Here is a 71,141-nt window from a genome sequence, read left to right on the forward strand (position 1 = left end):
ATTGAGCTGAGCATCCCGGCCGGCTATTGGAGAGGAGCCAAAAAGGATGCTTTGAAATTCCTTTCTCGGACAGCCGACACTGTGGGGACAGGCTCAGTATATGCATCTGAATTAGCCAACACCACCAGGGGGTTTATTACATGACCAAGTTAAAATCCTGCGTTTCTATTGCACCCAGAGCTTATATTCAAAGCCTCCGTAGCACCGCTAAGCCCGTTACTCAAAACACGGGAAACAAATCAACTGTGCTTGCCGGTGACCTTTAATTTAGGCCTGTGGCTTATCTAATTATGGCAGTCTTTAATTACATGGTCCCATATTGTTTTTCACCGGGGCCTCCTGCTTCCATCGCCCGGGCTGGAAACCCCCCATACCGACGGGCCGCCCGGTGTTTCGCGTAACGCTCACGGGCTGACGCGGCCCCGAGCCCCCCGCGCCCAGCGGCCCGGTGTGCCGGCGGCGCCCGGGCCAGCGCCACCCCCGCGGCGACAGCGCCGCTCGCCCACCCCGCTCCCGAGCCTCCCGCGGCCGCCGGATTGGCCCTCGGCGGCCGTGACGTCATAGCACCCCCTCCGCCGCCGCCCGTTAGCCCCCCGCACCACTCTTACGTCACAGTCAGCCCACGGCTCGCCGGGGGGCGGGGCCTCCCGCCCAGAGCCCGCCCCCGGCCCCGCCCCCGCGCCGCCGCAGCGTGACAGAGCTGGCCGGTGCCCACCCGCCGCCCCCAGCGCCGCCGCCGCCGCCAGGTAGGGCCGCGTCCCCCGGGCGGGAGGGCAGCGCCGGGGCTCCGCGCCCGGCGGCGGGATGCGGCGCGCCCGCCCGGGCCCGGAGGAGGAGGACGACGATGGGAGGGGGAAGGGTACCGGAGGGGCGCCGGTACCGGAGTGGGGCCGCGGCGGACGGGGGGCGCCAGCCTGCGGGGCGCGCAACAAGTGCGGCGACGGGGGCGGCAGGCGGGCTCGGCAGCGAGCGGCGGAGTCGCGGCCGGGGCCGGCAGCGGCGGGCCGGCAGGCGGGCGGGCGAGCCGGGGGAGGGAGGGGACGGGGCGGCGGAAGGGCCGGGGTTTTCGCCGGGAGCGTTTTTCCCCGGTGCAGTTAGTCAAGAGCATGATGCAATCTCGCATTGCCATGGCTACTGCATCCCCGGGCGGCGGCGGCTCCTTCCGCCGTGGCGGGGCACGGAGTCGAGAGAAATAACATGGGCAGGAAGGGGGGACCCCCCCGTCACCCCCGCCCCGCCTGCGTTTGACGGCGAGGAAGCGGCCCCGGGCCGTGCGGGGAGCTGGGGAAGGGCTGAGCGCTGCCGCGGCTCCCAGCAAAAAGCCGTGACCCGCGTTTGCCCCGCGCGTCGCGGGGGTCGCCTGCTTCGGGGCGGGCCGGGCGAGCGGGGCTGCGGGGGCGGCCGGGCCTGGGCAGCCCCGCAGCGGGGCAGCGGAAGGTCTTGTCGGGCTCGCAAGCGAAGACTTGGGCTTCTGCTGCTGCTTCTTCCCCGAGCCCATCGTCTCGCTCACCGGTCCCCCCGCTTTACTGATCAGGAATGGAGCCGCTGGCACAGGAGTTCCCGGGTTCGGCTGCGGGACAGGGCAGGCGCCACATGAGAGCAGCGCCGGGGAGATGGGCAGTGCTTCTATAAGATGCCTGCCCGCTTTCGAATCTAAATGTTTAAAGAGTGCAAGCATTTCGGAAGTAAGTAGAGAAGGAAGAGCATGAGACAGAAATGTGTCGGTATGTCAGATGCGTATGCAGGGACTTTCTTAAAAACTTTATGACTTTGCTTTTATCTCCTCCATCTTTTGGAAACCCTCGGGCGGCAGCAGCAGCATTAGAAGTTGGCAGCGCTCAGGGTTATGCGAGTATCATCTTGGGCAATTTAAGTGTTTCCTTCTTCCCTGCCTGCACTGGCTGCTTTTCTGCCCTCAGCACCCCACCCCACCCTCCCCGTTTCCCAGGGATGCAGCAGCTGAGGACCCAGCTCCGCAGAGCTTTCCGGCACCGATCCGTGCTCTGAATCTGGAGACAAAAGGCCAGTTCTGCGGACCTGGGCAGGAATAGTAACACCTTGGCTGGCTCAGCAAGGAGGGCTCCTGGTAGATGACAAGAGGTGTTTCGTGCCTCTGGCAGCTGGGTGTACTGCTTGCTCGGCATCCCAGCCACGGTTGAACGGCAGTGCCCGTACGGCTAATTTGTATTCTCAGTGCTTTGGGTGATCTCTGGTGCTGTGGGATTTGGTACCGTGGCAGTGAAAAACACAAGCGAAGAGCTCAGCTGGCTGCTAGCGAGGGCGAGTGAAAACAAGGCAGGGGCCTGGCAGCGGTTGCCCAGTTTGGATGCTTCCGATCAGGAAGTCTACGAAACCGCTCTGTGTAAATGGAAACACGCCCTGCAGCTGAAACCAGAGGAGGGCAAGCGTGCAGGCATCTCCGTGGCTCCGGTGGCCGTGCAGCCCTTCGCTGGAGTTTTGGGCCAGGTTGCTTCCAGGGTGAGGTTATCTCTGAAGCGCAGCCCTCCGCCAGGACCTGGCAGCCGTGGGCCTGCTGCAAACGGTCGGCTTAAATTATTGCCGGTGGCTGTGGCTGCGTGCAGGGGTTTGCAGCTGTGAAGCTTTTGTAGATGCAGGCTCATGGTGTTGCTGCATCAGTATAAAGCTGCTAGCGTAGCAGGAGGGGATTTATTTACTTTTCGTATGAACTTGTGAATACACTGGAGCGTTTTGTGATATAACTCTGATATTTTACTCTAAGCCCTCCTTGTTCCCTTGTGCAGTCCCAGCCGGAGATTTTTTTCTGCTGTCGGAAAACACCGTAGCTAGAGGGAAATACTGGTGTGTCCTTAACACTGCTAACAGAAGTTGAAGCTGCATCAGGGAGAGTAAGCCTGTGGCACACATGATCATCTGATGCTGTTCGGCAATGAAAGCTGGAGTTTCTTATAAAAGTATTCATTTATTTGGGGTGCACTAGACATCATCTGCTTTCAGAGCAGCAGAGTAGCCAAGGCAACGTGCTCTGCCTGGGGGGAGCTGTACTTGCACACTCAGTGAGGATTTCCCTTGAAAGCTTGTGGAGCCTGGAGATGACTGGGGTCAGCTGGGTAGTGATTCCTTTTAGCTTTACATGAACTGAGGAGCAGATGAAAGAGACCGCTGTGCTGAATTTCCTGAACTTAAAGAGTGGGTTTGCCCTCAGAGACACTGTTGCCATCTGACATGGGTCAAGGACATGCCAAAATTTTGCTGGATTTTCCTGAATTTCTTACAATGTACACATTACATATGAATGTGTGCTGGAAGCCCTTAGGGACTTTGGTTTTTTTTATCCGTAAGCTGCTAAGTGAATTTATCGTGAATGATCTGACTTAAGTCCCCTGTATTTTAGCATTCAAATGCAACCGGAGAGAGCACTGCTGAATTTAATGTGCAGTGTAGCTTTGTCTTGCAGGCTGGGGAAGGGTCTGGTTGTTGATCTATTTGCCTCACTGTGCTTTCTAAAAAGCAATTGTACTTTGTGTGATTTACTAGCTTTTACATACCAGCAGCTGATCAAATGAAGTCTCTTTGACTAAAACTGGTGCATATTTGGTACATAAATATAGCATCATTAAGGATACTTAGTTTATGTGCTGTCTGACCAGTCTGTGGGTACGCTTACTGCAGTATTTTTAGTAAGCTGATGTTGCCTTTACATTTCTTAGCAAGAATTCCTCTTGTTGCATTCCTTGCCTTTAGTGCAGCCAGAGTTGAAATAAAATATTTTGAATTCTCTGGTCTAATCTCTTCTTTCCCTGCTGACCTTCATTTTGAGTTGTTTACAAGAGGAATTAACTTAGAGAAGATAAGATTAACAGAACAAAAAAAAATGTAAATTGGCAATAATACTGTAAATCTGTCAGGCCTCGGGGCAGCACCTTTAATTGCTGGCTCTTTTGCAGCTGGCTAGGAGCAGGTTTTTGGCAATATGTTTGAAGATTCCGATTTTTGGAACTGTCAATATTTTAGGATTTCAGGCTGACTTAGTGCTCAAGTCCAGCAGCCGCAGGTGGAAAGCCTGGCGCTGAGAGCAATCCAGAGCTGCCCCTTGGGAATCGTATTCCTTGTAAGTGACATTCATCTGGTTAAATGCTCTCAAGTACTGAGCTGACCTCATTCCTTTACCTTCCTCAGTTTTGGGGCAGCAAGCGTTGCAACATCAAAAGCTTCTGTTTCTGCTGAGCTCAGAAAAAAACCCCCACCTGTACAGAGCAAGGTGGTGGTGCTTAGAAGGTTAAAATACTTGTCTACTGTCTGTCTTCTAGTGGTCTCAGCAGTCCTGGGATGAAGTGAGTCTCCTGGTTAACTCTGTCTGTGTTCCACCTGAGACAGATCTCTGGGAGAGAAACAGCAAATGTGTGCAGTCCCATGTTAAAACAGCATTGTGCCTCTGTGTCCTGTTTTGCCCTCTGTCCCTCTTGGAGCTAGTACTAAAAAGATGTCACAATGAGCATTCATCCTTGCTCCTGCCTGCTTGCTGCCCAGTAGACAGGGCAGCAATTTACTGGGAGGGTGGGCTCAGCGCAGAGCCATCTCCTGGGATGGGTTGTTCTGTAGAGTCTCCTTTGGACTGGGAGAGCCTTTGGAGCAAATGGCCTCTTGGTGACATATTTTTTTTTTATTATTCCAGGCATTGAGGGTCTGTTCTCTGAACAAACAGAGGTGGGGATGCTTTTTCACTGCTGAGGAGCAGAGCCACAAACACCTCTACCTATTATTTCTTGGTGGGTTTTTTCACTCCTGTGAGTGTCATGCTGTCTTAGGATGGGTCACAAGCCAACTCTGTTGCCTGTTCAAAGCTGCTAAAGCTCCTCTTAGACTTGGTAGCTCTTCATGCAGGTCATGAAGGCATGTATGGGTGATGGTGCCGTTTGCTATAACCTCCCCTGCGTAACTGAACAACTTGCTCATTTTGTCCTCTTAATCTCAGTCCTTTTGTTAACCTTCTTTCATTGCCATGTCTGAAATTAGTTGTATAGGGGTAAGATCTATAAAACTGTTTAAACGTAGGAATACTTTTGGGGCTGTTGGCCTCAGCTCTTTGCAGTAATGCTTTTGTTTTCCTGGTTTTTACAATGCACAAGATTATGTTCTTTCAAGATGCAACATATGCTTTTGAAAGCTATTTGACTATATAATAGGCTTAAGAAACGGATGCTTACTGCATTCCAGTCTGAGCACACTTCTCTGTGTGCATCCGAACACTTCACAAAACTGACAATAATCCTTATAGTCTGTAGCTGTTTTGTCATATGCAATATAGTTGCTAATTTGTTCTGTGATTCTTAAATGTGTTAAAAAGGCAGAAGATTTCTGCAGTCCAACTGGTTTATGCATGCTAGCATTGGAAACAGTTTTTCCCCTTAGATGGAAGATGACACTCAAGGACAAATGAAAAGGATAATCAGTGAATTACATAGAAGTTAGTCTGTCTCAAAACTTATGTCCAGTTCAAATTGCTTTCCTATGGCCTTTCCTAAGGCTGTTTAAATTTGGTATTGCTGCAGTATGGTTAAGAGGACATTGTTTAGGCTGACATCCCTGGAGTTCCAAAGTGCTGATTTATATCTGGGGTCCTGAGGCCGCTGAAGTCTGTACCCTGTGTCTGACAGAACAGCAGTTGTATCTGTGTTTGATAAAGGTATTGCAAACAGTGACCTGAATTGATTCTTTGACAAATCAAATAAATGCTGCCTCCAATCTTGCTATGGAGATAACTTGTATAGTTGCTGTGGACTGTCTATGCACTGGCTCTCCCTAGATCTGTTTAATGAAATTAATCTCCCAGAATGTATTGCCTTGGTTTCTCTATTTGTGTTTTGGCATTTAGGATGCATTATCTTACAGGGTAACTAAAAGCACGAGAGCAAACTTGTCCAAAGTATGTGGTCGGTAAATAATTTTCTGATGTGTTCGATGCGTTGGAGAATTATTTTATTTCCTCGATGAAATGGTTGACTCATATGAAACACAAAGTGTCAGGCATTTAGAAAGCACAATGGCAGTCTAATAAATTCCCTTACCAGGTGTAGAGATTTTACAGATGCAGGCTGGTAAGTGTAATTGTCACTTCTCCAAGAACAAATGAATCATGCTACTTATGCTGAACTCAGTGCTGCAAATTAAGAGTTGGTCTCAGCCTCCCATTGCATCTGTGTATTTTGCATGCCCTTATTAAAGCAATATTAGATGTAGAGGTTGTGCTTCATTAATGATGCTTTATTGATGACCAAGGGCATACTGAGCAGGTAGAAATATAAAAAGCTTCCCTGAACTTGTATTTATGTTAAAGTTGTCTGGATTTAACTGACCTCCATGTCAAAGCTTTGTACTAAACATCCGCCTGCCAAGTGAGATGCTTTGGGCGATGACTACACACGCTGAGTTGCACTAACATTTACAGGAGACAAAACTTGGTTCTGCAGAGCTATGGCAAACGTGGAATAAATGTGTTTTCCTGCATTTTCAAATCCTGCCCTGCTCTTTGATCCCTACCCTTTGAGACACTGGGTCAGCACTTTGAACAAAGTGACTGTTCCTTCTCTATCGCTTGGAAGCGCTCCTGTCCCTCTGTGACCTTCAGAAAACTGTTTCTTCTTGTCGGCTGGCTTTGCTGTAACTGGAGGGTAATTGCTTTCTTCCTATGTGCAAGTTCAGGCTCTCTGCTCTGAAATGTAGCCTTGATTTCAGAAAGGATGTAGTCTTAATTTCAAGTAACGTTCCAGCTTTTGAGGTATATGCGTGCTGATGGACATTTCTGTTGGTGTCATGGTCCTTAAAGATGTTACCTAACAAGTATTAAATATGCAGAATAATGTGGTTTAGCTTATTAGACCAAATACACCTCGAAGTATCTTACAGTTTTAGGCCATATGTTTAGATAATTAATTCATTAAGCATGCAGGTTTGCATTTTTGCCTGTTTAGCTTTTTTTTTTTTTTTTTTTAATTTCCCCCCTCCCCCTTACTTTATGCTGTTACAAACTTGCTGGGAAGCATTTTGGATTAAGGCAGTGTTTCTGCTGTGCCCTTGTTGGCTAAGGAACACCCAGCAAGTGCTAGTTATGGGAAAATGTCTTCTTCCCTTAGGTGACATGTGCTTGTGGGTTTGGAGCAGACTGCAGTTTGGTGGAGGAGCTCCTCTCCCTCTGCTGGGTTAAAACCATGGCATCTTATTCAGATAGAGGTCTTCTGAAGATCAAATCAGATCTTGAAGCAGTAAGAAATGAGCAAAAGAAAACTACTTGTACATTTGACACTACTTTATTGTCAGCATAGGGGTTCCAAACAAAAGGGTCTAGTTCTTGAGCTGGTCCTGTGTCCTCAAGTTTGGTTTTACTCAAAATGATGAAGACTTGGGAAACTAAAGACCTTTATACTTTAATCTTTGTAGACTTCCCCTTAGATGTGCTATTCCTATGACATAATTTAATCAGAAAGCATCTGTTAACCTTTTCATGAAGGATTGTTTCCTGCTCCTGGGTGGATTTTATAAAATACTGATGTTTTGAATCATCATTTTGAGAATCATCTCCTAGCCAAGCAGTAGGAAAACCTTTGACTTAACAATAATTAAACCTTTAGCCAGTTAGGAGGCTGACATTCTCCAATGTTTAACATCACCCTGCCCTTTAGGAAAAGAAACTCAAGAAACCTTTTTGTGTGCTGAAGTTCAAATGGTGTGCTAGTTTGGGTGCATAGCATGTGTGCTTACCAGAAAGCATCAACATGTTCAGTTCATTCATGTAGCTGCTCACATGTTTTCGAGCCAGACCTCATGTGGCAGCTGCAGGACAATGTTGGTAGAGGCACAGGAATCTGGATTTGGCTTTGAAGGGCGCAATGATATTAGTTGTGCTTGCACTTTTATGTATGTGCATATGTGGATTGGAGGGCAGCAGATGCTTATGGTGAACACCTGAGTCTGCTTTGGTGGTTCATTTCTCTTCTGTGATGCTGGCATGGAGCGGTGGCTCTTAGCTGGTCACAGACCTCATGAACTGGTGCAAGCTCGTAGCTGTTTGCTCTGTGTTAGGGTTATGCGTTTATCCCTTGCATCGTGTATTTGTCTGTCAGTTCACTCGTGTACAGTGGCCTTTTGGTGTGTTGTTAAGCTTTACATTAGTCTTGTGAACTTGACTTACTGCGTGACATGAAGCCTTATTAATGGGGAAGATACCTGCACTCATAACACCGTTCACAATTTTTTTATTAACATATGTGATACAGTGACAGAAAATAAGTTGCTAGTCCAGCAGACCTAGTTACTTATGGATTTTTCTCTGCCTCTTTAACAAGCCTAAGCAGAAAAACCTCTTGCAAAAGATTGGAGTCGGCTTTTTCATATTTTATTGAAATCTGTCTTGCATGCCACTCAGAAGGCACGGCTTACACCACGGCTGCCTCCACAGCCTCTCATTTGCTACAGCTACAGAAGAGGTGGCTGGACTCCCCTGTCCACCAGGGTCAACCACGGGCTGGGAAATTTTGGGTGGGTGTCCCCATCACCTTCTGCAAGAGGTTAAAATGCAGTGTAAGGGCTAGAGGAAAACACAAGTGTGAGAGAACACCAGCAATATATAGGGTGGCAGAAGACCCATTACATATAGATGTAGAGAGATGGCACTAAGCAAGTCAGTAAGGGGTGCTGCATTTAGCAGGCCTTGTCTGTTCAGTTAAAGATGAGGAGGAAAAATAATAATGATACAGGCAGTCACAGAAGGGCCACTGTGTTTCAGTGTAGATCATTGCCCTGCTAATGCATGAGCTGCTGCTGCCGCCTCTAGTTTCTTAAGGTAAAAATTGTGCACGGGTGTAAGCCATTTTTAGAGTCAATGATGGTGCCAGACCACTTGTGAGAGTTTAATGATTGTAGCTCTGTCCTCTGGTTTTGCAGCCTTCATCAGGTTCCCGAGTAATTCTCCAGAGGCCATACTTGGTCCTCCACTTTTACTTGACAGGTTCCCGGAACCTCTAACTTCCCTGCCCTTACTTCTGCCCTTTCAAAGCCATTGTCATCTCCCTCTGAAGCACGCAAAAGCAGGCTGTACGCCTTGCCGTGTCTTGCAGAACAAAAATAACATCCTCTGGTACTACTTTATATTGATTTCTTGTTCTATCACCACTGCTAAGTGGTTGCATTAAGGTACAGGAAGGGACCGCTAATGTTGTTTTCAAAGTTTTTTCTCTCATTTTTTGAAGTCCATGTAGTTAGCTCATTCCTTCTAAATTCAGTGCAGTTGTTTAGATAAGATAGTCACATCTAAACTCTAGTTGAGCAATTGCAGAGCTATCATGAATTTCCAGTTTTACAGACTGAATACTTCTTGGTTTCACAAAACACGTCAAGCTCAAATGATACAGCAGCATGGGTATTGGTTGCATATAGCACAGTTCAGTTTTCTAAGTGTTTGTGGGGATTGACTTTGAGTCTTAAAACATACATTTAGGAAGCTGATAAAACACAGATGCGAGTCCTGAAGGATGCACTTGGCGAGAACACGGGGGCGTTTCTGGTTTTTAACCACCGTTCACAGTGCATGAGAAGTGACTGTCTTGGAGTAAGTGCTTTACATCCTTTAGTGCTGTGTTGCCTCCGAAGGAGAGATGTATGCCCTTGGGAGAAGATGACAGTCTTTGAACCTACAGTGACAGGGACGTGAGTTGCTGGTAGCACATATGAAGGAGCTTAGCAATGAAGTTAAGGGGTTTTCCACACCTCCCCCTCTTTGTTTTTCCTTACTGCTCCGTTTCTTGCTTTCATATTTCTATCTATTTTTCAGGCTTTGCCTTTTAAAAGCTTATTCACCCAACGCCCTGGGAGGTGGGGTTTTTTTTCAGAACAGAGGAGCAGGACTGGGGTTTGGGCTGAACCAGTGAAGGAGCCCTAGTCAGACACTGGCAGTTCTGACACATCCCTCCTCACAGCAGCATCACTCTGCTGAGACCTCTACCAAATTCCCTCCTAAGCTGTTGGTTGTTATTAACCTGAGAGCAGAATGTTAATTGAACCTGTGGTTTGGGTGTTTGTTGGTGTGGGGTTTTTTTTTCTTCCTCTATTCTTCCACCATGTATCAGTTCGTGCATGAGGCTATGGAACTGAAGCCTGGTCCAGAGGATCAGGTCTATTTAAATGAAGAGTCCATTTGGTGATGTTTGTTTTAGAGATGACACATCTGTGTGGAGGACTTGTGTTCCAGGGAGATGAAAACATTGTAAAAAAACTTCCAACCACCAGAATTGTCTTTTGATATTTGAAAAATTGGATCATGAAAGAGCTCTTTGCACAAAAGCATGTTTTGCTTTTAGCATGCAGTAAAAACAGAGCTGCCGTGGTGGTAAGATTCTGGAAGGGGAAACTTTCAGAGAGCTGCCAACATGAATGAGCAATTTCATTGCCTGAAGCATCGTTCTGTATCCTACACAGTTGGTACAAAACATATATGAAATAGGTACACTTGGAATGTAAAGGTTTGGGGTTACCTGCTGAGCAACTTTTTAATATGTTGCCATCCATATAATAGATGTGCACTGTTTTACTATAGAAGCTAAAGAGCTTGTCTTTTGCCCGGAGTTTAAAGTTGCTTTATTAGTGTGGCTGATGAAATGCAACTTAATTCTTTCCTATCTTTCACTCTTAACAAAATGAGTGCTTATAAAATGCACTGCAAGTTAAGTTTTCACTTTCCTGCAAACAGTATAGTAAATATAATAAAAATAATAATTTTAATTATTTTTGACTTCAAGTAAAAAAAAAATGTTTGGTATCATCAGAAAATCAAAGTTCCTATTGAAATTTAATCTTAGGCTACTGTACTCCAGGTGTGTCTCAGGTCACTAGTAAGGTTGTTGATTATTGTTTCATACAGGATAACATGTTTTAAGGATGCAAAAATAAAAGGGGATACTTCCCCTCTGTCTTCAAGGTCCTCAGCGACAGGCTGATCAGTGTGTAGTAAGCATTTTTGGTCATATGCACTGCCTGTTTACCTTTTTATTTCTATCTTTTTCTGTGTATTTCTTTTCATTAGCTCTGTTTCTGTTGGAAAACTTTTGCTGTGTTTAGATTGAATAAAACATTAAAATTGCATTTTTTTGGAAGAAATGTGATGTTGGTCTTCATCTGCTGGGTTTCTCAGTGGTTAACGTTCTGCCCCTTCCCCTTGAGTCCTGCCCTATCACATCTGACCTGCCCTGAGATTATCCGTAGTCCTGCAGTTTTCAAGACAGGAACATAGTAATGCATCTGAAAAATCTGTCTCCTTCATAGTTTGAACATTTCAGGGTGGATTTTTTGTTGTTGTTGTTGTTGTTTGCTTTTTACAGTGCAATGATCTGTCAGTCCATGCTGTTACGATTATATTTAAGAAATCTCTGTAAGTTAGCTCTGCATGACATTAACATATCCTGTGTGACCTTTTTTTATTTCACATTTTCTTTTTTCTGCAATTCTAGCACTTTTCACTAGAACCATTCCCACATGCAAAATGATGTGTGTGCAATGCATTTTGATTTGGCCTTTTCTTAATAGCGTTATAGAATTCTGCTTTAAAAATTCTACATCTTTTTGTCTATCTGTTTTATTTGCCTTTCTTTTTGCTATGGTCTTGGTTTCTTGCCGAGTGCAATGCAATGGCTTTGCTCAGCTTCAGGCAGGTAAGACCTCTTTGTCACCCAGGTGCCTGCTTTGTGCTGGTGCTTCTTCTGCAGTAAATCAGGTGTCAGGATGGACCTGGCTGAAAGCTGATCTTCTTGCTTGGTTGTTTCCTTGGGGCTACCTCAATTTTCCCTTGCTTCCTCCACCCAGGCAGTGATGGAGGGTAGGGAAGGAATGAAAGCAGTGTCAGATCTGTTCTTGGTTGCTCTTGGTCACCCCACACACTCTGGGCATGGTTTTACAGCTATGGACGTGGATGAATGGAGAAGTTAGAACAAGGGTGAGGTGATGTGATGCCTGTCAGCCTGAGGTGGGCATGAGCTGGCACCATAACAGGCATGAGTGGGGAAAATGCCTGGGTGGAGGGAGCTTCTTATCTTTATAAACTGCTGAAGACTTTGTTTGAGAGAGACGCCACGCAAGCGGCAAGGCAGAGGAGGCATATCTGGTACCCTCCGTCCCAGGGGACTGCTGCCCTGCAGAGGACAGGATAGCTGCAGGGCTGGGGGGGAAACCTGCCACCTGCTGCTTGTGTGGGTGTTGGTTTGTCGCTGTATTTAAAGCAGAGATATTATAGGAAATTACAGTATTGGCCCTGTCTTTGCTCTGGTGCTTTTGGAAATACAAAGCGAATGTGGTAAAACCTTCTGCACCTTGGTGCTGGTGCTGGGGGTTCAGCCTAGACATGTTTTTCATTGGAACATATTTTAATGGCAGTGGGGTTTCCACTGCACCAGGAATTTGTTGCCTCTTATTGTAAGAAAAGAGTGGCTAAGTTTTAGAGGAAATTGACTTATTTTGCTGGAATACCCTTCCTGACTTCTGCAGGTACCCAAATTGTTTATATTATGAGCTTGTATAAAACAGCTTGGCAGTTGCCAGATGTGTGGGCAGTGTAGGGTTTTTCTTTCCTCCAATAGTCTATTTAAAGTTCATAGGAAGAGTGAGTGGTAAGATCACACCAAGCTGTACTGTTACAGTATTGCATTTTAATTGGTTGGTTGGTTGGTCTTTCTCCCCTTAAAACAAAGAATAAACTACAAGGAACTGCAGTCCTGCCTCCTGGAGCAGGGTCTTCTGATGAAGTAACATTTAGGAACATGCTGCCAGCATCAAACCAAGGAAATGGACAGGTAGAAATGCTTTCTGTTCTGACTACTCCAGGAGTCAGTCACCTGTTCCAGGGGCCCTTGTTACAGCGATTATTTGGTACCTTGATACTTGCTGATTTGCGGGAAGGGTTGGTTTAGCATGAGTCTGCTGCAGGGAAGACTCCTCGGGACACACCAGGCTTTTCAGCCCTGAGCTTCTGTAGCAGAAATGCCATCAGCTAGCTGCATGTTTTGGCAATACTTCGTTGACAGATGTGCTAAGTGTTGTACAGGAAAGGAAAGGAGGGGGAATGATCTGAGTGATGCACCTGTAATGATGATCCTGTGTCAGCATCTTCTGCTCCTATACCAGAAAATACAGTCTGCACTCTCAATATTCCTTGTCAGACCTGGGCAAGAAGAAAACAAGGTCACAATCTTGCCTTGCATAGCGTTAACTTCTTTATCCTTTGGAAAGGAGATTAGATCTTCAAAGGTGGTTGCTTTTCTGAATGATGAGCCTATTATTTTCATACTGTTTTGAAGGCAGGGGTTTAACAGGGTGTCTAATGGCAGCGTTTTGTCCTGAGCAGCATGGATCCATGGCATAACAGTTGTACCTGGAGTAAATTTTTTTTTCTTCTTTTGTCTTAATTATCAGAATGGTGGGAAAAAGAACATTTTTAGCACCTTCTACTTAATGCTAGCTGTTTATTCGTACTTGCTTGACTCTCTGTTAGTACTGTTCACTACGCGTGGTGGTACTGTCTGGCATGATGTTTAGCATCTTAAAATGAAGTCACCAAGTATTGGTGCAGCTGCAGCCGTACAGGATTAACTCATGTCTCACAGGGGTGCAGCAGGAAAATACAGAAGTTTTAAGACTGACTTCTCGTAGCATGGCTGGCCATATGAAGAAATAGCAGCAAGGCAAGCTGTGGTATGCATCTAGTGTCAGTATGCGTCCTTTCTTCCTTTAAGTGTAGAAATTCACTTTTATTGAGGAATGTAGCTGACTCACATGTATTTTTTGTGCATTAGGGCCCACAAGGGAATTTCACTTTTCCCATAGCACTCCAGGTACTACCCCACGCTCATTGGAAATAAAAGTATACACACAGATAAATACTTAAAATACTGTAACTTGCCTAAGGGTGATTTGTGTGCTTTTCAGTGTGATCTGGTTTCCCAAACACAAAGGGTCCTCCAAAAAGTGTCGTTTACCTACTGGAACACAGGAGTTGTAGCTACGCATCTTAGCAGGATAGCTTAATTTGAGTTTTGTGTGCACTATTATCCCTGTACTAGTCAGATTTGCATGGTGTAGCACTACCTTTGTGACCATCACCCTCAGGTTTCATGATCTTCCTCTAATTTTGCAGCTTTTTGTTGGATCGCTGTATCTAGTCAGCATGTGAACCGCAGATAGCCTTTTTATCGCTAACTGCTGTTCACTGGACAGCTGCACACAGCCATTTCTTGCTTTGTACGGTGTTTCACATGTGCAGGGGAATTGCAGGTGCTTTTATGGGTCTGATAGCAAGCTTTCATATGTCAAGCTAATAAATGCAAAGAAGATAACCAAGAATTCTAGATCTACCCTACGCTTTTGGTTTTGTTCTTGAGATGTCCCCGGGGTTCAGCCTTGACACGAGAGGAGGGGGCAGGCTGGTGGCGGATGACCTGTCAATGCTCAGACTTGGTGCTGCTGCTGCAGGATGTTGAAGGAAATGGGGGTTCACGCAGGAGGACGGCCCCGCTTGTAACTTCTTTTCCTATTTGTTGCTTTTTAAAGTTTAATATGCAATTTTGAGATGTGGGCATTTTAAAAAAATAAATAAATTGAAGCTTACGGTCTTGAGGCTACATGGTACTCTTTGAACTCTGCTGCTAGTAGTGGTCATGCAAGACTGGATTTCTGCATCCTTTGGACCTCTTGGTCTCATCAGCTCTCTTAGAAAATGCAGCCTTTTGATCAAGAAGGCTCAGTAAAATAGGCTTTGGGGACGGTACCTTTGTTTTTTCTCTTGTGGAAGTAAAAAGTTGGTTTGACTGAGGTGCACAGAGATTAGAGGAGCCCCTTTACTAAAGGGGAGAAGAGGATTTTTTCAGACCATCTTTCAGGTGGCACTTGAATAAGAGAAAGGAGACTCGAAATGAAAGCTAAAGTCCTTATAGCCCTCTGGACTTAGGTTTGGACTCCTTCATCCTCCCAGTGCGCTCTCTTTAGCTGCCTAGGCTTCCTCTGGCTAATTAGCCGTTGTAAGCTACAGCTAGCCACATTTTCCCAATTGCAATATCAGCACAGCTTTTGAAAGAAGAGAGGGAGCTCCAGATTAAAACAGTAGCTGTTAATAAACACTCACATACTGTTTCGGGAGGAGGGCTTTGGACCAAAGCAAATGCTGTGCTTTGGCTTTCCTTCCAGAAACGTCAACTGTAGCTCTTGTGCCACATACATATTCTCTCTGTTTCCACTTAACCTGGTTTGCTACAGATCCTCTCTTCTGTTTCTTTCCTATAAAAAAGAAGAAAAGAAAGAAGAAGGGGGGGGGGGGGGGGAAGCAAACCAAAAAACCCAGTTCTTTAACCTCCAGCTGGGAATTGTCTGTGCAGTGTCCTTGCACATTGCATAGTTGCATGCTATTACAAACACAGCAGTTGAATAAACCTGCGTGCTTTGCTTTTTCTTCCTCCCTGTTTTATTTCTGTAAATACTTTAGCAATCTGCACTTTATTACTCTAACAGCACCATGTAATAAGCTGGCAGCAGTGAGGAAGTTTCCAATATCTTGATGCTGGGGTATGGGTGTAGCAGCTGGGTACAGGGTACCCCCTCAAACGTTTTCTTCCAGGAAAATGGATGCTGTTGCAAAAAGCATTTTACCATAGTGCTGAGGGATGCTAGATCTGCTGCTGCTGAGGGGGGCTTTGCAGCATGAGAGATCCTTACTTGTAGTGGGATGCATCCTTCTGGGGTGGAGAGGAAGTGGCGTAGCATCTTTTTAAGATTCTTAGTACTTCCATGGGTGTATTTGTGTGTTTGCTTCCAGCTTGCTCTTCCTGCTTGACCATCACACCTGGTGTTTTCCCTCTGGCTGAAGTTACCCTGTGGTGCAGCAAGAGCTGTTGACTTTGAGGGGATGAAATGCATGTCAGTGTCCTAGTCCTTGGATGTACAGGTCCTAATTTGAGCTCGTTTAGATCTGCTGAAAACATGAATAAAACTGCAAAGACCACAACGCCTATGGTTTGTCTTTACTCACCTATCTGAAGATCATTAGATTCTGGTTTAATGAGGTATTGGCTGTTGAGCACAATTAGTTATTCCATTTTGCAGTGTTCTTTCTTGTATTTGTTTCTGATCTGTAAAGTACTTTAATTACTACAGCTGTGTTTATGCATGAAAGTAATCATTACTGAAGGATTTGAGAGAGTGGACTGACAGAAAAAGTAACAGCATGAAATGGTCCCCCTAGTTAACTGGCTAAAGTCTTCCTTTACCCCCGGCATTTTTGAACGTTTTGAAATACCATTAAGGTTAAACTGTTGGTGACTAGCTTCTCTCCTTTGTTCTGCATTTTTTACACTTCCTTGAGCTTTATACAAATCATTTATTTCTAAACTTCCTTACGCTGATGCTGCCGGTGAGTGTGAAAGCTCAGCATTGTGGGTCCTGCTGAGTCAGCAGCAGGCTGGAGGACTTGCCACTGATGCAAGGGGGGGCAAAAATCTGCACTGCTTTGCAAGAGATGCAGTTGCAAAATAAAGTTTAAAAATAGTTTCTTTTATTTTTGTCAAAACTAAAGTGCAAAATCCACAGCACTCGTGCTTTACCTGGTTTCCTATGAAATAAATGTACTTGCACTTTCAGATCAATATGGACTGTGATTTATTCTAAGCTCCTTCTTATTGCTAATATTAAGCGTGCTTGGGGTCTAGGAGGATATTCAGAAAGGACAAAAAAGGGGAATCTGGGGTTAGCAGCAAGTTGAAAGGCAAAGGGAATACATGCAAGGGACAGTTAAGGCTTTAGGAATAGAAAGGAGAAACTTTGGAAAATGGACAGAAAATTGTTGTTGGCAGCTTTGGTTATCAGTGCGTCTTCCAGTTCTCAAGCCACTGAGCGTTTTGAATTCCAGTACGTTTACAAAAGCAAACAGCAGCGTGATTGTTGTGTTTTTGGAGGAGGGAAAAGAGGAGTCACCTCTGCAGTGGCAAATATCACTTTAACAAGAAAACACAAATCAAATTTCCAAAATCAAGTGCCTAAAATTAAGCTTCGAAGTCCTAATTTAAGAACGGAGAAAGTGGCTGTTTTCCAAGGAAGCTGAGCACCCAGGCCTGATGGTGCATTGCTCTCAGAAGCCAGCACAATTATTTAGATGCCTATTTTGGGGATTTGTTTGGAACTTAAGTGCAGGTACTTAAATGTAAAAACTGGGATCTGTTGTTTCATGGAGTACTTGAGCAGCAGAGTGAGAGCTGGAAGATCCTGCTGAAAGGCAACAGGTTAGAAAAGCTTTGAGCTTTCAGCCCAAAATGTTTTGTTGCTGCTGTTCGGTTTGCTTGGAAAGGGTGGCATGGGACGGGGGGCAAACCTTTGTATTTTCACGGTTTATTTTTGCACCTGGAAACTGAAGTTACTCCAAGAAGAAACTCAAGAAACAACATTAAAATGCAACCAAGAATTCTTAAATCACTTTTTGGCATAAACTCCCCAGAATGTGTTTTCTGTGGAAAGCATACAAGAGAACTTCCTTTGAAGGACAGGAGCTGGTAAAGTACTTCAGTATTTAGTAGCCCTTTCCTCAGAGAGTAGTGATGTGCGTTAGAAGAGCAGGTTATCACTGCTGGTAGCCTATGTGAAAAACTTACATAAATAAACCTTAATATATATATATATATGTATACTGCAAGAAAAGCATGCTTCTGTGTAGCCTTTGGTCTGTATTTTCAGTTGTCACACCGAGGAGCACCAGGGCCATCCATGCTTGGACTGAGCAGCAGGGCAGAGCTCACATCTTCTGACCAAACACATGGGTGGCTGCTGGAGCATAGTGCATGTCCCAGCTCATGGTGCCAGAGGTGGACTGAGATTGCAAAATGTTCTGTGGATGTCCAAAAAACCCCCGATCCTGTCTTATCTAAATCCAGAGGACTTTTGAAAAAGTAATATTTTAACGATGGGGCTCGATGTTGTTGGGGCAAGGTGCAACGCTTGGTTTTCATTATGCTTGTTTTGCAGAATTGGAAGTTCAGTCATCTTGTTTTGTTTAAAACGTCAGATATGCATTTTTCTAGATTAAATATTTGGACTTGAAGAAGTAAAGCATCCTTCAGGTTGTAAGCCTGAGTACTTCCAGACCCTGATCCAGCTTGTCCTAGCATTCAGGGGCCTTACTGCATTGCTAAAATTTGGTATCAGAGGGGGTGTTTTCTTTCCTGTCCATTGTAGAAGGGCAGGTTAGGGAAAAAGAGCTAGGTTATATAGAGGTACCTGTTTTAAAAAGCAATGTGTGGCATAATGGAAGGGGTGTTGTCTTTTTTTTTTTTTTTTTTTTTTTTTTTTCTTCTGACCATAGGTACTGAATAAGGCTATGGATGTCATCTCTCTGGACTTCTATAAGGCCTTTGACATGGTCCCCCACAACATCCTTCTCTCTAAACTGCAGAGATACAGATTTGATGGGTGGAATGTTTGATGGATGAGGAATACAGGGGTTTGTGCTGGGACTAGTACTATTTAATATCTTCATATATGACATAGTGGGATTGAGCGCACCTGATTGACTTGTGTGGTTGACATAGCTGAGGGACAGGATGCCATCCAGAGGGACCTGGACAAGCTTGAGGAGTGGGTCCATGTGAACCTCATGAGGTTCAACAAGGTCATGTGCAAGGTCCTGCACCTGGATCGGGGCAACTTGGATTATCAATACAGGCTGGGGGATGAAGGGATTGAGAGCAGCCTGGCAGAGGAGGACTTGGGGGTACTGGTGGATGAAAAGTGGGACATGAGCCAGCAGTGTGGACTCACAGCCCAGAAAGCCGACCATATCCTGGGCTACATCAAGAGAAACACGGCCATCAAGTTGAGGGAGGTGATGCTGTACCTCTGCTCTGCTCTGGTGACACCCCACCTGGAGTACTGTATCCAGCTCTGAGGTCCCCAGCACAGGGAAGACATGGACCTGTTCAACAGGTCCAGAGGAGGGCAACAAAAATGATCAGAGGGATGGAGCACGTCTCCTGTGAGGACAGGCTGAGAGAGCTGGGGTTGTTCAGCCTGGAGAAGAGAAGGCTCCAGGGAGACCTTACTGCAGCCTTCCAGTACTTACAGGGGGACCTGTAAGAAAGACGGAGGCAGGCTTTTTAGCAGGCCACAAAGTGATAGGACAAGGCATAATGGTTTTAAGCTAAAAGTTGATGGATTTAGGCTAGATATAAGGAAGAAGTGTTTTACAATGAGGGTAGTGAAACACTGGCACAGGCTGCCCAGAGCGGTGGTAGATGCCCCATCCCTGGAAACGTTCCAGGTCAGGTTGGACGGGGCTCTGAGCAACCTCATCTAGTTGAAGATGTCCCTGCTCATTGCAGGTGGTTGGACTAGATGACTTTTAAAAGTCCCTTCCAGCCCAAACTGTTCTATGGTTCTATGATACTGTGAATAGCGTGCCTTGCTGTGGTATGGTCTAGGTAAAGGAGCGTTGCTAGAGATCCGCTCATCTATGTGGTGAGCCACAGAATTTGCTTACTTTCAGTATTAGGAAACATGCTCATTACAGCATTTCAAATGGCCACTGGTTTAATTTTTCTCGAGTCGATGTTCCTCTGAATTGGGAAACTATTCTAATTAAAAAAGAACCCTTGTAGTTGCTGCCGTTGAAGCAGTGTTTAATGTTGTGTGGCTGTTGGCAGGAGACTTGATGCATTTTCACATGCCCCCCCCCCCCCCCCTTGGAACAAAAGCAGATTGTTTCCCTCTGTTTTTCTGTTACACAAATGAGTTCCTTTTGAAACAATTTCTTTTTCTGCAAGTTCTGGAAATCGACACCAGGAGTAGTTCTTCCTTTGCTGTGCCTTTTACAATCTGCTGTCTGATAATGCTGGCGCAAAAAGCTGCTTTGGGGTAGCCGCCCAAAAAAGCTGAGACCTCTGCAGAAGCTTCCTCCTCTTGGGGAATCAGTTTTTCCTTCCAGTTTTATGGAAGGTTGAACATGGAGTTTCATTTCTTGCTGTCTTTGCTATAGCTAGTTGGAGTTTGTTTCTGCTCTCTTAATTGTTTTGTTTACATATCTGCATTTTTAATGACCAGCAACCAACAGTATATAGCAAGTCAGTTCTGAATTAGGCTTTTTTGTCTTTGTTTTTGAAACAAACTCTTGCATCTGAAGTCTTCCTCTGCAAAAAGGGAGTTGGAAGTCATTGAAGTTAGGCACAGATGCTGGGTTATTGGATGATGCAGTGCTGCGTAACTAAATCAACTGGTACTGGATCAAGGGAGCAACAGACAAATTGAGTAAGTGGGGATTTCAAGCAACAAAATTAATTGACTGGGGAGTGATTTTCCTGGCGATATTTAATAGCTGACAGGTAAAAAAAAAAAATGGGGGGAGGAGGGGGAAGAGCTTGCTCTGGATGTCTATCTGGCTTGTCCTTGGAAATCATGTACTCATTTCTCACAGCCTTCCTGATGTTCGTGCTTCTGGTAGGACGGCATAAGCTTCTCAGTTTCATTTCCTTATTCCTAGGACACCAGCGTGCCGGTGCTGTGGCCATTCACGCAAGCGCTCATGGTTTGTGTGTCACGGCTGGTGAGGTGACCTAATCCCACAAGTGCACCTTGTTGCAAACTGTGCTTATTTGGGCTGGGCAGCTTCAGTTGGAAAATAAAACTGGTATGAATCAGGACTGGAAAAGACTTTTTAACGCTCCCGATAATTTTAATCAAGCTTTTTCGTTTGTGCCTGGTGACCAGGTTCCAGGGAGGTTTCTGTGCCTTTGTGTAGTCCAAAGCTGTACAAAGACTTGATGCACATGGAGAGGAAAGTCCTCTTCTGCCCATTTCCCCAAGAGCCCCCTGGGAAACGATGGGCTGGGGATGCAGCTGGAAATCCTTGGTGAGTGTGTCAGCCTCCTGCCCAGAGCTCTGCGATGGAAGACCATGCGATGTAAATGCATGTATCCAAGCCCGCTGTATTTTCTTGGTCCCAGCAAGAGGGAGGTTGAAGCTCCTGCAGAGGCTGGGTGGCTCCCAGTCCTGCTTTGGACCTGCAGTAGACTTCATTTGCATCCTGCTTGGCTTTTCTTGCAGGACTCGAAAGAAAGGAAGATGCCAGTTCCAGCTGACTAAAACCAGAGGACCTACTTTTCATTTTACTTGCATCAATAAGAAATCCCCTAGAGGCAGGGTTTTCAGAGGTGGGAGAGAGGTGTTTCTTTAGCTAGAGCTGAAAAAAGTAGAGATGAACTTTGTTAGCAGCTATGCATAAACTCATGCAATTGTTCCAGTTTGTGCTGTGGGTATGTTGACAGCTTGTGTTGCTTATGTTATTTCCCCATAACTAAAAATTGCTGTTAATATTATGAGTTCGGGGGTGGGAGAAACACCAAGAAGTGAAAACAGTGCTGTTAAAAATGGATAAAATTATTCTAGTGAAACTTAAGTACAGTTCTGGGTAGAAAAGAGGAAATTAGGGGGGAGATGTTTTGTTTTGGTTTTTCCCAATCAAGAAGAAAATTACTACCTCTTCTCTTGAGAACAGCTTTGTCTATAATTGCCCCTGCTCGGGGAGGTGTTGCTGCTGCTTTCCTGCTTTAACCTGAGGGAGGTACAGCAACTTATATACTGCAGTATATATACCAGGTGCTACCAATAAATACTGGCCGTGTGAGGAGCTGACAGATGACATTTGAATCACTCTGCTGTTCTGATGTTGGATGGATTTTATCTGGTAATGTCTTACCAGTAAGCATTCTGGAGCTGGAGGTACTCATACCATGAACTGCAGTTTTCTCCCTTGCCTCAGTAACTGTTGATCTCTTGGGTTTATGGGCTGTTAATCAGAGCTGTAATCAGTCACCTATCCGCAAAGGCCATAGCAGAGCCAGTTTTCATGTTTTTAGTTCCGTCCTCCTCCCCAGCTATCATTGCCAGCTATTGGAGGCTCTTTGTTAAAAGAGCTTCACAGTATTTATTTGAGAACGTCAACGTTGCTGACTTTCTCAGGGTGCAGTCCTCTTCCTCCTTGCAGAGGGGCGTTGCTTGTCATCCTGTGTTTGCACTTACAAAACAGAATTAAAAAGAATTTTAGGTTAATCTGAACTCGCTGTTTTAAGCTTCTGTGTGTTAAATACTTCAGTAGTAAATAGTACGCTTACACCAGTGTGTCTCTGAGACTAGAATAAGCTTCGTTCACTTTATACACGCTAGGAATGTCCACTATGTCTGCTGCATATTAGTTTTTGCATATTAGTATTTTCTTTGTTAACCCTCACATACAGTCAGTATTCAGATGATTAAACTTGTTTTGTGAGCTGAAGAACTAACTTTCTCCTCTTCTTTCCATTTCAATAGCTTGTAGAATGGAATTTCTGGATAAAACAATCAATAGCTACCTTGATGTTTGGCTTGGACCCAGAGGTAAGATTTGTCAAAGATTAAGTACAGAAATAAAACTGATACTAAACTGCAGCTACATGAGAAACAGCTTCCTTCTAACATCCTGACTTTGACAGGTGACTACTTCCTTTAGTATCTGCAAAGCATCAAAATGTATGATTCTGTAATAAATAAGTCTGCTCAATGCTTCTTATCTTTTGACTTGAAGAGCTGCTGATTTTTCAGCTATGACAGTCGTAGGTGCTATTCTTCTTACTATCAGTTAAGCTCCTGTTGTTAGCCTTAATGAATGACTTACCTCAGATCTTTGCTGCCTTTTTTTTTTAAAAAAATTTACTAAGAACTTTTACTTTTAAAAGATATTTTTTACATTTGCATTTGATAAAATAAAAATACTCTTGCCCTCATAACTAGAGCTGCTAAAGAATTTCTCACTGAAAAAAGGCTGTATTTTTTTTAAAAGCATTGCTTCTCTGAAACCATTCTTTTTAAAGAAACAATGGTTTTGGTAGTTTTTTCACTGGGAAAAAGTCTACAGGTGGAGAACAGCGATCCTGGTCAGTGTGAGGAAGGGAAGGGCAGTGGGACTGGGGCAGGCAGTGGCAGGTGAGGGTTTCCAGCTGGGGTAGGGATGGCCCTGTTCCACCTGGTCCTGGCCAGGGGGGATTAGATGCGTCCCGTACCGAGTGTACGTAGCAGTGCTGCACAGTGGTGAGTGCTTTCTTCCTCTGATCCCTTCAGTATTGTCTTTTCTACTTTGTCCCAGTGAAACTCTGGTAGTGGTGCTGCTTCCTCACAGGGCAAAGTCCACAGGAGTTGGAACAAGCCTCTGATCCTTCAGAGTGTGTTTTCTGTTTGGTTTTAGTAGCTCAGTGCCCTTGCTGTCCCCCTCTTTGTACTAAGCCCATTTAAATTAGTCTGGATGTCCTGATGTAATTTACTGCATGTGCTGGCATATGGTCTGTCTTAAAAATAATGAACCATAAAGGTGGCAAATTCCTCGGTTTTCTTAACTACTTCCCAACCTCATTGCTTACATGCAGGATCCTCATATGACTCATTTAAAATTGTCAGGGCTGTGAATGCCAGCAATTACTTGAATTGTTCCTTTATGGTTTGGTAAACTTGGTTTCGATCCTTTGGGCTGCCTTCAGTGAGAGGAGTGAGATACCATACTGATGCTGAGTATGGACAACACAGTTGAGGTTCAGAAAGATCATGCACTTGTCCCAAGCGCTCCCCTGAAACTGCCCGGTTCTCAGTGGCTTACGTGCTTTTCCTGACAGTGTTGCCAACTGGACTGGTTAATCAGACTGGACTGACTGCTCTGTGTTCCATTGCTCATACAAGAACTCCAAAATTTAATCCTTTTGAGTGGCACATATGTAAATCTAATTGTCTTAGTATTAATTAGAAAGTAATTATCAGGACCATCTACCAATAACCGCAGAGGTACCTGCTTCACTCTTAGCTTTGGCACTGTGGGGAAATAAGGTGTGTGCTATTGGGAAGGGATGGCTTGAGAGAATAAGGGGGAGAGGGTCGTTGAAGCTTTTCTTTATAATTTGAGCTTATCTGTGGTGTTCAAGATGAACAACGATTCTGAATGGTAATGAGTATTTTAAAATAATAGCAGTAATAATTTAAGAATATTTATGCCTTAGGAAGAGAATTATTTCTGCTTTCTCACAAAGGTTGGCTGGAATTAGTAATATGGCCCTTAATAAAAGGGCTTGCTGCTATTCCTTCATCCTTCTCTAGTGTTCTGGCAATAGAAGCATTTTGGGTACAGTTTTTTTTCTGGATGCATTGAATTCTTCCCCTTACAAAATCTAAGTCTTCGCATGTTTTTGTTTGTTTCAGATCCCAGAGTAAAAGGATGGCTTCTTCTGGAGAACTATACACCTACCTTTATCTTCTCAGTCTTGTACTTGCTAATCGTATGGCTAGGACCAAAGTACATGCGGAATAAGCAGCCATTCTCATGCAGGGGTATTCTAGTGGTCTACAACCTTGGACTTACACTGCTTTCTCTGTATATGTTTTATGAGGTAGGAGAAAAGGGGTTGGGTTGGGGTTATTCTGCAGTATCTGCTTTAATTATATTGGCTTGTGTTGAGAGTGATCTCTGAGGGCAGTTCTCCTAAACCTGGGGAAACATCTGCAGAACACGTTGCAACCGTTCTTTAATGTCGCTTCTCGGGGAAGAAAACCATACTTGTAATGTTACCCCTAAGGATGGTGTGAAACAAACCTTGCCTGAAACATTGCTGAACTTGGTTAGCAATGTTTCAAATGCACTTCTCTCGCCCAGGGCAAGTGAAGGCCTGACCTTTCAGCATGAACCTGGCTACTCCCTCAGTAACTCCTCCTTTCCTAGAAGAGGTGCTCAACGTGATTGTGCTGGTGGATGGTACAAAGTACTTCGTAGCAAAACTACAGCTTGATTTGGAGTGCAAAACAAGTTTTATTTAAGTGTGATTAATCATGCACACACTCTTTGCATCCGTTTCTGTAAGCTTGCAGTAGCTTCTTTTGTGTCCTCTTAGTTTTGCTGAAACAATTGCATCAGTGTCATTGTGATTCATCTGTTTCTTGGAACTTAAAATCTGAACATACAAATGTATTTCAAACTGAATGAGACTTTCTGTGGAGTTACATTCTTTCCTAACAAAACAAAGATTTAAGCAGTATAAAGTTTTCTGCTTCCCCGAGAGCACTTTTAGCTGCTTCTACTCAGGATTATATGTTTTTTAGTAAAGTGAAAATGAAGAAGTATGGCAGTGTAAATAAGAATGTGGTCAGAAAATTGAGTGTGTGGTTTTAATGTACACAATAATCTGACTTGCTTTCAACCAAAAGTGTTTCTCCTTTCCGTAAGGAGAGATTTCATTTTCAACAGGCAATTATTATTTTGTTGTTGTTGTTTGCTTAGAAGCATATGCACGCTGTAATTCTTCTTTAAGTTTGTAGTTAATTCTATAGTATTTTACAAGGTGAGTTTTTAGATAAGAAATTATTTAAACTTAAAGTAATTTCTGTTGTGTAGTGAATTGTCTAGTCAAAAAATACTGAGCTGAGTTATTAAGAACTTTGATACTTAATTCCTGGGGGGAGGCAGGAAGAGGTTGGGTTGAGTAGGTACTTGGAACAACTTGTATTCTTGATATGTTTTCATTTCTAACTTCCCTGTCAGGTTGTTATAATCCAGAAAAATTAGTGTCTTCATCTGTTTAATTTGTCTGAAAGTAGTGTTGCTGTGGACTTCATGTGCATCGTTGCATTATTTTACACAGATTCTATTTATAGTTATATACTAATCTATTATTTTAGCCTCCAGCTATGTTATTGAGGATTTACAAGTTCAGACTTTTCTTCAGTTGTACTAAGTGTGGGTAGAACTCTCAGGACAACCAATCTTTTTCCCTTAAATACTTGGAGTAATACTCATAGTTTCCAAATGAAAATCACTGTAACATTCTGCTATGTTCCAAAACCTGATGATAAATTTAAAAAATAGAAAATATCAGAACTGTTGATCTTATGAATGTCTTTTTCTTGTCAACAATTAACTGGTTACCCAGAAAGGACTATTTATTGTATGCTGAAAAAGTCCTCGTACTTACAAAAGCTGTTCACCTGGTTACATTGTGAAGGAATGAGACAGCTAAAACACAGCAAATATTAAGGCTTCTCCTTCCTATATAGCAAAACGCTTTACAGGAAAGTGAATATTGCTCTTAATTTAACGTTATCTATGTGGAAGTGTTCATTGGTACTGTTGTAAATATATCTTCTTTTTATAAATGGGAATATAGAAAGCCACAGTTTTATAAAGACTGTTAAACTCATAATAATTGCAACTAAATGTGTTTGACAGCACTTACATGCTAGATGTGAAGGCAGGCAACGTTCTGTGACGAGTGACTGATCCCACAAAAATGCTGCCAAGTAAAGAGCTGTGCTGACATAACACCGTGCTGCTTGATGTTTGCAGGGAGAGAGCCGAAGGGCTAGGTGATAGGGGAAAAAAAATCAGCCTCCTGCACCTCCAGGTATGTTCTCTGGCTGTAGTGCCTCCTCAATTACCTGTGTCAGTGCAAAGCAGGCGATACCCTCGCTCGGATCGCAACAGTCATGGAAATTTGGCTTTGAAGGATTAGCCACACGTCAGTTGCGGTTTATAATACGTGTACTCAACTTTTTAGATGATGAAGAGCAGCACCGAAAAAAAAGAGAAGTAACTCCCTGTTCTCTTCCTTGTTGTCACTTTGAATTTCAGCTGGATAAAACTTTTTTCAGTGCTAGTTTGAGAAGTCATAAAACATCACCACTTATGAACTTGTTTAGTAGCCTGTCTGAAAATAAGCTGCTTTAATAGCTTGTGTACAACACATCTGAAACCCTGCGTTGGAGTTCTTCGCAGGTTACAGCTGTGGTCGCTCAGGTTGTGATTCATAGCATCACAGCTCAGTTTATATGACCAAAACAAGATGTTAAAGTGAGGCATCCTCCCAGTTAGGATGAAAAAGGTGACCTACTTGGTTTTCTGACCTTACATCTGAATGTCTGTATGCAGTAACGTGGGGGGAAAAATTTTGCGCTGTAGGATTTGTATAATTCTAGCTATTGTGTACTTGCACCACTTGGTCTACTGATGTAATATAATATAACCTCATTTTAAAATCACTAGAAATCTTACACCTCTTATTTGGAATTCCAAAGATAGTAGTTTCTGTGGGTACTTGCTATAAATTATTTATTTGGGCATATAATGAGCGGGCTGGGTTCTGGTGTTAGCAGAACAGAGTAGTGGCCTGTGCTTGTCCCAGACAATACAAAAGGCAAGGCAGACCCCGGGGGGCGGGAGAGGTTTCTCCAGGCTGACCTGTCACTCCCATACTTCAGGAAGAGGGGACACTCATTAGGGGCAAACAGCGAAGTTTTATTCTGTATAAAGCTACGGTGCTTAGACTTTGAGGGGAAATAGCACTCCTGTCTCAGGCAGGAGCAGCCAGGGGTGGCCTCCTGCATGGTGGACAAGGTGTGTAGCAGGGTGGCTGGCAGAAGGGTTACGGGATGCGGGTCAGTTGCCTGCTGGCTGCCACAGCTGTATCTGAAAGCTGTGAGGGTAGTTAGAGCGGCAGGGGCAGCACTGCTTCCACCCCTGTCACTGCTCTGCATGGGATCAGCAGTCATGCGATGCTGTGGGTAGGGACCGTGCCTCTCTGCTCAGGTCTCGGCTGGGTAATTTGGACAAGCAGGGAGAGTGCAGGGCACCCAGCTGCATGGCATGCAGACCTGTTGTATTTTGGGGATGTTTGTTAGCAAAACTAGCCAAGTGGTCTGGACCACCCGGACTTAGATTTGCGAAAATTGGTCAGTGGTGAAGGCTCACTTCAACTGATCTCTTCGCTGTCTTTTTTTCTTCACTGAAAAACTAATTCCCTACTGAATCTGCTTGAGAGAAGTCTCAGATTTTCCTGATGAGGGAGGCGTTGTATGTGCTGTAGGAAAAGCATTCTAAGAGCTGCACCTTGTTTCAGGAAGGAGGGGACCTGGTGAAGAGGTGCCGTGGCACCTGAGCTGTGGATGGTGACTTGCTGCCAGGTGGCTCTTTCCTCTCCCCTTTCTTTCTTTACAGGTCCCAAAGCCTTATCTCTGTCCTGAGGTGTTCATGTAAAGATAAAATTTTGTATCTCTGCAGGCATTTGCTTTCTTTCATCAGAGGTGTGAACGTCTGTTTCTTTTCACCCTAATCTATCTCTGTTCTGAAGCTCATAAACCCATCGTGCCTTGGCAGAGTGCTGCAGTGCTGGGACCCTTATCTGCCCTTTCCCAGCCAGTCTCAGACTTCGGTTCTATAAAAAAAATATCCTACAAAATCCTCCCCTGTAACACCTCTCCTACAGCCCAGTCAGACTGGTGTTTGTGTGCCAGTTTATTTTGGTAGCAGAGCTGATAAAACCACACGCCACAGCATTTTAAAGAATTCAGCAACAGCATTACAAAATGAAAGCAATACCAAAAAAATGTCAGTGCAGGGGAAGGAGGTATGAGTTGCTTGAGCACAAGAGCAACTACAAGCTACAGGGTTTTCTCCAGAGCTGAGAGACTTAACACTGACTTTAAGTGCTATTTTAACTGGCTTGTGAAAGACCTGTCTCTCTTTGGGTCGCTTAAAAATCACATACTCTGGTGAAAATAATTATAGTCAGCCTTTTCTGGACAAGTTAATTTCTCGGGAGAAGATATGCCTGTGGTTGTGCATCAGCAATGCCATTAGCAAGCCTGGGCTCCTGCCAAGCTGAAGATGAAGGACTTCGTAGGGACAGCGAGCAGGGAAGAGTTGTCTCAAGCCTGGGGTGGCTGAGGAGCCACCAGCCTGTTGCTGGGCAAGTTGAGACCTGCTGTACGGTAGCTTTAAGGAGGGATTAGAAACTCTGGCCACCTTGGAAGCAGACCACAGCAAGCATGAGCCATGACTTAAACACGCTAGCTGGCAATTTAAGACGCCTCTGTTTATTGCTTTCTAGGTGCTGTGCACCCAGCCCTGTGCATAACAGAGCCATTTGGGAACCATTCGTGGTCAGGTCTCGGGGTGGCCCATTGGTTTTGTGTTCTGAAGCCTTCCAGCATGTGCTGAAAGTATCATGGGTGCAAGAAATAGTGGTGTCAGGCAAAGGAGCAGCTGGCTAACTCAGGAGGATTATCTGTCTTGTATGTTGCACCCAGCAAGGTTTGTAGGCAGCAGTAGCACCTGTCACTATTTGATTCCTTCTGGAAAGGGAGTGATTAAATTATTTTTGTAACTCTGCTAATTATTTATATGATAAAAGATGTTACCATTTCCTACCAGTGTTGCTTTGCTTCTATCATTTAAACAAACACCTGTGGCTGTGAGAGTATTACAGCTCCCAGCATATTATTATATGCTCTTCTGGAAACAAGGGAATACTGGGATTTAGCTGAAGCTCCAATGGCCACACTGATGCCTTTGTCCTTCAGAGAGGTGGGATCCATCCAGGCACCTGTGGTTGTATTACGCTTTAGGTAGCTGTATCAAGTGCAAGGAAAATTCTTGGGGTTTCACTATGCTAGCCTTTACTTGGGAGAAGTTTATGGACCACAGCATTAGTGATGGATGCTATTTGGATTAATTACAATATAAACATTGTGATTTTCTCTCTATTCCTAACAATTCCTTGAACTATGAGAACTGTATGAAAACATCTGTAAGCTCTTAACAACGTGATCACAGCACAATGTGGTCTTCTGTCTGAGGGACTGGCGGGCACTTGCAGAGCCATGCAGACGTTCCCTCAGTGCCCTAAGAGCGGTTTGGTGCAAGGCTTGCTCTGGGATGTAGCTGGTCCTTTAGCAGGGCACCACCTTTAAACTGCTGTGCTTTGCACAGCCATGCCTGCCTTATGGCCAGGAGGGTGCTCCTCCAGCGGTGTTTCCTTTGCTGCTTGGATAGAGAAAGTGCTTGAGTCTGCCACTGATGTGCACAGCTGCCTGGCTCTCACTGTGGCAGTGTGGTATTGATTTAGATCTAATACATGAGATAATTCCAGGTCTATATGTTATGGTATAACTGAATGTCTTTTTTTTTTTTTTTTTTTTTTTTTTCTCTCCCTTAAATAGTGGGAATAATTCTATCTCAGACGGTCAAAAATAATCACCTAGGCTTACTGGGTATTTTAAAAGCTAATTTAGGGGGGAAATGAGGCATGAAAGAAATAACATTAGGAAAAGGTAGATCATTTAAGTGATAATCTTTATTGTACCTTTTAGAATTAGCTTCTCATTCACAGGTCTGAGCAGCATGGAATCGTACCAGTTATGTAGTTCCTTAATCAAATGATTATTTTAAATGGCTTATGGTACAGAGTTTTCCACTGTGGCTCTGCAAAGCTTTTTTTTTTTTTTTTTTTTTTTTTTTTTAAATTCTGCACAAGCATAGATAAGACCAAAAATGGGCAACTTGCTTGCACAGCATATCTGTCTCTGCCTTTAAAATGCTTTTGGGATCTCTAACAATTCTTTTTCTCACTTGGGATTTGTCTAAATTTGTTACTTCTCTCCTCATGCTATTCCCAAGAGGAAAAACTTTATAAACAACATCCAGTGATCCCTTCTGCTGTGATGTTAAAAGGGGGGCTTGCTCCTGGTCTTGCACCCGCTCCCTCCTCCCATCCCACCCTCAGCCTGCCCCTCCATCTCCCACCTGTGAAAGGGTGGAATGTGGATGTCCAGCCTTGCCTCTTGCTTCTCTGGAGGTTTCAGCCAGCCTCTTGGCAGCAGGTTCTGTGTCATCCTTTCATGACTAATAGCTGGTTGTTACTCTTAAAAGTAATTCTGTCATGTTTGAGGTGTTACGTGTTACACCAGGAAGTCAGGCCGGCAAGGGTGTATCCTGTGGGGTCACTTGTACTGGGAGCGATGTATTCTTGGGGGGAGTGAGGTATTTAAAAAGATCTTGAAGAATCGCAATACGGTAAAACATCAGTTGTTAGCTGTTAAGGACAGCAAAGCTGAAGATTTGTTCTGCTACATGGTTGAAAAAATTGTAGTCAGATCTCTGTGTATGAAACTTTTTAAAAATACAACTTCTTCTTTCCAAAAATAATCAGAAGAAAAATATTTTCACTTTACTTTGGTCATTCACTTTCTGCAATAAGACCATCAGCCAAGAAGGAAAGATCTTGAGAGTCTGCATGCAGTAGGACGCTGCAAACCACATATGCTACGTGGGATAAATTGGGGATAATGCTACCTCCAATTTTTATTCAGGTGTACCCCAACAGAAAGAATTTAATTCACCCTCCACTGTGGTTCTGTTACTGCTTTGTGCTTGAATTCAACCCGATGCCACACGCGAGTGCCCACGAATCCTTCGTTCCCTCGATGCCACATGTCTCGGCAGAGCCGCTGTGGAGGTTTGTGTGCGCTGCGGGGTGCAGCCTTCCGCCCAGATAACACTTTATTTTTTTGATCTTCTCAGCTGGTGACGGGAGTATGGGAAGGAGGATACAATTTCTTCTGTCAGGATACACACAGTGGAGGAGAAGCTGATATGAAGGTAACGTAATCAGGACTTCTAGCTAACAGCGTTTCAAATTGTCCACTTGTGTGTAAGTGGAGAGCAGAACAGTATTGATTATGCAGATTTTGTCCAAACTATATGCTTTTTTCCCCCCTTTTACAATACAATGGCAACACATTGTCAAACATAGTAGTTAATCTACAATGTATTCATGGTTGGTATTTTATTGAGCAATTATCTGTAAATTTTCAAGTGTTTTCAGGTCAAAAACCAAGGACTTGGTCTTCAGACTATATCCAACCACGGTGTGCTATGAGTCCCCTTATCTTCCTGAGATGTGGTGATGATTTCTTCTGGTCAGTCTTCAGACCTCTCCTTTACAGAGGGCACTGCAAGACCAACTCTGGTTAAATATTTTTTTTATTTCTCCCAGGACGCACCAAGTGCACAGCAGTAGCCTTGTAAAAGTGTTTGTCATCCTGTTTTCAGCTGTAGCTATGGGTTTGTGTCTAGATCTCCTATAGAAAAACCTAAGGTGGAAGCATTACAGATGATTTCAGCAGGGTCTTCAAGCAGTGCAGGACAGAATCTGGATTTTAAATATTTAGACAGCAAAAGGGTTGAAAGCCCCCACAACATCCAATGCTTCTAAAACTTGTTTCCTCCTTTCTAGATCATACGTGTCCTCTGGTGGTACTATTTCTCCAAACTCATTGAGTTCATGGATACCTTCTTTTTCATTTTGCGGAAAAATAATCATCAGATCACTGTTCTGCATGTCTACCACCATGCAACAATGCTGAACATTTGGTGGTTTGTGATGAACTGGGTGCCTTGTGGTCACTGTAAGTACTGGGTTATGGTGGGGCCTTGGTTTGATCTTCTTTTGGTCAAACCAGACATCTCTGGTACCTTCAGCTTCAGGATTTGTTCTGTCCCATATTAAGCTGCTTTGCTGAATTGCAACTGTTGTAGATAGTTGCAGGAATTAAGCTGCTGACAAAGCTTCTAGAAAAGATGTGCCTATGTAATTTGAAGAATTCATTCATGTGGCAATTGACGTTTACCAGCTGTAGTAGTCCAGGTCTGATACCCGTCAGCTTTGCTTTCTCTTTTTTGCAATGGTTGCAGACCCTCGAATGAAACAATAAACTTTTCAGTCAGGACCAGAAGCTTCTTTCAACTGCAAGATGGTTAATAGTGACTCTTGTCCATGTATCTGTCAAGTTCACTTGAGCTGTTACTTTCTCAGTTTAATCTCATTATACCACTAGCCATAACAAATGATTTCAATTAAAATCTTGTCCCTGAGCGCTAATGAACTTGACCGAATGCATCTGAAGTGGAAGATTTCCATGCCCCTCCTGTCTAAATCCTGCTAATCTCTGCTAATCTTGCTTTGATATTTAATTTCATTGCTTTTAGCTGACATCTAGTTTCCTAACTGCATTGGTGTGGCTTAGTTGTGGTTCAGATGTGCAGCTTGTAGATACTGGCTTTGTTGAACGCGCATCCAAGAGAAACCTTTCAAAATCCAGCGGATGTGAACTACTGGCAGTGCAGGCCAAGAGGCTGGGTTGCTCAGCATCTGCTTTCTGAGCCAAATAACATAGAAACTCGTATTTGTTTTCTGTTGTCGGCACAACGGTGAGTAGTGCTGAACTTATAAAGAGTGTGCATCTGGAACCATGTTCTCCAGGGAAGTCAGTCCCTGTTTATACAATGGTCAAAAGTGCCGATATGTAAGATCTGTCTTGTGTTTGTGTGGTCCTGAAAATACTTTTGTGCTATTTCTAGTTATGTGTTTTTCTTCTTCCTTTCCAAGCTTTATGTTCTGCTTGGTCATCACAGTGCTGTGCAGTTTGTTGTTAAACTAGAAGTTTCTTTAGTGACTAAAGGTGCTGTAAACAGGGACAAATAAAATGGCTAACTTGCAGTTTCTGAAGATACCTGTTGCTTTTGGTTATAAGTGAGAAAATAGGCTTGTGCCTGAAAGGAAGTGCAATAAGCCTAAAATTAGATGGGTGAAGCTATGGATCGTTGGGCATGTTTACATGCCTTCTCTTTATCAGCTTCTTCAGTTCCCTTGAGAAGCCGCAATGCAGATGTAAAAAAGAATAAATCAAGGAATCAAAACCAGAAGGCTGGAATAAAGCATGCAGCTGCAAAGCAGCTCAGCCACTCCATTGGGTGAACAGAAGAGCAGGAGAAAAGTTGGGGGAGGGAGTAAATCTCTTGCCTTTCTTCTAAGAGAAATTTTATTTTAAACAGTAACATTTTGAACTTGTTATTTTTGTAAATTGTAGACAGCGTGTTCCTGGTAATACAGTGTACTTGCTTTTTCCTTTGCCCCTTTTTTTAGCTTACTTTGGTGCCACACTGAACAGCTTTATCCATGTCCTCATGTACTCCTACTACGGGTTGTCTGCTGTGCCAGCAATGCGTCCTTATCTGTGGTGGAAGAAGTACATCACGCAAGGGCAGCTGGTGAGTGATGAGCTCTCCACTGTTTCAGCAGGCTCTTGTATTTGTGATGAGGTCCTCTTGTTTACCAAGTTAGAAAATTTTGGCAGGGTGTAGAAGAAAGGAGAATAGAAGGTACTAGCCTTCACATTTTTAAGTGCCTAAATCACCCTAGAAATCTAGCTTCTGCACCTCTGCTCTGTTTTCAGAACAATGGGGACCTGAGGTCTGATGGTGTACATGAATCGGTGCCAAGATCAGTGGGATCTTTCTCCGCTTTGCCGTGTTGGGTGACTAGATGTATTTGGGAGTTGCAGCACTGGGTTTTCTGGGACTTGCTATCCAGGGAGAAGGAAGAAGCTTTTCTTCCAGCCCACTTGACCTAGGACACTCTTCTCTCTGCTTGGTTGCTCAGCCTGATGTTGAGATGACGGACCAGAAGCAGAGTGCAATGCAGTCCACAGCTAACAAGGCCCGTCATTCTAGTCCTGCGGGACAATGGCTTTTCTGTCTCACTTTTGCATGCAGTTGTAAATGGCTTATTAAAAACTGTTCAATATTTCTAGTCTCCTCCTGCACTTTAAATGGGCAGATTTTTTTCTCTTGTAATTCTGTGTTGGACTCCTTGTATCCATTTGTATTGTTTCCTGTGTGTACAGTGATGAAGCCCAAAGTACACACTGGAGATGAAAGGGGCAACAAAATTAAGCAAAATGGCACATGCTGTAGTGATACTGCATGAGAGCCAGGCTTCAATATGTATAATACGTCAGAAACCATAAGGAAATGTGCATGGGTGTTCTGGTGTTCTGTCTTCCCCATTTTGCAGGTGGGGAAACTGAAGCCTAGAGATGAACTTTTTTTGGTTATCTTCCCGCCCCTACCCCTCCAGTACTCCCTCAGAACTGTGAATAGTTTCACAACACACTAAGAACATTGGCTGCCAGCAATTCAGTGTTGATTCTCAAAATCTTCTTGTTTTAGCACCCTTGCTTACTGAGGAATGTCTAAGTACTGTAGCAGTGGGGATCATTGTTTTGGGGGGAGGTTTGTTGTGGGGGTTTTTGTTGGGTTTTGTTTTGTGTTTTTGGGGGTTTTCTACTTCCAGATTCTATTCTTCATCCTGGTTGTTTGAGTGCTGCAGAGTGCAAGTGTCTCGGTGCTTCGGTTGCTCCCCTGGCTATCTAATAGCTGCTTTCACTTCCCTGCCTGCTCTGCATGCATAGCTGTAAGGGCAGCTAAATAACAGCAGAACACAGCAGTCTTTCCCTTTTTAAATAAACATTCCCTAATCTGGTAGCCTTCATGTAAGGATGAATTTTGCCTAAGGCCCTCTGCAGCACTTAAACCCAAACTCTGTTTTTCCAAAAGAGGTAATTGAAAGTAATTAAACCCTGGTCCTCTTCCCTGCCTTCCCAGCTTCCCTACAGCCTTTACCCCTAAAGTTCTTCCACTGGAGCCATATGTCAGGCAGTCCCTGTCAGAGGCAGAGGATTGCAGGATCTATGTGTAGACCCAGTGACCTTTTGCAGCTGGAGCAGTGAGATGCGTACCTACTCTGTTAGGATGGTGGAGTCAAACCCCAGTGAGCTCTCACTAGGAAGATGGTGGTCTTTGTTCCTTTTATATTTATAAATCAGTTCTACATAAGTTATTCTAATGCTCTAAAATAGAACAATATCAATCAAATAAACCCATTTAAACAACAGACTCCCACAACCTGAATGTCTACTAACTCAGGTTTACACTGTTAGAAGAGAGGGTAAACTTGTCAAAAGACACAGTATGGCATGTTTTTGACTTGTTTTGGAAATAATGAATGGCACTTTGGTCAATAATGGGGTTTTTACTGCCTGTATTAATGTGCTACTTCTCTCTGTCTGTTTTGGGTTTTTTTTCTCTCCCCAGATTCAGTTTGTCCTGACAATCTTCCAGACCAGCTGTGGTGTTGTTTGGCCATGTGCATTTCCTCAGGGCTGGCTGTATTTCCAGATTTCTTATATGATTTCTTTGATTATCCTCTTCACAAATTTCTATATTCAGGTAAAAATAATATTCGTTGACTCTTTGTAGCATTCTGCTGGCTGTATCTCATTGGAAAGCTGTTTGCAGAAAGATACACTTGAAATATCCTTTTGCTGTCTTCCAGTAACATGCATGTGTTCCTAAAGTACTTTACTTGTTGGCCTGCCCTCCGGTTTCCTATCCTCTGATGTTTTGTATCTGTAATTCAGAATGATTAGTAGTTTCAGTGAGCAGAGCGGCACAAAAAGGCATTTTACTAAAGCAATTTTAACAGCAGATGAGAGAGAGGAAGAGCTTTTAATAAGAAACAGCTTTCCAGTCTGAAATAAAACGGCAGCCTGTGAACCTGTGAAGCACTCAAAGGAATTTTTCGTTAGTGCTCTCACAAGGGGAAATGCTTGGTTTATATCCAGGGAAACTTCCCAAACTCCCAACATACAGAAATCTGGGTTTGACTTATCTTCACAGGCGTTTGTTTGTATTTTCATACGGAAAATTAGCACTTTGAGTTGTGTTTTTACAAAATTCATTTTGTATCTGAGTGCAGCCAGACTTGGTGTGTGTTGTTCTGAGTAGTTCGTAGTTGGGCTCTGTGCAAAGATGTACCCATCCTCAGAAAACCAAACCAACACAGCCTACTGCCCCCAAACAAGCAAACTGTGTTCTATTTTAAACGTCTCGTGAAAGATTTGAGGATTTCAGGTCTGGTAAGATCGATTCATGGGAGGAAACAGGCTTCCCTATCTGAACTGCCAGTACTACTTAAAATCAGTCCTGTGGTTCATACCACCTGCTGCATAGGAACATGCTAATGAAATATGGTAGTATATTCCAAATATTACTTGACTTTCTTCATCAGTTTTACTCATATTTTAAATTTTAACCATCTCGCTTCCTTTCACACAGTATTTTGGGAAACATGCTCTTGTCAGGCTACTGAGCCCCTTTGTCAGAGACTAATTCATGTATACTTTTTCACTTCCGTAAATATTTTTTTTTGGTGTATTGAGACTCACGGCTCCTGTTAGGTTTTGCTTACCATGTTGGCCAGTGCAAGTTCCTTTCACATTTCTGTCTCTGAACTTCCCTCAGTGTTCCCGTTTACCCACTTCTTGTTCTGGCTTTGTTTGAGGTACTGTCACCCGCAGTGCATCAAACCTCCTTCCTTGTCATTTTGAATATAGTCTTATGCCATAGTCTGCTCATAGAAGCACTTTCCTTGTTTCTAATTAACATAACACTACTGATGCTACCATCATACTACCAAGCCTTTTTCTTTTCCGGTGAACTAACCCTCTTGCTGTGATGAATGGCAGGCATAGTATAGCCTCATACACAAAAAACGGTTGAGCTTGTTAGACTCTGCCACCGGCACAAGGTCCTTAAAAACGGTGGATGAGAGTTTGCTTTTGTGTTTCTAGAGTTACTGTGAGGAAACGGTTATTTATTTAAGCAAAACCATGTGTCTTTTCGTATATTCTAGACTTACAACAAGAAGGCATCCTCGAGGAGGAAAGAGTATCAGAACGGCTCTACGGCCACTGTGAACGGGTACACAAACAGCTCTTCTTCCCTTGAGAACAATGTGAAACAAAGGAAACAAAGGAAGGATTGAAGACCAAACTGAAAAAACATTTTGATAACCCCAACAACAAAATCATCTGATTGTAAGCACAATAAGAGTTGTGCACTAATACTCTAACGGCTACTGTAACTATTCCTGCCTAGAATAGTGTGATTTATGTAGGACTTAACCAGTGCAAACACCCTAGAAACTGTATACAGAACATAAAAGTAGGTTAAAGTTTAAAAATAATTCTGGGCTGTCACTGACCCCGCTATAGACTGTGGAAGGGAGTATTATCATAGTATCCGACACTGCTGTTGCCTTACTAGTCAATATGATAGGTGCTGAATTATGATTCACAATTTGAAAACACTGTAATCTAAACCTCCATTTTTTTTTACTGTAGGTCATGCATGTGATTGTAGAGGTAATTTGTACAATGCTGGTTTCAGTAGATAAACACACATGCCTTAAATTAAAAAGCAGGGCCCAAAGCTTATTACTGGTTTAAAAATTAGGGTATGTTTCAACTTTTCAGTTGACTGACTTTTTATTAAAAAGTCATTTAGAAGAATCCATTGATCATTTTACTGTTCTGTATGTGATACATAATGTTACGTATCTCTTACGTGATACAGTGAAATTGGAAATGGCGCATTTAGTTTTGTATATTTGGCTTTAACTGACTAAACAGTCACAAACCAGATGGAAAACTTATTTTACCTTTTTAATAGATCTTATTTTTTTATTTGAAGTATGTCACTAATGTAAAACTAATTGGCGCTTACACAGTCCATTAAGATTTAAATATTGTCTCTAAGGTTTAGAGTATATACAGGGTGGACCCATCTTTTTTCTCTCTTTTTCTTTTTTTCTTGTTTCTGAGAATTCGTAAATGCTAAATGATGAGAGTGATTTTTAATATGGAAACTGGCAGAATTTCAAGTGTTATTACCATAGCCATATCCACATTTGAGGAGCTACTGTTTAAGTCTGTGACATATCCAAAAGTGTATTTAAAAACAAAGACAGAAAGATGCTTTTCTGATGGAATTATCTGTATTTAAGTTGGTATCTGAACTGTTCTTCATGTAGCATATGTTCACTTTTAAAATGTGCCTAACAAATGTGGTTTTTTCCCAAACAAGCAAAACTGAACAGTCAAAATCATACCTAATGTTTTTTAAATGTTACTGAAATGTGCTGGAAATGTCTGTTTCTGTAATGTGAGTTGTGTATATCACCAGTAATGTTTTGGCTTGTTATCTGACAATTTTGTTTGAGTCCTTGTTAAAGTTACTCCTTGTTGTAAAATCTTGCCTTGCACATATGAGGAGTCAGTTGCAAAGCCAGTATCTATTGCTGGTATTCTGGTATCTGCCGTGGTGAGGTATGGCTTATGAATATTTTATTCATTAAGCTCTAAAAATTTGAATTGTGCAAGACATTCTGCTGGTCATTGCTCAAGTTTAACTATTTGTTTTTTGATATTTATATAAATGCCAGTTTTAACATGTTTGGTTTGGTTGGGTTTTTTTTAATTAAATCTTTTTTAAAAAATTTGCACATCTTTTAGAGAATTAGTAAGTTCTACTAGCCTTGTGGGTTTTCATTCCTTGATCTGAAGGAGACAGTGTCTGTTATGTTTACATTATCAAAGCTTGTGCGTGTGTCTTCATTTCTAGGTACTGGTTTGCAGAGTCTTTACATAGCTCAGTACAGCAGCTATAATGTTCAAAATAGGCTGTCTAAATGTGCTAGAATTAAACACTTGGCTCATCTGAATATACCTACATTGTTAATGTTTGACATGGTTTAATCATTAAAACACTTTTGATGATCTCTGCCTGAATTCTGGTGGGTTTGTACAGTTCCCCATCCTGTGTCAGACCAAGGAGGAGCTGTCGTGATGGAAGAAGGACAGCTGCGGGTACTCAGAGAAATGTAGCGTACCAGAGATTTGGTAACACATTCCTTACAGAAACCTTTGGCTGTTACTAAGTGCTCTTCCCTTGCCTGGTTGTTGAAATACTTGTCAGTGTGAAGGATTAAACCTACTGGGATTACTGACTCACCGAATGCAGAGCAGCCCCAATGGCTCTGAGATGATGAGTGCCAGGAGCAAAGCTTAATGTGGCTGAGGGGGACTTAGTGCCTCAGATATCCCGTCTATAAAATGGGAATAATACCTCTTTCGAGAACGGGAACATTTTTGCAATTTTCTTACAGCTCTCCTTGCCCTTAAGTGATGATTTCTGAGCTCTCTCTGATTCGAGTGTTTAATCAGCGTGTTGCAGCAAGCCCAGATAGCCTGGTGATAGACTTAGTTAAAACAGAACTGCTTATGTAGCTGTCTGTCTTACTTGCAGGCTCTTAAAACGAGAAACCTAGACCAGGGAAATGGGTTTTGCACTTTGTGTGAAAGGCTCAGAGGTCTCATGCTACGCTGGTCTCTGGGAGGGGGCTCCAAATGCCCGAGTTGGTTGCTACAGCAGTTTGCTCTCCTGCACATGCATGTTCACCTTCAAAACTGAGTGGTTTTCTAAGCAGGGCTCAGTAAGGTGCAGTTTAAGCTACATCTACGGTGAATACCTAGAAGGCAGAAGCCACAGCACCAACGTGTCCTTCCCAAGTGGGCCAGCAGAGATTGCATTGCTGCACTCCAAATCTAGCCTTCAGGGTCAGTGGCACACAGTGACAAGGTGTGATGGCTTTATCATCGTTTGTCACCACGTAGGTCCAGTGACTTTGTCCAAAACTGGCAGGAGCTGCGGTCTTGGGAAGACATACAACATCAGTGTAGTGTTCACACCTGCAGGTAGAAGATTGTGGCTCCTGGGTACTCTTCTACAATCTCAGCAGCAACTGAAAAGTGTCTGGGAGCTGTAGAGGTTAGATCAGGCATCACTTATGCATAACTGATGGACCGAGGCAGGATCCTTGGCTCTGCCTGCCTGACTTGGCTTCCAGGGTGGTACCTGAACTGGGGCAAGTAACAGCCTTTGGATTGCCTCAATTCCCTGATCGCCTGCAGGTTTTCTAATAGAATTGTGATTGGTGCTTGGGATTGTAAGAGTCCTCCAAAAGGTCTTTTTGAGTTGTAAAGTCTGGCGAGATGAAAAAAGACAAGCTGCTGCCAACGGGATGGAGAGGTTTCATGTAAAGTTAGCCAAGGAGAATGAAACACTTCAGTACCTATTTGCAAAGAGTGAATGATGAAGCTTCAAACTGTTACGTCAAGATCTTGCACAGCTCATGAGCTGACCAGCTCCCTTTCTGCACTCGGGCCCTACAGCCTGAGTCAGGGAGAGGGAAGTGAATACTTTTGTTGAGCTGTGGATGGGATAAGTAAGCTCAGGTGCCCGGAACACAGCTTACCTTACAGCGGAGCTGGTGTGAAGACCCTGAGTGCTGTGCCACGGACGTGCAAGCCACCCTGGCAGCCAGGGTTGCTCAGGCACTGGGATTCTGGAGTTGGCAGAGGGTAGTGCAAAAGCAGAGAGCAATTCTGGAAATCCAGGAAATCTTTGTGGTTGATTGTATATTTTACTTACTGCGAGGCAGATATTAAGGAAGTGCTGGAGCTTCTGATAGGACTTCTGCCACCAAAACTGGGGCAAAGAAAAGCCCCAAACCTAATGGAGAGCTTCTGGGGGTTGCCTCTACCTTTGATATTTGGTAACTGTCTTGAGGCGTAAGTTGATAGAAATGCCCATGTGTTGCATGATACTGGAATATATGTTGTTAAAAAGTATGCATTATTAAAAAAAAGAGAAGTAAAAGTAACCTAGATGCTGGAGAAAAGGATAAATAAAATCAGGGGCCAAATTACTTTGACTGTGGATTCTGCTGGGAATCCCCCTGAAGCACTGGGGAGAGTGATTAAAATATGGATAGAGATCTCGTGTTAGAGAAATGCTGTCAACAGTTGCGTTGGTAACTGAAGATTAACTTACATCGTCACTGTCACCCTCTTGCCAAGAATTACTGAACCAACAAAGGTGATTAGTTGTAATCATCAGGATGTTGCACAAACTGGTTTTAAAAGCAAACCTGAGTTAAATTTTCAACTTTCAATCCATTTAATTTAAATAGATGGATATTCAAAACAATATCTCTCAGTTTTGGTAGAGCAAATCTGGTTAAGCAGGGGAAGCTAGAGTCTCTAGGTGTTTCCATGACGTGACAGTAGCAGAGGCCTTATATTTTGTCAAAGGTGCTAAAATCATCTCAAACACAAAGAGGGGAATAAGTAACAAAGGTCCAGTTAAAAAAAAAAAAAAAAGTAAGTGTAATGTTTAAGCCAGTAAAGTTGTGGAGGATGAAGAAGAATTGCATGTCTTGTGTTTCAAGGATATATAATGTAGATACTATCTTTTCTATAGGAAGAATGTAAAAAGTGATACCTAGTAACTGGTAGCCTTGATAGTCTGATTTCAGTACAATTGAAGTTTCAGAATAAACGGGAAGAATGGTTGAGTACAAGGCAGTAAACAGAAAATGGGAGAAAATGTAACACAGCTTTTCTGGAAGTGATCACACCTGACTTACCTGTATTGTTGTTTGATAAAAAATACTGTGTAGACAAAGGAAATACATCTTACATCCATCTGGAATAGGTACTATTTTTAGTCTCGGAAATTATTATCTAAACCAGAGGGTGTGGTGACCAGCAACAGGATCTATGAACAAGCAAGGGTGAAATTGATGAGAAGATCATTTGTCTCAAGGCTTTCAGTTTGAATGAAGCCCATTAATAACATTTTTTGTAATGACCTTGGTATAGAAAGTAGAAATATTTGCAGAGATGTTTGCAGATGACAACATTAGGAAGCACTGTCACTGCCAAGGAAGATTACATATCCTACAGCAACAGCCAGATGACCTTGATGGCTGGAGTAAGAGAGGCGGGATTAGTGCAAATCCTCCTTAGGGACAGTAACAGAATTTCAGCTGTTTCCATGGGAGTTTAGTTGGAAACGACTTGAAGAGGAAAGAAGGAAAGATATTTGAGAGTCATCTGTTGAACAGCTTAGAGCTGCTACTATGAAAAGAGAGAGGGAAAAGACCTTATTTGCTAATCATCTGTTTTCAGTAGAAAGAGGAATGTGCTAGAGCGGGAGGGCGAGGCTGAGGCTCTGATGGGACTTCCTTCACACGAGTACACATTTTTCCCCCACTGCAGTCACCTGCTCTCATGAAAACTGATTCTAAAAGATTAACCGTACTGAGATGGTCAGAGAAATGGAGAAATGTTGCAAAATAGGAGTGTAGCAGGAGCAAGGTTCAGAAGGAATGTAACGGCAGCCTACAGACATCACGACAGTAGGCAGCATGAAGGAAAATGAGCTATTTTATTTGTGTTGACACAAAACAAGTGGGTATAAGTTACCGAGAGTAAACTTGTGTTAGAAATTGGAAGAGGGCATTTGTTGCTGGAATATGGCTCTGGAGCAGTTTTCTGGTAAGAGTAGCATAGAGGTCTGGGGGATTGCTTGAAAACAAGGCACTGGCCACTTCTAAAGTTTGTAGGACCAGGGGATGAGACTTCCTGGTGTCCCGCCCTCTGTTCAGGCAAAAAGCAGCTGTTGGTGCCTCTGTGAAAGTATATTTAATAAAGAGCAAAATACTGCCCAGCAGAGAGAGGAGTGAGGACAAAAGTGTGAGCAACAACCCTGCAGATACCAAGGTCAGAGAAGAAAGGCAGGAGGTGCTCCAGGCACCAGAGCAGAGATTCCCCTGCAGCCTGTGGAGTGGAACACACCAGAGCAGGCATCCACAGTGCAGGCTGTTGGAGGACCATATGGTGGAGCAAGTGAACGTGCCCTGAAGGTGGAGGGCCCACGATGGGGCAAGTTTATCCTGAGGGACTGCAGCCCACAGGAGGGACCCATGCTGGAACATGAGGAGGAAGGAGCAGCAGAGAGGAGCTGTTGTGGACTGACCACAACCCTCCCACAGCACTTGGAGCAGGGAGGAGGTCGGGGGGTCAGGAATGGAGTGAAGCTGAGCCTTGGAAGAGGAGGGCAGAGGGAAAGTGGGGTTTTTTTGTCCTTGTTTCTCACCATTCAACTCTATTTTAATTGGTAATAAATTATTTTTCCCCATATCTGTTTTGCCCGTGATGGTTATTGGTGAGTGACCTCCCTGTCTTCATCTTAACTCACAAGCTTGTCATCATATTTCCTGCTCCAGTCCTGTTGAGAAGGGGGAGAGAGCGGCTGGGTGGGTGTCTGGCAGTTGGCCAAGGCCATTCCACCCCACCTGGGTACTTTTTCTTCTTACAAATCCAGCAGTTTGGGCAGGAGGCAGCTTCCTCAATTGTAAGGAAGATCTATCAAATGCCATGAGGTACCACGGCACCAGAAAGCATAGCCTAAATGGAATTAGCCATCGTGGTTCAGCTGAAACTCTTGTAGTCTGGGAAAACTTCATCCCTGGAGTGAAGCAATTGTTTTCCTGTTTTTATCTTGCTTCTTTTGAGTCTAATACATATTAAAGCAACACCTTTTCCAGGAATCTGGCCCATAATTCTGGGAAAGTTCCTAAAGGCAGTGGAGGAACCTTGTGTTTGCTGAGGGAAGGTACAGCAGTGGCACTATGTGTGGAGCAAGCCTGTGGTCAGAAGAAAGGTCCTGAATTTCCTCATGAGAGGAATTGCCTCACACCTTCAGGAGCAGCTGGAGCTCTGGCTTTTCAAACAGGGATGGTCCAGCTGTGTGAGAGTGAGATATGCAAAATTGTTCTGGTTGCATTTCATTCAGGAACAGATAAAACTTCAAGGGAACTGAACCTGTTGACACAAAGATGCAATCCTATATGGGCATTTGCTGCTCCTGAGCTGCTGTAATGGGGCGTGCACAACTCCTATGGCACAATTGTACTATTAGTCTTAGACTTGCCTAAGCAGGTATTCACAGCATTCCCACTAGGATTAACCAGCACCAGAGGTAATGCTATGTGGTGATTTTTTTTACTACAAAGTAAAAGTATTTAAAGTGAAACCAAGTAACGTTTCTTCCATGCGTACTGAAGCAAGGCATCACGGTGTTTGTGTAGCTGATCAGACACACACTGTCTCATCCCACTTAGCAAAATGCAGGAAGCATGTCTTCATAGACTGTTCTGTCTGCCACTAGAAGCCAAATGTTTGCTAAATGCAACTAAATCAATTTTATCAGCTGTTGTAGGAAATCAGAATCTCAGCTCACACAGCAGAAATAGGAACTTTTTGAAAAGAAAAAAATATAATAATCTTTAGCCTATGCAGTTACCTAAGTACCTTGCTGCCTTTAAAATCAACAGGATCTTGGTGCCTCAGGGCCTAAGTTCCTAACACATTTCTGTATCTTTAGAAAGGATTGCCTCTCTGAAAGATCATCTGTTAATGTAACAATTTGCTTTGCTTCCCACAGCTCTCAGGGTTGGGAGAGAGAGTGAGAGCAGCTCTTGGTGTGCTGAGCTGTTAGGGACTTGAGACATCTTTGATGCAAATGCACTTTTGCTCAGCAGAATAATGATGAGTTTGCCGAAAAGACCAGGAAATACCTCCCGTGCATACAGATGGCATAACTATTATCGGCTATTATCAGCTTTGTTTCCTTTTTAAATTGTTTGTACAGATATTTGCAAATCATCATGAAAAAGACCCTTCTGTCCTCAGAAGTTTAAATAAAGAGCTAAGAAGTCATCTTTACATCTGACTCCGGTTTCCATGCAAAGTAAACGGGAAGAATTGCTGCCCATTCCTGCTGTTATAAAGCTGTACAAGCAGATTTTGAAATGAGTGGGAACTCCTGAAACTAGATCAGGCGATTTGGTGGTGGATGCTCTGGTTTGTCAACATCTTTTCAATATGCAACAGTTAGCTAAACGTCCTTTGCAACACAGGAAAATAAGAATAATTAACAACTAATTCTCGTTTGGTCAGAAAGAAGCGAGGTTTTCAGAAATCTCTGTGAGTGTGGGGCCAACTGCCTGGCTCCAGTTGGCCAGAGCACTAAGCAAAATTGATAGGCAATGTGAGATCTCACTTTATGAAGTAGCATTAAAAAACAGCCCCAAAACCAACCAACAAAATATGACCCCAAACCTCTCACAACCCAAAAACATCCATCCCACCCCGCCAAAACAATGACAAAACAAACAAAAAAAAAACCCTCAGTCAAACCCCCAAAACACAACTATGTTAAATTTTGCCTTCTGGCTTCATAAGTGGGGAGAGCAGCTCTAAGCAGCATCTGTAACAGTGTTTTATCTCTTATGCAGACAATTTTAAGGAGGTTTAAGAATGACATAAGCAAGCACTGGGATTTTAAACCAAGTCGTCCAAAAGCCAGGTCTGGTTAAACCCCGGACTGATGTCAGCCTTGCTGGCTGAGAAGAAGCAGAGGAGGTGGCTGTGAGACCCGGTAAATCGGGCGAGCATCACGCAGCAGGAGCGGGGAGGGGGATAACGGGGCTGTGAACCCGAGGGATGCGCTACAAACCGATGCCCTCTCCTGGCGGCACCTGTGCGGTGACAGCTGGGGACGGGCTGGTGCCTGCCCGCACGGTGGGACCAGAAGGATTTCGTAAAAAGCTGGCGCTGACACCAGTGACAAATATGCCAGCATTTAGTACAAGCGAGGGTGGCACGTAAATATTTACATTGTGATAAAGATTTCACAGCCAGAGACTTTTCCTTGCAATTGCACTGTAGTATGTTCTTCAACGACCATGTTTAGCCCCTTTTTAAAAGAGGAGGGCCGGACAGAAAGGTAAGTATTAGGTAAGCAGCTGCTGTCCTGTATTGGAAACATCTGCACAGTAGTTCCTAGCAGTATGGATGAACAGACGATAATTAATTTTGCATAATGGAGACAAGAATAAAATAGCATGCTGCCCTTGATTTCACTGCTGCAAAGACTTTGTAATCAAGAGCTTTTCCTAGTGTGGAAACAGGGATCGTAAAGGAAGAGGAGATTAAAAGCAAGCATATCCTACGTAATAGCTTTTACAATGCATCTGACTGTGATTACACAAATAACCTTGGGAGTGCCGGCTTCCAGGGAAAAACAAGAGCTGTTTTGATTAAAATGATCAGAATGCAGATCTGTGTATCCTGATACCCAGGACTATTTCAGAGCATTTGATAAGTAGAGGTGAGTGAATGTGTTTAAGCAGGGAAGGAAAAAAACCAAAATCACAAAATTCAGTCCAAGCACAAATCAAATGTATTTTTACTTTAAAGCTTAACCCATAATGGTTATTAACATCATACATCACCAACTGTCCAGCACATACAAATGGCTGGTAATTATTTAACAGCATTCAGTATTTATCGTGCTTTATACTAGATAGAGTTGGGTGAGAAAAACCAAAAATGTCTGGCGTTGGAAGAGGGGCAGGAAGGGCGGTGCTAGGACAGCAGCTCCTCTGTATTACAGAACAAAGCATCCTCCTCGCTCTGACACCTCAGAGCTGTGCAGATCAGACTGACTCACCTGCGAGTAAACATGAAAACGTACAGAATTATGGGAGTATGGAAAGAATGAGCTTCTAAAACAGCGTGGTGAGTGAGGGATGGAGGGATTTGGCTATGTGAATTAGAATTAGAATTAGTGATAATCAAGGTCCTACAGTTGTCCAGAGGTCACAGATGGAGCACTGGGGAAAGACCACTTTTGGCCCCTTTTGCTGATCAAAGCAGGAGGCTGTTTAGGAAAAAATGAGGGAACACAGTTCAGTGGAAAACATTCAGAGGAAGCAGAACACACATAAACTAGCAGAAGAAAAAGCTAATGAGGAGAGAGGCCCTAGAGGGCAAGAAAGAAGGATGCCCTGGTGGCAGTTTTGAGAAGGGGGACGGGAAGAGAAACTGGAGAATATGAATTGCTCTCACTTTCAGCAAGGAGAAGGAGGTTCTGCATAGATGTGAACATGACACCAGATCAGTATTCTGATCAGCTGCATTTACTGTCTATCTCAGCAGTAGGTGCTTAATGAACACCCCGAACGATCCCTGCTCTCTGCAGAGCAGCTGCAGCTCAGGCTTGTTGCAAGGGTAGATTTCCTTCAAGCAGCACTAAGACAGGTGTTCTCTGTCTTTACTGCTTTATTCCTTTGGCCTTACGTCAAACAGCCACGTTCACTGTCAAGGCACAGTTTTGCTTCCCAGGGTGTTAGCCTGGGTCAAATGAGGACCTGGTCAGCTGCCAGTCAGGCTGCCTCTCTTCCTCTTACCTGTACAGAAACCTGGTGGTGGGCTTCAACTGCATGTACTGATGTTGCTGTTTGCTGGTAGTGCCTTCTGAGTAGGCCACCTGGTAGTGCCTTGCTTATTGAAAGATCTTCTTCATCTTATAAGTCTCTTCTCCAGTCCTGATGGCTCTTGCTGAGTAGGATCATTTAAAATATCTGTAGAGGGAGAAATAGGTTGACATTCAGAATAGCATGAATAGCATCCCAATACTGACACTGAAACAAGTGCCACAACTCTTGGTGGTCATGTTAACCCTTGACATCTTCCAGACAGAGCAGTTTGACTAGCTGTGGGTTGTGGGGGAGCACCTCTCTCCCGGCACCCAGCCTCCGTCCCAGGCAATTTAAGCTTAGCATGAACTGACACCCATCCTAGGGGAAAACTGAAATACAGTGGAGTATGGGGGCAATGGGAGAGGAATGAAAATGGTTGGTGGTCTTCCTCTTCTCCTCAGTCCCACTGCCATCCCCAGGGGCCATCTTCAGCTCTGTGCTCTGCCAGAGCACCCCAGTGGAGTGAGGATGGCCAGTGGCTGGGAGTGAGTTTTCACTCTCTCCTCTCTGTGATGCTCCTGCATCAAAATACCGTCCCTTTGGAAGCACTCACTGCGGTGCTCTGGCAAGTGTCCAGGAACCCTCCCCTGGGAATGCTGTGTCCATTACCTGAACACCAAGTGCCACTGAGGTCCTAAGACAACATTTCCTTGCTATTTGTTTTAGCTGATATTTTCCAGCTAAATTCAGAAAATATCACGGGTTTCCTCCCTATGGAAAAAATGCATGTTGCCGTTTCTGTCAGTGATCTATAGAAAAACACAACACAAAAATACTGTCCTACAAGCAGTATTAAAACATAAACTGAAAGAGAATACGCAGTCTGAGGTGTCTGGGAGCCTGCTTGATGTTTGCCATACTAAAGCAGCCACCCATAAAGCTGCTTGTCCTGTCAGCTGCTGAAAAATCAAATTGCTTCAGTGCAGCAACTTTTTCTCAGAATAATGAAAAAAAATGTATTTGATAATTGGACCAGAAGTGCACTTTTGTTGCAGAACTGTAGTAACTGCTGGCTGGTGAAATGCAGGTTCCTTCTGAGGGAAAGATTATACGTTAATCATTCATGGTAGAATGTGAAGAAACCAGGTCATAAGGAGACTGAATACATTCTAAAAATAATGTAATCTGGTGGGGAAATGAAGAGGTCTGCAAGATGCTAACTTAGAGGACACTCTGGCTTGACTCTTTTGTCCTCTGAAACCAAAGATCCCAGATCAAATCCTACCTGTGCCTTTAGCAGCAAAAGAACTGAATGAGTAAAGGCACCATCCCATGTTTAACTTCTAATTGAGTGAGGCTGGATACCCAGCCCACTAATGTTCAGGGGGAGGGTGACCTTTTCCCCTGACTCCACAGGACTTTTAGGCAACCTGAGATACTTCAAAGTGGTTTGTCTGTACTTAAGATAGCTGAAATCTTTCAATTGTCCTCACTTTTTGAGGACGCCTATTGGCAAAACACCTGTCTTTCCAGGTCCTCTGTCTACTAAAGAGCACTGACATTCAGAGAGCTGAAGAGTAAAGGGGGGATGCACCTCCTCACTGTCCTCAGCTGCCTGGAGGGCGATACAGAGGAGGAAGAGTGCACTCTTCTTGAAGGGGCGTAGCGGAAGATAGAGAGGTACAATGAAACAAAACAGTTGCAGCAAGGGAAATTCAGATTAAATACAAGGGGAAAATCCTTCACGGTGAGAGTGCTCAAAGACTGGCACAGGTTCCCAGAGAGTCTGTGGCATCTCCATCCTTGGAGGTGTTCAAATTTTAACTGGTCAGGCCCTGAGCAGCCTGCTGTAACGTTGAAGTTAGCCTTGCTTTGAGCTGGGTGATCTCCAGAGGGCCCCTCTAACCCAATTTTTTCTGTGATTGTGGCAGTGCAGAGAGCAAGAGGAGACTTGCCAAACATGCCTGCACAGGAGTTGCTGCAGTGGAAAGCCAGTGACAAGTTTGTAGCATATGAACTTCATTGCATCAATGAACTCCAAAAGCAACTAAGAGAAGGAAGTAAAAGTCACCCTAAAGCAAATGGTTTGATAGCTGAACTTTTAAAAAAGAGCTTTGCAATAATAGGACAAATAGCACAACCTTGTCCTCGTCCTCCCCCCACCACCCCAAACGAGCAGGGCTGAAACGCAAAGGCTGGCACTAAAGCGTTCCTGCTTCTCTTTCCTCTGGAGTTAGTTTCATGGGCTGTCTTGCTTCAGGATCCACCAACTCTCCTCTGGAGCTAGGCCTTCTCTTCCTGAATGTTTCAGCTGAGTCCAGTACAGAAGGGCTGAATTACAATTTTCAAAATACCTGAAACTTGGCCTGATTTTTACTAGCCTAGGTGCATGTTCCATAGTTTTCAGGGTTTCTACCCTGGATCTTACCTACTGGACACAGCATAGCTTTTACCTTTTCTCTGGAGCTCAGGAAAGATGCTATCAAGAAAATGTGATGGTCATAGCTTATGTTTCGTGCCCATTTGGTGCAAGTGTTTAGTTTATGTCTTTTGTTTATGTCAGGCTCCATCACTAGACTTCTACATTTCTTCCACAGTCATTGCTAAATTAACTTGGCTTTCTTCTTATTAAATGGTAAGCAAACAAATAAATAAAAAAACTTATTGTACAAGCAGACCCATATTAATTTTGAGATGTTAAATGAACCATATTTGTTAATACCTGTCACTAGAAAAATTCACCCTCACTTCCTAAGTCCTTTACTCTTTTCCCTGTCTCTGTTCACCTGCCTGAACAATTTACCAAAGACTCAAGTTGTACTTAGTCCCTTTGATTCTTTATTCTGCACTCTGCTTCCTACAAGTAAGGAAAGACTTCCCCATTTGTAGTGGGTTTGCATGGCAATGTTTTGGGAGGGGGTAAGAGGGGGGGTTATATGGGTGGCTTCTGTGAGAAGAAGCCAGAAGCTTCCCCCACGTCCTATGGAGCCAATACCCGCCGGCTGCAAGACAGACCCACTGCTGGCCAAGGCTGAGCTAATCGGTGACAGCGGTAGTGCCTCTGTGATAGTAAATTAAGAAGGAAAAAAAAAATTCTGTGCCAGCAGAAGAGAGGAGTGAGATTATGTGAGAGCAACAGCCCTGCAGCCCCCCAGGTCGGTGCAGAAGGAGGGGCAGGAGGGGCTCCAGGTGCCGGAGCAGAGATTCCCCTGCAGCCCGTGGTGGACACCACGGTGAGGCAGGCGGTGCCCTGCAGCCATGGAGGTTAACGCTGGAGCAGATCTCCACCTGCAGCCCATGGAGGACCCCACGCCTGAGCTGGTGGATGCTTGAAGGAGGCTGTGAACCCGTGGGAAGCCCGTGCTGGAGCAGGTTTGCTGGCAGGTCCTGTGGCCCTGTGAGGGACCGAGGCTGGAGCAGTCTGTTCCTGAACAACTGCACCCCATGGAAAGGACCCACTCTGGAGCAGCATGTGAGGAATTACAGCCTGTGGGAAGGACTCACACTGCAGAAGTTCACGGAGGACTGTCTCCTGTGGGAGGGACCCCACAGTGGAGCAGGGGAGGAGTGTGAGGAGGAAGGCATGGCAGAAACAATGTGTGATGAACTGACTGTAACCCCCATTCCCCAGCCCCCTGTGCTGCTCAGGGAGGATGTAGAGAAATCAGGAATTAAGTTAGGTCTGGGAAGAAGGGGGGGGGGGGGGTAGGGGAAGGCATTTATTTTCTGATTTGAATGGTTATTTCCCCAAGCTGTGTCTGTTTTGCCCATGACGGTTGATTGCTGAGTGATCTCCCTGCCCTTACCTCCACCCACCAGCCGTTCATTGTGCTCTCTCTCCCCTGCCCAGCTGAGGAGGGGGAGTGATAGGGCAGCTTTGGGGGGCACCTGGCATCCAGCCACGGTCAAACCACCACACCGTTCACAGCCACTTTGCCTCCCAAGGACCACATCAAAGCTCACCTGTGCTATAATACATAGAAGAAAAAAGTGACAATAATCTGGTTTGTAGTCAGTGCTACTGAACTACCCAATTAGTGATGGAGCCCTGCTTACCTGTACTCATCTTCTACAAGGATTCATTCAAACAGGGAATTGAGCTTTAAAGAATGGCAAGTTATAAAGACGAAATGGAAAGTAAAGCTGGAAGAGGAATGTCTTGCATGCCTGAGAGTAAGGAGAGAAAATGTCACCAAGGACTTGTGGGTGATGTTTTTAGGATTTGTTTCACCAAAGGAACAGTCTGCTATCGCCCATAGAAGAAAATAAGGGCATTTATCAAAGATACATTGATCTTCATCCATGCTCTGCTGGATTGCAGCTTGAACACGCCACTGCCCTCCCTGGTAGTCAGGGTTGATGGGACTTACTATTCCTTCTGTTACTGATTACATGGTGTGCCAAACCATGCATGTCACCTATTTAGTGTCCTGACTGTCCATACTTGCTGTCTCCAAGCTCTAAGCGGTGTGAAAGACAGCTTTGCTCCTGCCCCAGAACATTTAGTCCTCCTGCTCCATCAGGGCCCCATGGGAACATTGCTGACTTTTTCCTGTAATTGCCTACAAGTGGTAAAGCCAGAGTCCCAAGAGCAGGGAGGCTGAATCATGCTTGGTGGGGTTTTGCATTTGTTTGAGAGGGGATTCGGTCTCTGTTCTCATTCTGTCTGCAGACTGTAAAATACACAGACCTCTGTCAGTTTAATGCTGTTAGGAAAGTAAAAGGACATGAAGGAGGACAAAGAAAACAGAAGGGGCAGGTTGGGTGCGGTGCATTCTCACCCATGAGCGCAGGGCTTAAAGTGACTCACTGATACATCAATGCTGAGGTGTCGAGAGCCTCTCCAACAATTTCCAGCTAGCGAGGTCATTTATTGTAGTGAAATGATTCAGTGACCTTAAGAAGCAGCCAGAGGCTCTCTCTGGAGACTGCTGCAGAGGCAGAGTAATCTCATAGATGGGAAACTGCACTGAATACATCTTTTCTTGGTCTTGTTAATGATCTCAGCACACACAGCTCATTTCAGCTCTGAAAATAGTTGGCAAGTTGTTCTTAAGATTTTTCAAATCATTCTAGGATTGGTGCTCACCACTGGAAAGTATGAAGCATATTTTAGCTGTGTAGTGTTTACTTTCCAATGTAATTTTAAAGACCTTCCAGAACATAGGTGACCATTTCTTATTTATTAAGGTCACTACAGAGCACCTCCCCCTAAAAAAAAAGTCCGCCCTAAGGCAAAACTGGAAAAATATTGGGCATTGGGCACAAACTGCATACAGCTTGGGGCAGAAAGAAGCAATTAAGCCAAGCAGTGGGTTTAGATGACTTTCAAAGTTTGTTACTCCCAGTTTTTACAATTCTGGAACATTTTTTAAATTTCATGTAGCCGTGTTAAATATGAAGGCACATCACATGAAACATAAGCTAGTAACACCCAGAACGAGCAGATAATGTCTGCCTCCACAGCAACCTGAGCACCTTATAAATATCCTTTCAAACTTGTGCTTAAGAATTGCTGCTTCCAGTTCCCACCCAATTCAACTGGGAATTTGCCCTCTGCACAGCTCAAGTGACATGGTGATTCCTGAAGTTATGCTGGAGCATCTGCAGCACTGCGGGGTCCTCCACGCCATCTCTGTGGAAACTGCTCATTTCTCAAGATCCCAAAAGTTAGGCCAAGTCTTCTGCTGTCTGTAGACTACGGCAAAGCTCTGGTTTGCATACAAATGAAGAGCCAGAATCAGGGAAGAAAGGGAACTAGCAAAACACATTTTACCTGCAGGTACTTACCAGGCCTGCTTAGCCAAGGATGGGTTTGAAGGTGGTTGGAAGTCATTTTAGTTTGTGAACTTTCTCTTGTTGTTTCAAAGGTTGTGTCAAAGGCTGTGACAGAAAATGGACCAGGGCAACATGTAAGGACATATTTTGCATCCTGCACCTGCACGAAGCCCTTTCCCACCTTGTCCTCTGTTTTCCTTCCGTGTTGCATAACATGGTGGGTATGATCTCAACAGTAGATGTTTATTCCAAATCCAGCCATTTATTTGATTATTTTCCCTAAGAAGATGTTTGTTCTGCACAAGATGACTAATTCAACATTCATTTTTCCTTTTGAAGAGTTTGCTGAATGGGAGTGAAAGAGGCAGCTTTCCCTGAATGAGTAGACACTTAAAGTTTGCATTCCAAGTATTTTAATGTTTCTGCTCTTTTTTTTCACTATGTGACTAACAGATGTTGTAGTGGTTGTTACAGTCATGGCTGAAAAGTCCTTTTGCGCAAGTCCTTTATATACAAGGAAGTTAGTTTCATGGTTTTAAAAATAAGTCTCCGTGAGGTCACCTGTTGCCTGACAACATCAGTCTCCAGCCCTGGGACAATTACTCAGTAAAGACCTGATACCCAACCCCAATCCCCACTTTCCACATGTCCCTCAGAAAGCTGTGGGACCAGGTCTTTATGCCAGCGGACAGTACTGACCCTTTTCTTGATGTTGCTTTTCTCTTTTTCTGTATAAAAACTTCTAGACATTCATTTCAGTGACTGGACTGCCTTAAGGGACAGCACATATCAGAAATCTTGTGTTTCCCAAATATGCATAGTAGCAGCAGGATTAGGAGACATCATCTTTGTGTGCAAGGTAATTTATAAGAGCATCTCTTGCTTGTATCTACTTGAAACCTAGATATTTAAATTATTTTACATTTTAAATGAAGAGGATGATCAGCAAAATGAAGTGAGGAAACAGCAGCTAAGGATGGAAATCATCACTTGCAAAGCCAGAGGATTAAACCGTAGCCAATCCACGTGGAAAGGAGAGAGGACTCACCCAGTGAGGAGAGTGGGAATGCGTGTCTGACCAGGATGCAGGCAGCATGCTTTCAAAGAAGGTATGAAAACTGCTGCCAGTTAGAGGCACTAGGACACCACTATTTTAGCAGCATTCCTGAAAATACAATTCCTCATATGGAGCTTTCCAGATCAATCTGCTGCCTTTGTCAAGGTGAACTGGAGTCATGCACATACTGTGGAAGAATAGACAAGAACATCGTGATTTTCTTTGTCTTTCTTATTTTGCAGAAACTTTTGCTTAGCAGGCTTGAGGTTACTGGCGGGGGGTGGGGTGGGGCATGCTTCTTAAAAGGAATTTTCACTTGTGTATCAACAACAATAAAAAAGGTATTTTTGCCACAAAATTAGACTATCCCCAAAGAAACAACTAGCTAAGAAAGAAACAACTAGCTAAAATGCAGCTAGAAGAAAGGTAGTTCAGAAAGCAGCAGTAAAATTATTTTGGTTTCAGTGCTTTGGAGTGAGCTGTACAGCACCACAGGTACTTGTTTCCGCAAGGGTCAAGATGTATAAATAACAGCACATAGTCAGTAGTAGCTCCTGCCTAGCGGAGGCTGTGGGTATCCCCGCAGGCTTCTGCCCGAACACATAATTTCCCTGTCTGCTGCCACTCCTCATGCATTGTCTTCCTCCTCCTGGTGGCCCCACAGAGGGGAACCAGTGTCAAGTTTTGGGATTTCAGGACAATGTCAATGACAACTCGTGTTTGTCAAATGCACGCCGTTCTGTACCTTCTGTCCTTGGTCTCTGCTTTTCTGTGTCAGTGTTGACAGCAAGACCCCTCGATCTGTGGGGCCAGGCCTGCACTGTATGGTGCCCTCCCTCACTGCTGTCACAGCTACAAGTCCAGAGGCTTAGTTCAGTAATAGCCTGTGCAGAAAAAACTGTTGGGATTCATCTTCATGAAGGACAAATGGACGAGTGAAATGCAGAGAAAACAAAAGACAGGCTTGTCCTTCTGTGCTGGTAGGAGCATGAGGTGTAAGGAAACCCAGTGATAGTTACTAAACTCCCACTGCAGTTTGTGCTGCAGCACGATAGCAGATATGTAGGCAATCACTGGTGTGGGTCATCAGATTACCAGAAAATTGCTGCACCATGTCATAGGATATGCTGAAAACTGTACTGTATATAGTTTCAAACACAGGGTCCATCTTCCAGGAGGGCAGTAGTTTGTTCAGAGCAGACTCATAACAACCTGCAATACCATGCCGCTTGTGTGGACAGACTTTCTGTAGCAAGCTGGTCTGGCGTCCGTCAAACTGAGTGGAAAGGCAGAAAGAAATTCTCCCTATCACGATGTAGTGCAAGACAGCAGCTAAGTTACCTTGGCAAAGCAACCTGGTAATGCAGCTGTACAGTTTCCATACCTAACCAACTACACTGCTTTATAGGGACATACCCAGCTTTCAGAGAGCTTGGGGTTCATGTTGCATGAGCGCTTGGCAAGGGAGTCAGACGTTCTGCAAATATGACTCAGTCAAGGCAAAATAGGGAAGGTCAGCCTTGGAGCTAAAGAACAAACCAGGCATTCTGGGCTACTAGGTTTGCTGCCTATTATTCCATAAGGAAAAACAATTGTGAAAAGCTGTAGGTCTTGTAGAAACTGTATCGTGCACTCTCTTGTTAGCCAGGGCATAGGTGGATGTGTGCGGATAAAGAAAGTGAGGCAAGGGATGTGACATGGGGAACAATGCTGCTGCCGTCACTTTTGGGTTCTGATACTAAGTGAGGACTTTAGCTGCAGTAGAATCCATCAGAGTTTTAGAGAACAAGGTGTTGTCTTGTGCCATTGGATTATTTTATCAGCACTATGGTTGTGTTATTATGAATCCACATTGCCAGTGAAACAAGGTCTGCAAAGTGTCTACCACATCTAGGACCAGGAAGGGCCAGGAGAAAACACAGGGAGGGTACACAGGCTTTTTGCAGAGGAAAGCAAACCTGTGGGTGTCCTGCCCATGGGGATATTGTGGGCATCAGACACCAGCTCAGAAGCCTGAGAAACTCAGTTGTACACCCTGCTCCTGTGTGAGATACGATAGCAAGGACAGGCAAAACTAAGAAGGTAGATTTTTTTCAAGCTACTCTTGAGAAAGAGATAAGCTTAGAAATGCACTGACATGGCAGATGGACACTGAATGAGAAAAGAGTGTGCTGGTCATAATTTCAACAAAGAGGCAGTAGTTATCACCTCATCAGTACAGGCAGGGACTGCCCATGTGGGTGGACATATCTGTCCAGGTTTGGCTTGTTTCCAGTTCCCATAAGAAAGATGTGCAGCTGGCCTTCACCGAGTTTTTCTGGGGATCTACAGAAATAGATGTTGGGGACTGCTATGAAGGCTAAGGAGAAAATGTTTGAATAGAGGATACTGGAGCAGTTTTTTTTGAGTTAAATCACATCAGGCCAATGGCATGAAGGGAGCTGAGGGGTGACAGAAACCAATTCAGGAGGCTGAACACCAGACTGCCAAGCCTAGGCTTATAGCTGAGATTCCTCTCTCCTAAGAGCAAAGAGATAGGACCTGCATAATCAGCTGTAATCTGGCACTGCCAAAACTGAAAAAGATCTGATCTTGTGTCACTGCTATAATTTCCACCGATCCCTTGGATACTGAGCCCAGACCAATTGGAAGAGCAGCTATGCTTTCTCAGGAGTAAAGCAAACCATGCACTATTTCAAAGCAAGCAGAATGAAACTCAGTTTCTCCCACAAGAAGCCCCTTTCAGCTGCCCAGGCTATAGAAAAGTTCCTCTCATTTTTGAATGTATAGCAGACCAAAAAGCTTTATAATTCTACCTGAACATTTGACTCTGGGAGACTATGTAGTCTGCAGAAAGGGGAACGTGGTGTGCGTATATGGTCACCACAGCAGCTGATTATACCAGAAACAGTGACTGTTCTGAAGTTAGGGCATGATTAACTGATAGGAATGTCTTTTGGAATTACTTGCATCTGAGGATGAATTCAGTAGATATGATACTCCATCTAACCCTGGAGAAAAGCAAAGTGCTGTCAGAGTTACCAGAAATGAGGCAGTTCCTACAACATGAAAATTAGAATGCACATTGCGACAACAGAGAGGGAACAAGGAAAACAATAATCAAAGCAACATACCAAATTCCTGTTCTGAAGCAGATGGACATGAAAGGCAACTCATTTAGCAATTAGACATTCTTTAAATCACAAAAGGGAAAATTACAGAATTGCAAGGAAGAGAAAAACACCCTGTTCAATAAGCAAGTGTCAATCCATGAGATGAGATTTTGCATGCATATGATGTTCATGCCAGGCAGAACAAGGAAATTAAATGTATTTGCACCAGATGCAAAGGCAAGATGAGAAACTGAATGTCAGATCAAGAGATGACACGAGTGAATGCACTAGGTTTTGAAAACTAGCAAAGTAAGAAAGCAGAATGGCGATAAACTAAAGTAATTTTTATATTACATAATAATACTGCCACTAAGATATTGTATATTTTAAGCATAAGGCTAACAAAAAGTGTTCCAACTAAAATTTTAGGTAATTCATAGAAGTGGGTGATTGCAGCTAAAGCATGTGAATTTATGATCTTAGTGGAAAAAAAAAAAAGCCAACAAAACCCCAGGAAAGATAGTTTATACAGTCAGAAAGATGCACCAGCTGAAACAAAATTTTATCCAGACCTGAGTCTACCACAGCATCCCAACATTAATGCTGTTATGATATTACCATGATGGTTTTGCATCTGTGGAATAGCTACCATGAATTTTACCCCAGAAAGTAAATAAGATGTCTAAAACATCGTGTTCTTTGCCAAGTACCTGATACGTTAAGAGAAAATATTAAAGAGATCAATGTAGTGAATAGAAAGCTAGACATAACTGCCAAAACATTAGGGCTCACAGCTTTAATAGTTACTGAGAAATAAAGAGGAACATCTATTTGCATACACTCAAGCATCCCAAATAGATGATTTAAAAAAAACCTCAGGCTCCAAACATTTCAGTTGGAGCTATGTTCTTTGTGTAGCAGAAAAAGATATTCTAGCATTTGATGCTAAAACACTGCCCTGGGGACAAAAAATAATATCTAAATAGATTATTTATGCTATCCTGTTCAATAGTAAGTCATGCAACTTCCAGGCTATCAGCTGAGAACACTGCTTGGGAGCTAATCCACAAGTGGACCAATATCAGTTTCCTCAAGAGGGACTGAGAGGCCTGGAAGAGATATTTACTGTATGTGGTACAAGTGTGTGGACATGAAGCTTATGCGGCAGAGCCTCTGGCAAATTGTGCCCACAACAACATCTGTCTGCTGGAAATGGCCAGGGAAGTAAACAGAAAATGAAAAATGAGAATAATGCATCTGACTGAAGTATCGTTCAACTGACATAGAGGAAAACCTGAGATGGTTGCAAGATGTTGAGTTAGAGCTGTTCAAGAAATTACTATCCCATCATCAGGATTTTAATATCCCCTTAGACGGATGCTACAATGGTTTGTGAGTGTGCATCTCTGTTCTGTACAATACAGGTAGACAATACATAGTACCTCCCAAGCGATCCGACAAAGCTGCCCTGACAGTCTGTACTGAGTAGTGATCTAACCCCATGAGGGCAAAAGTGGTGCAAACTACATATTTGTATTCTGAAAAAAAAAAAAAAAAAAGAGTCCAAGACATTCACCAGTGTTTGAACTCTGAGGTGAATTCTAGGCTAATCTGTCTGGTTTATAATCTGTCATGTAGACATGTCTGTTTTATATGACATGACTGTCAGAGAACCCTGCAGAATACGTCATTTCAAACAGGAATTCTAGAAAAAAAGATGTCTGGACAAGGTAGGAAATTAAAATTTTAAACAAAAAAATATTTTTAAAAGTGTTCAGTGAATGTGACTGAAGCAGCAAAGCTGAAAACTACACTACCTACAACTGGCTTCTTATCCCGAGCAGTCCAGAATTCAGAAATATGGTAACTGAACACAAACATGAGATCATCAGCCAGTTCTGGTATCAAGGGCATTAACAACATTAGTTTCAAGAAAAGAGTTAAAGAGAAACAAAGGACAAACAAAACCAACCAAGGATATTAAAATACTTCCACCTCAAAATATGTCCATCTTTCTTTCAAAGAGCCAGACCACAGGTGACAGGCTTTCACTTTTGGATACTGAACGGTGAAGACAGCATAAGCATTTCAAATGATGTTGAGAGAGGCAGCCAATTTGAGGATACGTGAGGGCCATCTGGGAACAGAAACTTGACTCCAGAAAATGAGCCGTATCCCCAGTGCACTTCTGCACAGGCCAAAACTGTCTTCTCATTAGAAATGACATGTCTATTTGTAGTGAGCTTATGCTCCATGTCTGGGAGTTTAATCATGCTGCTGCCACAGTTGATCAAATAGCAAGGCTGAACTGGAAGATAAAATTGTTATTTTAAAATCTGTAGAATGTATTTTCAAAATTTTTTTTCAAAAGCTGTCAGGCCAATCCCGAGATGTATTCCACAAGGAGTATCAGTAGCACCTTCATACAATAGAGTTGTCTTCCAAACAATGCATGTTCCTTGATTACTGTGGTGCAGCACCATAAGAACTCTGCAGTAAAGAAAGGGGGACTAAAGAAGGATGAGAAGCATGCAAAAGCCAACACCTGCAGTGGAGAATCGGCAAGAGAGGTCCCATCAGCAGGGAGAACCTTTCAGTGTCAGGGAAAATCATGCACTTGAAGGCAGGGCACAAAGGCAGCCATGGAAGATGGTGAAACATGCTGTTGACAGGACAGGTAACTCAGCACATGTAAAGGGCCACCTACTGCACCTGAGATCAGTTAAAGGTTGTCATCACTGAAAGGCGACACCGAAGACAGAAAAAGGAAGACTGATGGGAGCACTGACAAAAGCACCTTTGCATGTGGTGGTAAAACTATACAAGAAAGGAGCCTGACCTGGTGACTGCTCTGTAAAGCCTACAGCCACGCGTTCGGCCTCCAGCTGCTGTTCTGCAGCAGAGCCCTGCAGCCAGAGCCAGCGCTGGGCAACCCCTGCAGCCACAGCTGCCTTCCCCAGGCGCAGCAATGCAGGGTTGCACAGCCCTCTCCAGAGCATGAGCCTGAACACAAGAAGCTTTTTAGGGCTCCAGGGCTTTTTCCAATCCTTGATCTCTTGTCACAAATGACTGTTGAAGCAATTCCTGACTATCTGCAGTTACAGTCTGCAATACTGTCCTTCCAAATAAGAGTTTGCAGATTTCATTGAGTTAATTTAACCTGTAGGCTCATTTAAATTGGTAATATACATAATCTCTTTTTAATATTCATCATCCTTTTCTTAAGTGGTTAACACCAAGTACTTCTAAAGAAAATAGAAGAAACCTTCCTAATCCTTGCTAGTTAAAAATTTCCAAAAATCATAAAATATAAGGCTTAATATCTCTTTCTAAATTTACTATATTTCAGATGTTAGGCATATTTAAATATTAAATATTAAATAACAGATCTTCAAATATTATTTCTTTCCTATATTTTTGATCTCTTTTCCAGTCTTGCCTAGTGTTCAACCTTCATGACATACTACAGCAATACTAGTAGTAATGCTGTAGCACAAGAGTCTAAAGAAATAAGTGGGGCAAAGCCTGTAGGGAGATGAAATAGCTTTCATTAGACAAACCAATACTAAGTATGTAATGAATGAAAAAATATTTTCTTTGCCTCACTTTTGATTTTGCTAGCTGTTTTCACTCTGTGCCCTGGGCTGTTGGGTGGTTAAATGAGAAGCACCCCCTGCTTCCTCTACACCCCTCTGTATTTCAGGTTAATTTAAAAAAAAACCCAACTTGCTTATATGTCTCTTTTCTAGAGTGAACAGTCCCAGATTTTATGGATTTCCTTTGCCCTGAGCCCTTTCTTTTTCTGGGAGGGACTGGTCTTTTTGCACAGTATCATAAGTGAAAAATCAGTGATGGTCTGTAAATTGGTAATACCACAGTTTATTTTATGGCCCTTCACTTCAGTCTTTCTGTATTACAACAGCTTGGTCACTTCTTGCCTGACAACTTATGTTTGTGCAACTGCCCATAGGGATCCCTCAGTCACTTCCATGAGTTAATTGAAAGCAGTTCTGTAAGATAAATAAATACTTTAACTATTATGCTTCTAAACATGAATCATTTTGTCAGGGTGAAATATAAGTAAATTCTTCTAAAGGATTAATTCAGATACATTTTTTTAATCTGTGCAATTTTTTCCCCTTTCTGTTTTCTTCATGTCCAAATCATCAGCAGATACATTAAACACTGGACCAAAACCAGAACCTTGCTACACCCTGCTGTTTATCTTCTGTATCAATGAGCATTTACAAGGAATAAGAAAATAAAAATAAACCAAAGGGCAGGAGAAGAACTAGATTATTTTCACTGTTCTTCAAGCACAATTAACTACACCACATTCCAGTGCCAAACAGGTGCTACTTACGTTGTTCCTTCTTAATATAATAATTGCCATTTTTCTTACATGTATTTTCCAGATCAAAATAAATAAATGTTGACATCTAAATTTTCACTTTTTATCTAAGAGGAGCAGAACACTTAGTTGTGGGGAAGGGAAGGGAAGGGAAGGGAAGGGAAGGGAAGGGAAGGGAAGGGAAGGGAAGGGAAGGGAAGGGAAGGGAAGGGAAGGGAAGGGAAGGGAAGGGAAGGGAAGGGAAGGGAAGGGAAGGGAAGGGAAGGGAAGGGAAGGGAAGGGAAGGGAAGGGAAGGGAAGGGAAGGGAAGGGAAGGGAAGGGAAGGGAAGGGAGGGGAAGGGAGGGGAAGGGAGGGGAAGGGAGGGGAAGGGAAAGAAGGGAAGGGAAGGGAAGGGAAGGGAAGGGAAGGGAAGGGAAGGGAAGGGAAGGGAAGGGAAGGGAAGGGAAGGGAAGGGAAGGGAAGGGAAGGGAAGGGAAGGGAAGGGAAGGGAAGGGAAGGGAAGGGAAGGGAAGGGAAGGGAAGGGAAGGGAAGGGAAGGGAAGGGAAGGGAAGGGAAGGGAAGGGAAGGGAGGGGAAGGGAGGGGAAGGGAGGGGAAGGGAAGGGAAGGGAAGGGAAGGGAAGGGAAGGGAAGGGAAGGGAAGGGAAGGGAAGGGAAGGGAAGGGAAGGGAAGGGAAGGGAAGGGAAGGGAAGGGAAGGGAAGGGAAGGGAAGGGAAGGGAAGGGAAGGGAAGGGAAGGGAAGGGAAGGGAAGGGAAGGGAAGGGAGGGGAAGGGAGGGGAAGGGAAGGGAAGGGAAGGGAAGGGAGGGGAAGGGAAGGGAAGGGAAGGGAAGGGAAGGGAAGGGAAGGGAAGGGAAGGGAAGGGAAGGGAAGGGAAGGGAAGGGAAGGGAAGGGAAGGGAAGGGAAGGGAAGGGAAGGGAAGGGAAGGGAAGGGAAGGGAAGGGAAGGGAAGGGAAGGGAAGGGAAGGGAAGGGAAGGGAAGGGAAGGGAAGGGAAGGGAAGGGAAGGGAAGGGAAGGGAGGGGAAGGGAGGGGAAGGGAAGGGAAGGGAGGGGAAGGGAGGGGAAGGGAAGGGAAGGGAAGGGAAGGGAAGGGAAGGGAAGGGAAGGGAAGGGAAGGGAAGGGAAGGGAAGGGAAGGGAAGGGAAGGGAAGGGAAGGGAAGGGAAGGGAAGGGAAGGGAAGGGAAGGGAAGGGAAGGGAAGGGAAGGGAAGGGAAGGGAAGGGAAGGGAAGGGAAGGGAAGGGAAGGGAAGGGAAGGGAAGGGAAGGGAAGGGAAGGGAAGGGAAGGGAAGGGAAGGGAAGGGAAGGGAAGGGAAGGGAAGGGAAGGGAAGGGAAGGGAAGGGAAGGGAAGGGAAGGGAAGGGAAGGGAAGGGAAGGGAAGGGAAGGGAAGAAAAAAAATTTCAGAATTTACAATTTATAAAGCTGCTACACTTTAGTAATAATTAAAGCTATACAATAACGATCAGAAATTTAATATGCCACGTCATCGTGTAATTATCATTCTAAGCTTTTGCTACTATTTCAGCCTTTACCTGCAAGTAGCTAGATATATATGATTCTCTGTAACTTCATTTTTTGAGCATATTATTATGAAATTATCTGTGTCTTTCATTAATCTTTAAGGTAACATTTAATCATTGTTTTATCTCTATCAATATAACACAAAAGAAGAAATATCCCATTTTCTCTAACAAGAACAAAATTAAAAATCAATTTCTAAGCCATTCCATTTTGAAAAGCAATGAGACTATCATTTTGAATTATATAACAAATCATTTCATGTTTTAGAGCACACAATAGTCAAGGGTCATGCGTTTACTAAATTCAACTCAGTTTTCCAATGCAGCTCATATTTTGTTTGTCCTGACTTTACTATCTCCATCTTCATTGTAGTAAGTATGAAAATATACAAAGACCTGATGCTTCTTGCAGTGGTTTGTATTTCTGAGCAGTGATGTTCCCTTCTGTGGTCTAACATCTCATTTGACCCTTCGGTGGGTTAGTTGCCCTCCAAGAATCAGCCTCAGTTCAAATTACTGAGCACACTGGTGCTGACTACCAGACACCCCTCTGTGAGGTCTTTTTCCATGGGGGATGCTCCTCCATAGCTTTCTTTCTCCCCCACCGCCACACCCTGAGCCATACAGTGCGGCACTGGGGCTCTGACTATGCTGCCAGAGCACCACACAGCCAAATGTCCCAAGTGCTCTGCAAATACCTGCAAACTTTTGCTTTAGAGGTGAAAATATAACATGAGAAATTAAGATCATAGGTATTTTATAAATGGGTAACCTAAGGGCATGGAGACTAAGTCACTTTCCAAGGGCCATGCGTATGCAAAGCCAGAAATAACAATAGAATAAATTCTGTTTAATAAATTTAATTCTATTTCATAGAATCGCACCAAGTAGATTTTCCTTTTCCCACTATTCGGTAGTCTTTAACAAATCCTTAACTGAAATAAATTACAGTGACCTTCCTGAAACCATTGAAGCTGTCCCTGTTTCCAGAAAGAGAAAACTGGCTGGTTCATTTTCAGATTCACCTTTTCTCTCCTTGCCAAAAGAAATGAACCTCAAAACTTTTTCATGTGTGGGATCCCTGAGGATATGGTATTAAGCTTGGCTGGTACTGAAATTTGGAGTGGGACAACCATCTGCTTTACAAGATTTCAGGCAAGACCTGTTGGTTTTAACATACCTTGGTGGGACTTTTTTGCTTCAGTCTGCTGTTGAGATAGGAAAATGCAGGTAGCCTGACCTCCTTTTCTACACTTCCCTCATGCAAACAGTAAGCTTTTAGACATGCCAACAATTGTGAAAGAGTTGAGCATGATTTTATCTGAAATGATGTAGCAGTCCCCTCTTGTTGCTCACCTTTGTCACGTGCAGTGTGTGAAATACCTAATGGGTAAGCAGTGACTCAAAGAGCCCGTAGCAGCCACCAAGCTGTTCAATCAGTTTGGATTTGGAAATACTGAACCAGAGTCAGATAGACGTACAAAGAGCCTGTAAGCATAGTTACATGACTATAAACTTGGTATGAGAGGACACTGAGCAAAACAGAACAGATGACAAAGGCACGATTTGCTTGCTGTTAATGATGCCTCTGCAACATCACAGGCTATCTCTAAGCTATATTTTCCACTCATTGCTGGCTTGCAAAACTTTTAATGGAACAAGTTTTTCTGGCAGAAGGACACTGATTTTTATCTTTAATGAGCAGCCTCTCTATCATTTAGCTTCAGGAAACGGCTTCCTGGTTGTAAGCTACTTGAGAGTACTGACAGCCAGTCAACTTCAAAAGCAGCCAGGAGAAACTTTCTTGCTAATTTGGGGAAGGAATTAAAAAATGCTGAAAGGTGCAGATGATGTTGTTATGGAGCAGGAGGACTCTGCTTCCCAACATGGAGAAATTACAAGTTGGGATATCAATGACATCAAACTTCCCCAGGTATGTGTCTGTGTCTTAGAAATTTATTCGGTTCTACGGGTTGTCTCTGCTTTACTAACGAGCTTAAATGCTTCCTCAGTTACCTATGCCTCATTGCCTTTATTATCTTTGCCATCTCGAGGTATAGGACAGTGTTCTACTGAAAAGCTAGAAAATATTGAGCAAATACTGAATTTTCTATGCATTTTTGCTTAAACATATTATTGAAAGAGCTACTGATACATGAAAACCAGCAATGTTACAGATACATGAAAACCAGCAATGTTACAGATGTGTTGCCTTTCTAGTCCGCTGTGGTGGATGAGGTGCAGAGAAAGTAGGGGGAAAAAATTATCTCTTGCTGTGGGTGCTCAGAAATGTCCAGGACTTGCTTTTTGCCCTGTGTAGTGCTTTATGAGAAGTTAGCACAGCACCTGCGACTGCCTTGCAATTCTGGGTCCTCAGCCTTGCTGTAGATGGGGTCCAGGCATTTAATTTTCACATACGTTACGTAGGGACTATAGATAGCTCTATTGCACAGAATCCCATGGGCTGGCTTTCCACAGGGGGCAACACTCCTTTCATGAGAACCTAGAAAAAGGCTGCTTGTGTTTGCAGAGATTTGCAGAGGCAGAATGGTGATCTTTCCCTCCCCCAGTCCTTTTCTAGTCCTCGTATCTAAAAATTTCCATCATGCTCTCCACTGAGAGCCCACAGCACACTGCATGCCAACATCATCTCCCTGTCCCTCACCTCAGCATGTTTGTGTTAGATTCCTCCTGCTTCGGTCCCTCAGGGTCCAGCTCTGCCTTTCACCTCCCAACCCTGTCTTCTTATCTGATCCCAGTCTCTTCCCTACTGTGCCACTGCTCTTTGCCCAAAGCCTCCATGTCTCAGGCTGCCTCCTTCCCTGCCCTCCACTCCAAGGTCACCTTCACTTGCATTTCAGCCTGGAGGCTCCCTTCACACTCTTCCCTATACTATCCGATGGCTCCTGTGGGAGCACAGGAGTTCTCTTCTCAGTTGATGTTCTTGCTGCTGTAATGGCTCTCAGTGGCTGGGATCAGCAATTTCAAGGAAATTCCTACTATGTGTTTGTATTCCTGTAAGATCTTTTCTCTCAGAACTACCAGCAGTTCAGTAAGGTGCTTTACAGTTTATTACATTTTACTGTGATGGCTGTACCCAATGAGATGATGTGTGTTTGGTCCTCTTTTCTTTTTCCCATCAAATTTTATTTTTATGTATTTATTATTCCTTACAGTGTTGTTCTTGGGGTTTTTTTTGCTTAGTCCATAGTAGTGAAAATAAAACCTGATCATGTTGTCAGGTTTCTTTGTTTTGGACTTCAGAAAAATCACCGTGGAAATCTTTCATGGCAGTTACACCAAAACAAATGAAAGTCCAGAACTAAAGACCTACAAATGAGGGCACAATCTTAGTCTGATTCAGTATTTGCCCATTTTCCAGATAGCTGAGCCAAATAAGCTGAATGATTCAATGTAATGCTGCTGTGAATAGCCTGAAAGGCAAAGCAATCTCTCTGCCATGAAAGATAACTGAAGTCAGGCAGGCAGTGACCGCTGCCTGCAAGGAAACTATCTGCTATTTCATGTCAGGCACCCCACCTTCCCCTCCCAGGGAGGTGCTGCACCAAGCTGGACCCATGGATGAGTGAGAACAACCTCCTGGCCAGGCTTTCCTGATGCTTTGGGGCTCATGGGGAGCCATGGGGAGCTGTGATTTTTCTGCTACCTCTCCACTGCTCCCTCGTGCCAACCAGCATCATCTGCTGAGGTGCTGGAGTCACCCAGGATAGAGGACAGACACCCAGCAGAGGACCAGGTCTGCTGGGCTCTTGCACAAGCTCTTCTCTCCCCCAGCCTAAAACATGGCTTGCTTTGGTATCTCCACAGGATGTAAGACAAATAGACTGGTTTCAAGAATGGCCAGATTCCTACATAAAACGTATCTATAGCTCAGAGGATAAAAATGCTCAGAAGCATCACAGCAGCTGGGCAATGAGAAACACCAACAACCACAACTCTCGCATCTTAAAAAAGTCCTGCCTTGGGGTGGTAGTCTGCGGCAATGACTGCTCGACTTTGGATGGGAGAAAGATCTACCTAAGACCAGCCATATGTGATAAAGCTAGGCAAAAACAACAGCGTGAGTATGAACATGGCTGCTCATTATATGGCAGTTCATAAGTGAGCACAACATAAAAGAAATCAAAGTAGAGGATACCCTTTGCATTATCCAACCTTCCCACTGTCATTATACGCAAGTGCAACACTTGATTTTGGAAAAATGCATTTTGCATTTCTTACTGCTGTTGGGGAAGGAGTTGTTCACTTGTTTGTTTTCTTCTATTTTTTTTTTTTTAAATTCTCTGTTTCTGATGGTTAGAGATTGATTCTCAGCCATCTCAAGCCCATGAGTGAGGCTACTAAGGAAGCTGTGCAGTACTGGCAGCTTTCTGTTGACCTGAGTGTTGGCTTCACTACTGCACATGCCCAAGAGTAATTCAAGAGGCAGGTCTTGCAGGAAAGAATTTGCTTATAAACTATGATGGCTGGGAAATAGGCCTTATAGTCATGTCACCAGAGCAAGACAATGCAAATAAAGAACATGAGCTGGACACACATTTTTAACGAGACCATTCCAAACAATTGTTGATTGCTCAGTAGAGGTAGCACATACTGATTTCTGGATCTGATTAACATTTTGGCTAAAGAAAGGTATTACTCAAGAACTCACTGAGGTCAGAATTATGTCCTCTAGAAAAATCAGAGAACACATGACATTCAAGACACTGCAAAGTTAAAAACTACTAAAACTAACCATGATAATAATTGATAAAATGATAATAAAGCTATAATATAAATAATTTTTGCCAGTTACATTTAATAATGGAACAAAATAAAGGCAATTATTAGTTTGCTTATATTGATTTTTGCTTATGTTTGAAAGTTTCTTGCATAGTTTTTCTCAGTGTAGTTTCTGACCCCCAAACCAGAAGTGGCAATCTACCACCAACGAACCCTTGTATCACATAGGACTCATCTGTTCGGTGGTGTATAGAAAATATTTCCACCATCTTTGCTCTAGGGAAATGCTGCCCAAACTGCAATGGACCCCTGCAGCTCCTTTCCTGCCGAGGCCATGGTGGTTACCCAGTTACCAACTTCTGGAGGCATGAAGGCCAATTCATATTTTTTCAGGTTGGTATAAAATTACCGTACATTATTCAATTTAATATTAAAGACTGTTTTAAAAGATTGATTAAGGAGATTTTTTGTCCCAACAAATAAGAGTCATTGAATATGACAAGGTCAAATGACTGTAAGGAGAAAAATTTTCACAATGAGTGGGCAAGGTCCTAAGCAACCTGATCTAACTCTGAAGTTAGTCCTGCCGGGTCCTGTTGAGCTAGACCTCCAGAGGTGCCTTCCAACCTAAATTAGCCTATGCTACTATGATTTTACAGCGTATTATATTTTTCATTTAGGCTCCCTTGGAAACCTGTTGATTTTGAAGCACTTTGCTTCATGTACATAGGAACCAACGAATCCTCAGAAAGTCAGAAACACTATGTTATCTCAGCCTCTTCTCCAAGGTACTACAAATAAGCATGAGGCGTTCTTAGAGCAGGAAATGGTGGTACCCAAGGGACTGTCTATGGAAAATTCCATCTGTGCATTATATGTAACTGTATCTGGAAAACAGTGTATGTAAGTATTTAAATAATGGTCACTATTTCTGGACACTATAGTCCTAATTTAGTACCATAACCACTGAACTGTCTCCTGCTTTCCAGTCTTTCACTTATGCACAGGTTAAATAAAATTAATTCTTTGTGGAACCTAATGGAAGTTAATGTTCTGATAAACATGTCTAAAGTGTGAGAAGAATGGAAATGACTACAGGGACACTGTAGCCAGGCTGCAGAAGACCTTGTAGCTTCAACTGGGGCTCTAGTGTGGGGAGTCTCTTTTGCACATAAATGTGGTGCACTGGTTTTATGATTTCAGAGAATTTCTACCCCATCACACTTCATCTGAGATATGTTTGTTACCTGAGCTCACATTAAATAGGTCTTATTAAATAAAAAGCATTACATCAGGCCATGTGTGGTTTTGGCCTGTGCTACAAATTCTGCTCCCTTAAGATTAATAACAAGGTTGTTTCTAACATATCATAATTTATTTCAAAAGTCCAAAGGAGCTCATGACCATCCACGTCCAGAAACAAAAATAGAAGCAGAAGCAAGAAGATCAGTCCAAAAAGCACAGACAGCTTTTTCTCCATCTTATCCAAGATTAAAAAGAATCCAGGAGACTGAGGTAACTTTTATTACAGGTCAATGAAACTGTGGGGTCAGTGATCCATGGTTCCAGGCACGGTGGAAGCTGTCTGAGCTTTGGGTCTGGGTGGGAACAGGCTTCACATCTCTGCATTCTGCTTCCCTGTGATTGGGCCAAGGAGCAGGGTTGTCCTGAGCACCCTGCTCTGCTCAGCACTGTTATCCACTGCCAGCACCCCCTGTCTGGAGCCTCTGACTACATCTATACTGGCAAACAAAGTAGGGCTGGAGGGCAGGCTCAGTCATGTCACTATTCACATGACCTCTGCGATGGATTTGGCCAGCGCTAACTCGTGCTCACAGACAAAGTGCCCTGGCACGGGTCAGGAGGACAGCATGTGCCAGGGACCATCCCCTGGCAGGATTTTGGACAAGGTCCCTTCACTGTACACAGCTGGCTTTGAACCTACCTGTGTCCCTACATGCCATCACACTACAAGCCACAGGCAATCAGAATCTCAAGCTGATGCTGTGGGAAATAGCCCTTGGTGGGGTGCAGCACAGCCCTTGCAACATTTCACTTCAGGTCCAGAGGCTGCCCAAAGCCAGGATGTAGTGTGGACACTGCCAGGGCATACCTTTTGGTCTGTGTTACCAACATCAGCCCTTGGCCTCATTTTATTTAGCAGCGTGGACATAGCTTTAAAGCTCCAGCTCTTTCCTTTTTTAAGTGCCAGAGTTGCCTTTACAAAATTTCCTACAAGTTCTGTTTTAGTGCTGCTCCAGAAATTGAATTATTTACACAGAAATCTGGGAATAAAGTGATTAGATATTTAGCCTAATCAGTATTGACATTGAAGGAAAATATTAGAAGGCTTTAATTTGATTTAACTCATAGTATTGATTGCACCACCCCATGAGAAAATTGTAACAAATGAACACTTGAAAACTGCGAAATACTTTTGGCAATAATTGAACTCAGGAGGAATATTCATGTATGTGTGTATGCGCATACACACACACTGTATACTATATATATGTATGTATAGAATACAATATATAACATTACCTATATAATATTATATACTGTGTATAGTATCCTAAACAAAACAAACTCATCATTAACAAGGCAAATCCAGAAGTCCTTACTCCTTCTTCCTCCAGTCCCCCAGCATTTACTTAAGAAAACCTAATTACTTTAGTACCAGGTCTGGATTGTTTTATTCTCAGACTTAATGTCCATCAAGGAGAGAGATGCTTTCCTGCATGAAAGCTGCCCCTGAGCAGGATTTGGCCACCTGCAGACCATCAAGGGCTGTGAGGGCACCCTCAGGTGCAGGAGGCACTGCCCCATCCTTGAAAAGA

General features: G+C 43.6%; 2 protein-coding genes across 5 annotated transcripts in view; both read left to right on the forward strand.

Moving 5' to 3' along the window:
* Positions 1 to 638: 638 nt before the first annotated feature.
* On the forward strand, positions 639 to 39,339 carry ELOVL5 (ELOVL fatty acid elongase 5). Of its 4 annotated transcripts, none has more exons than XM_055714152.1 (8): positions 639 to 746; positions 22,351 to 22,416; positions 24,259 to 24,446; positions 31,403 to 31,480; positions 32,118 to 32,289; positions 33,807 to 33,931; positions 35,816 to 35,950; positions 37,416 to 39,339. In XM_055714152.1, exons 2-8 carry the CDS (start codon positions 22,359 to 22,361, stop codon positions 37,545 to 37,547), a joined length of 888 nt encoding a protein of 295 aa, XP_055570127.1. In that variant the 5' UTR covers positions 639 to 746; positions 22,351 to 22,358; the 3' UTR covers positions 37,548 to 39,339. The 4 variants fall into 4 exon arrangements, with proteins under 4 accessions (XP_055570127.1, XP_027664943.1, XP_027664944.1 ...); XM_027809142.2 differs by lacking the exon at positions 639 to 746 and adding an exon at positions 1,298 to 1,685; XM_027809143.2 differs by lacking the exon at positions 639 to 746 and adding an exon at positions 20,649 to 20,671.
* Positions 39,340 to 65,389: 26,050 nt separating this feature from the next.
* Positions 65,390 to 71,141, forward strand: part of GCM1 (glial cells missing transcription factor 1) — an 8,945-nt gene continuing 3,193 nt past the window's right edge. Inside the window, exons 1-4 of the mRNA XM_005441886.3 lie at positions 65,390 to 65,491; positions 67,387 to 67,639; positions 68,582 to 68,694; positions 69,688 to 69,816. Coding sequence (XP_005441943.1) covers positions 65,390 to 65,491; positions 67,387 to 67,639; positions 68,582 to 68,694; positions 69,688 to 69,816 — 597 coding nt within the window. The remainder of the gene's footprint in view (positions 65,492 to 67,386; positions 67,640 to 68,581; positions 68,695 to 69,687; positions 69,817 to 71,141) is intronic.

The sequence above is a fragment of the Falco cherrug genome, chromosome 6 (assembly GCF_023634085.1).
Source record: "Falco cherrug isolate bFalChe1 chromosome 6, bFalChe1.pri, whole genome shotgun sequence".
NCBI lineage: Eukaryota > Metazoa > Chordata > Aves > Falconiformes > Falconidae > Falco > Falco cherrug.

Coding starts and splice junctions, on each gene's coding strand:
- ELOVL5 (XM_027809142.2), top strand. CDS start 1,658: ATGTTTAAAGAGTGCAAGCATTTCGGAA. Junction 1,686..22,350: donor AGAGTGCAAGCATTTCGGAA/GTAAGTAGAGAA, acceptor CCATTTCAATAG/CTTGTAGAATGGAATTTCTG. Junction 24,447..31,402: donor CTCTGTATATGTTTTATGAG/GTAGGAGAAAAG, acceptor TGATCTTCTCAG/CTGGTGACGGGAGTATGGGA.